This window comes from Nelumbo nucifera, chromosome 1 (assembly GCF_055504915.1).
Source record: "Nelumbo nucifera cultivar China Antique chromosome 1, China Antique-T2T, whole genome shotgun sequence".
NCBI classification, from domain to species: Eukaryota; Viridiplantae; Streptophyta; class Magnoliopsida; order Proteales; family Nelumbonaceae; genus Nelumbo; species Nelumbo nucifera.
Window position 1 is genome coordinate 90,709,980 of NC_142649.1, and position 72,089 is coordinate 90,782,068.

At 41.2% G+C, this 72,089-nt stretch overlaps 1 protein-coding gene and 1 long non-coding RNA gene across 3 annotated transcripts; both read right to left on the reverse strand.

The window, feature by feature from the left end:
* Positions 1-6,992: 6,992 nt before the first annotated feature.
* Positions 6,993-9,289, reverse strand: LOC148803548 (uncharacterized). Its single transcript, XR_016075402.1, has 5 exons — positions 8,224-9,289; positions 8,065-8,139; positions 7,925-7,989; positions 7,448-7,833; positions 6,993-7,349 (listed from the first exon to the last, which is right to left on the reverse strand). It is a non-coding gene; the product is annotated as an uncharacterized LOC148803548 (long non-coding RNA).
* Positions 9,290-16,411: 7,122 nt separating this feature from the next.
* LOC104586246 (Ribosomal protein L18e/L15 superfamily protein) lies at positions 16,412-37,248 on the reverse strand. 2 transcript variants are annotated; one of them, XM_010243416.3, is made up of 5 exons: positions 37,099-37,248; positions 36,377-36,800; positions 27,624-27,707; positions 27,451-27,540; positions 16,412-16,911 (listed from the first exon to the last, which is right to left on the reverse strand). In XM_010243416.3, the coding sequence occupies exons 2-5, from the start codon at positions 36,776-36,778 to the stop codon at positions 16,645-16,647; spliced, it is 843 nt and encodes a 280-aa protein (XP_010241718.1). In that variant the 5' UTR covers positions 36,779-36,800; positions 37,099-37,248; the 3' UTR covers positions 16,412-16,644. The 2 variants fall into 2 exon arrangements, with proteins under 2 accessions (XP_010241718.1, XP_088744631.1); XM_088888505.1 differs by having other exon boundaries at positions 36,377-36,794; positions 37,099-37,231.
* Positions 37,249-72,089: the final 34,841 nt, after the last annotated feature.

Genomic DNA, 72,089 nt, shown 5'->3' on the forward strand with positions numbered 1-72,089 from the left:
GCCTTTCCTTCTACGGTTTATAAGGCAGACATACAGATAGTGTAGTCGCAAATATATAGTCCATGAGTTCAAATCAGTGATGTGATTGCAGAGCTGCAGAACAATGGAAGTCGTCCGTCCTGATTTCCAATTCCATTTTGGGTCGTCTGGGGTTGTCATGTGTCGTGTTCTAGCGTTGTAGCTCAAGTTGGTTTGTGGTTTGGATGTTTTAATTTTACTGGGTTGATCTTTGCTTATTGATCTGTTTGAAGCTTTCTAACTTTGAAATTTCATGATTTATTTGGGCAATAAAATCCTTCAGTTGTTGGGGGAAGAGAAATATGTTGGAATGTAATTAATCAGTTTCTGTTATCAAGCAGCACAATAATGAATGAACCAACGTGTAATCACCATGACACTATCATAGATTACTTTCACTGGTTTACTAATATCTCATGTAAACTTTGGAAGAGAAATTAATGTCCAAAACTGTCAATAAGTTGTTCATCCTATGAGCTTAAGTTGGTGAGGTCTCAATAGCAAAATCCTATATGGGCTTTAAGGGATGGACAAGTACAGGCACACACGTACCTTGTGTTGAAATTTAATTAAATAAAGTGGGGGCAAACAGCATCCTAAAAGCTTAAACTGTAAGGTCAGGTGTAGATGGGATTGCATCCAAAGTCTCCACTATAACCAACAAGAGGCCTTACCAACAAGCCCGTATTGACACCTTGCAAGTTGCAACAAACTGTTTGTAAATGAAAATAGGAAACGTTTGTTAAGAGAGTACCGAATCCAAGTGTAGGAATTTCTATCAGTGGAAAATTTTTGAGTTGTGTTTGTGCCTTGAATTCTTTATCAGTCCAATCCATTTTCAACTTATGGGTCCACACTGAATGTGTTATGTTATGCTGTTTGGGGGTTCTCTCTCTCTCATCTTTTTTGCTTGAAGAATTCGACTTTAAGAGATTAGGTGTATTGGGGTTTAGGGTTTCCGTGAATGAGGTTTTACCAATTCTGTAATTTCTATTGCGTTTTCTATAGTGGATTTTAACTCCACCCATGAATATAGGAATCTGTGTATGCTCTGCTTTTTGCTTCTCTTTACTTCTGTTTTACTTTATTTTCATGTCCCATTTGAATCTATGCCCTCTGGTGTGTTTTCGTAACAATGTTTTCCAAATTGTAATTCACTTATGGTGTTCTCACTCCTACAAATCTAATGCTTTGAAGGAAAAGTGACTCCTGAGATCTCATATCAATCATATCTCAACCACCAGTGAGAAAACATCAATTTCAATAATGGGATCCATTTAATGGTGGATACTGAATCTTCTGAAGTTGTTAGTATTTTGGGTACCTTGCAACTTATTTCCAGACCGTTTCAGGAGCCCTCAATCCTCAATCAAACTTTTTTTCTGTTTCATAAATCATGACATCTTTGAGACCTTCACAAGTAATGGAACCAACCATTGAACGATCTTGGATCTCTACCCACAAACACTTCCCACATCCCTACCCATAGGACACTACAGGTATAAATAGATCTGGCAATTGGGTTGGGTGGGTCAAGTTCGGGTTGGATCAAGATACTTCAGGTTGATTTTGGGGCAGGTTAACTTTCAAGTTGGGCCAGCAAATGTTAGACCTTAATCCTAAATGTTCAGGTTATGATTCACTCACGGGTCAATTCAATTCGGGTTATCCCTAATTGGGGCAGGTTAACTATTGAACGATTTTGATTTTCGGGTTGGATTGGGTCAACTTTTTGCCAGCCTATTTTTAGGTAAATTTCTCAACTTCTTGTTTGAACAAATATTCGTCCAAATCTAGACAGTAAAACGGTCCATTTCATGTGTTTGGGGGCCAGGTTGTGAAACATGAGACAGGTGGCAAATTATGGGTGATCAAAACCCACCTGCAGCGGGGTTAATTTTTTCTTGGCTGGATACGTTCTGGGCAGTTCATTTATTCACGCCGACCATGTCTTGATTTTTCGTCAAAATAAATTAAGATGTAATTATTAATTTATCCATTCTCATGATAACGTGGCAATTACAGGAATTCTCTCAAACAGCATATACAGTTTTTCCCTGTGGCGTGTCCTTATCTCGGACCCAGGATTTCCCGTTGGACTTGTAACACTGACTGATTCTCTTGGTCTCTTGAATCTTGATCAGGTATTTGTTATTTCCTTCTTTGTTCTATCATATAATCAATAATGAAGAAGAAGAACTGGTGTTTATATGCCGGTCAAGAATCCAACCTTTATTTACTTATTAGAGACTCAGCGTCTAAGTCTGTTTTTCCCATTTATTACTGTGGGCTCTCTTTTAATATCCTTTATAATTTGAACCAGCTTACACGCGGACGTTAATTCATCAAGACGTCATACATTAAGCAATTGAGATAATTAAATCTTCCAATTAATCCAACGATTCTGTCAGCTCCCCAGGGAAAGACCAGAGAAAAGTTCTAAATACAGGATTCACATTACAGCACCCAGTATAGAAATTAGGAACCAAAGCTGCTGCTGGAAGTGGTAATTGGTGAAGAGTGTGGATATGGAACCTGGGTTTATGTTATTCTTTTGAATGATTCATATCCAACTTACTATATATAAATACTGGAAGGTAGAGCCTTTGCATTCATAGCAACAACCAGCCAGTCTGAGAAGTAGATCAAGCTTAATTTGAGATTTAATGGCTTCTTTGCAGACTTACAACCCTCCAGAAAACCCCTCAAAGAGCTTGTTCAAGTACTTTAGATTTCACCTCGACAGAGATTCGCCGAGCGACACTCGGGATGCGCTCCTGATCGTGGCAGCACTGATCGCTGCCGTGACCTTTCAAGCCGGAATCACCCCTCCCGGAGGCGTTTGGCAGGATGTCGACGAAAATGGCAAAGATCCACACCACGTTGCAGGGAGGTCCATCTACGCTGCTCAGCCCACACCCTTCTTTATATTCTTGATGGCAAACACTCTGGGCCTTTCTGCATCCATCAGTATCATTACTTATCTCACCATCGGATTCCCTCTGTACATGGAGGTTGTCATCGCTTCATATTCGCTGCTCCTCACCTACGCTTCTGCTATAATCGCCATCACACCCGAGGATGTGAGCTTCCGCTACATTCTGATTGCAGCAGCTGTTCCTTATCTAGTAAGGTTTATAATGCAAACGTTCAGAAAGTGGTACCCGAAGCTGGAAGACGCCATCACCAATTCTGTTAAGGGCTGATTGCTGCTGGAGGCTGGAGCTTCAATTCTTCTGTGTTATGTCATATCAGCATGTGTTTTATGTACTCTGTTGCAATAAACTAAGAGTCGATCGTTTATTAGCTTGGCAATGGATTTGATTTATTGAACATTTGAGTTTTTCGAGTTTCTTTCTGTTGTTGTAAGAAATGAGTGTATCTTTCAGAAATTGCCCTGTAATGACCAAAACACTTGCATGCATGGATGAGTCTACTGGTGTTTCATATCTTTCAGAAATTAATGGTCATTGAAATATTTAGAGAATTCTCATCACCTATATTAAAGAAAGCTCATGGTAGTTTAGAAGTTACCAATGGATGGATGCTCTCAATCAAGTTTAACAGTTATTAACGGAGACTCTCAATTTAGTTTAGTTTAGTAGTCACTCAAGATTAGCAGTTACCAATGAAATTTAGAAATAGATGAATTACAAAGAGAAGCAATTAGAAATATTGCCTATTCCCTCCTTCTTTTCCCCAAAAAATGGCAGTTTCACGTTTCTTGTTTAGTCCATGACGTAATTTTGCTTTTTCCATCATTAACCCTACAACTTTTTTTGTTTCTCTTTTCCATGCACACCTATAACCCAGTCCCTTGTTTCATGCTCTCTTTTCTCAAAAATATAATTTTGGTTTTCCAATTTTATCCTTATTTTTCCAAAATGCTATCACATAAGACAAAAGGTAATCATTACAGTTTTAATTATTTACGGCCATGCCACCATTTAAATGAAAAACAATGGATTTTATCTGTCTTTCCACTCCCCTTATTCTTTTCTATTTATTTAATTATTTGGAAATAATTTACTACCAATTATTATTAGCCCAATATTTGGGGCTATCCATGGGTCGGGTCTGGTTTGGGTTTGTCCTTTTACCTCTTTCTCTCTTTCGCCCAATATTTAGGATTATTAATGGGTTGGGTCTGGTTTGGGATAGCTTGTACCATTTTTGTCCTTTTACCTCTTTCTCTCTCTTGCCCAATATTTAGGATTGTTAATGGGTCGGGTTTGGTTTAGAATAATTTGTCCAGTCCCATCCCAACAATCTTTATTTATTTTATTAAATTAAATAAAAATTTATTTATTTAACTTACTAATTATTTATTTATTTAAAGATAATTTACTAACAAATTATTATTAGTCCAATATTTGGAGCTATCATTGGTAGGGCTGTCAACAAATTGGGTTTGGGCAGTTCCAAGTAGAACCAAAATCAACCTGACAAGAATTATCAAGGACTTGAAGCTGAATCAAATTTGATAAGGTCTACAATTTTAGACCCATAACCGAATTGATCAGTTATGGGGACAATCGGGTCTGAGATGATGGACCTGATTACCTGATTATAATAAACCTATTGAAAATATTATATACATAATATTAATTTATTTAATATATATATATATATATATATATATATGAATTGGTTCAGGACTAGGTGGGAACTAGAACCGACCCAATTGGTTTGGGTCCGCCATGTCTGTTGGGTCCAACCCAACCTATTGACAACCCTAATTATTGGGTCGGGGTTGGTTTGGAATAGCTTGTACCAGTTCTACCCCAATAAACTTTTATTTATTTTATTCAATTACATAAATTATTATTTATAAAATTTCTTATTTAGTTTATTAAATTATTTACTTATTTATAAATAATTACTATTTAAGGTCATGCCACCATATAAAACAAAACAATGAAAGTCATCTCTTTCTTTTCTCTCCCCTTATTTTTTTTCCTCAAGAGTTCTCTCTCTTTATCCCCCCCTCGAGCTCAATATTTAGGATTGTCAATGGGTCAGGCCTGGTTTGGGATACTCTATACCAGTCTTGTCCCAATAAACTTAATCTATTCATTTATATATTTTATTAAATTGAATAAATTATTTATAAAATTTTATTTACTTAATTACTAAATTATTTGTTTATTTAGAAATAATTTATTAACAAATTATTATTAGCCCAATATTTAGGGCTATCAATGGGTTGGGTCTGGTTCAAGATAGCATGTGCCAGTCTTGTCCCATCCATGTCCCCACAAGGATCCCTATTCCTTGTGCTTTTTCTATGATGTCAATCATTTTGTTTTTTATTTTTTGTTTTATAAAAATTAAAAGAAAATAGTTAAAATTTACAACCTCCTATTAAAAAAGATGCAAATATATTCAAACATATTCAACCATATTTTAAAAATATTAATATACATACATATGTAGATACATGCATACATATATATACATATATAAGCAAGGATCGGGGGTCAAGGATCTAACAAAGTTATCAGACAAGCTTTCCATGCTTCATCTCCATTTTTGAAAGCTTAAAGATTTATGAGTTTTGGGGCTTTGGAAGATATTTTTTAAGAAAGTCCAACCAAATGCATGTCACCTTATCCCTTTGAAAGTCCACCCTAGGAATGGCAACGGGGCAGGGCAGGGACGGGGAGCCTCTCTCCATCCCCATTCCCGTGAAAATCCCCATCCCCGTCCTTGTCCCTGTCCCCGCTAACGGGGACAAGGTTATCCCCATCCCCTTCCCCACAGGGATTATGTATGCATAAGTTATATATGTATATATGTACACATACATCTATATATTAATATTTTTAAAAATATGATTTAATATGTTTGAATGTTTTCTAATAGGATTGTAAATTTTAATTATTTTATTTTTATTTTTTTAAATAAAATAAAAAACAAAAACAAAATGGTTAACATTATAAAAAATCACGGGGAATGGGGAAAATTGCCATCCCTAGTCCGCCCTAATCATAACTTATTGAACATATCTAGATGCATCTCATTCATGTCACAACCCTTTTTTTGAAATTGAACCGGTACCACAAGTTTTTGAAAAATCATGAACTAAAACCAATCAAAATCAATTAATTTGACTTTGACCAATTTGATTCGTCGGTTTTTTATTTTTTGTATTTACATTGTATATTATAAATAAATATATAATATATTATAAATAATTCATATATATATATATATGGTATGTTAACCGAAATCGAACCAATACCACCAACTTTTCAGTTTAATTTCCTCTGTTTGGTTTTTATGCTTTTTAGTTTTTATTGAGCATCCCTACTCACAATGCATTAACATTTCCTAATTCATCCACATCCATCATACAAGGACTCCTAATACATCCTGTCAGAGTCTGAATCCGATCCTTACGAAGCACTCCTCACACCAATCTCACAACGCCTCTCAGCCGTACATTGAAAATATATCCCATATTTTGTGTTGTTATTCACAGGGAGTTATTATCAACAAGGTTTTTAAAATCGAATCGGACAACGAACCAGTCAAGGGTCTGGTTCTCGAGTCAAACGGTCCGATCATTTGAATTGAACAGATGGCCCGTTTTGACAAAAAATAAAAAACAATAAAAAAACGATCAAAACCGTTGAATAGTTCAACCGCCCGGATCAGTAGTTTGCTGACCAAATCAATGTTTTTTGGCAAAACTCCGGTTTTGGAGAAAAACGGAACCGGTCACCTGACCTGTTCCCGGTTTTTCTGATATAACCATCCAGTCCAGGTCTTAAAAACCATGGTTACCAATACACGGTGGGATAGGGCTGTGAGGTGCAGTCTGTGAGAAGCAAATCCCGATTACCAATGCAAGTTTAAGCAAAATTTTCTCAATCAAATGATCGATTTCTGTTGGAGTCTAATTTCTACAAGTAGAGGGCTATAAAACATCAATATGTAGGGATGCCGTATATGTTGATTGATGTGAATTATTTTGGTAAATATGCATAAAATGATTTGTGGTTAGGATGAAATTTATTTGTACAGTATTCCTTCTTCAGGATCAACAAGTTGTAACTAGTTATCAGACACAACTATGAAATTTTCTTATACAAGTCGAGGCTTTTTCACATATCACTTGATCCTTTATAGGAAAAACAATGTTGACTCTCACCATAAGAAATCTATTCGAGCAATGGCACTACATCCTAAAGAGTGTGCATCTAAGCTCTTGCATGTTCCTTCTTGTAGAAGCAGCTTCTTCTTGATGATAATTTTTTTGAGTGTTCCTTCAGTAGTACTCCTGCCACAGCTAGCATTGGAACCCATTCATATACCAATACATGGCTCTGTAAACAAAATGTTAGGCTTGATACTAAAAAAATAGTAAATGTTCAATTATAAATCAAGTTTGAAATTTGAATTTTGAAATAATAATCACGTTTACCTTGAGATAGAAAGAATGTCCTGTTAGAAAACAACCTAGGAATGTCCCCGTTTCTGAAACCTGAAATTAAGATCATCTCTATAGTTCATCATAGGTGTCTGTAATATACATTTTGAGGTAAGAATAAAGAACAACTTTAATACTACTGAATGAATATATTTCTTTTGAAATAAATTGAATATTCTAGCTTTGGGAAATTGTTGAAGAGTGTCTACAAAATCCTATTAAGAAACAAACCAGTCAGTACTTAATCATTCTAATTTATTTGTGAAATGTTCATAGAAACCATGAACTTGAATTTCAGCCGCTTCATCAGAAACATCAGCATCATTTCCACGCAGTCTTAGCAGTGCAACTTCAAACTCTTTCTTGAGGCCAACCTTTACCTACAAACACAGGCAAGGATATGAAGTCTGTGTCATTATTTACCCCATTTTCCATACAACCTGATCAACATTTTCAAGTATATCTGCTTACCAGCCATCTGGGAGACTCAGGAACAAAGAAGAGACCCAGGAGCAGGAAAAAGCATGGCATAAGTCCTTCAAACAAGACACCCCCCAATCAATTAGTCCCTTGTCAGTGTACCAATTTAATCTTTAGGTGTAAGAACTTACCAGTTAGAGCCAGTGTTCTCCATGGTACAACTGCCCTATTAAGAAGGTAATTAATGATCCAGTGATAATCATGAGCTGCAGAACAGTCAGAGAGCAATGGGTTATTATCATCATTGCCTCAAAATATATGTGCTCCACTTGTTTTCCCTTTTTGTTTACCTGATTCACTGTTGTGAGTTCTCCACGTAGATGCTTGGGAGCTATTTCAGCAATATAGACTGACACCTATCCATCCATATGATCATTAAAACTTTTGAGTGAAGAGAACCAAGAGATGAAGAGATCCACAAAAATTGCTTACCACAAAAGAGAAAACTCCAATTCCATATCCCATGAAAATCCTTCCTACATCTAGCAACAGAGCTCCCTTTGTTTTTGCATAAGACAGATAAACAGCCCAAGTGAGTTCGTGTTAGATGCTAGCAGTTACATGTAGAGAGGTTCAAGATCTTGAAAACAGATTCGAACCTTAGAGCCAGTACACAGGCTTAGTAAGTGGAAGTAACATCTTTTTATTGAATCCTCAGTTGAATTGCTTAGTGGAAGGAGCCTGGATTTGTACGTCTACAAAATGAGGATGAGGTGGTGTAATGAAGTTACTCTAAATATAGGATTTTCTTCATATATTTGTGTGTATGCATGTGCAGCACCTATGATACCCGAATACCTGTACAAGAGTGCTATATCATGTGGGATACTTCAATTTTAAGTGTAAATTTCATTGGAGTGGTTCAGGATTACTGTGGAAAACCCTCAGATTATGATTGGCATCTTACTTTTGGACTGATGGGGGCCATTGTTTGGTGTGATGGTAAAACCTTGTGCTTACAAGCGTGAGAACACAGGTTTGAGTCTGTTACTAGCCACTTTGTGCAAAAAAAGAAATAAAAAAAAAATAGATGCCAAATGTTAGGTCCATATCCAGTCCATCCGTCTCAAGACCCTAGATAGTTGGGACTAACATTGGATGATGGCCATTTTTTATCTTATTGTTGGCATGGTAAAGGCAACAAAAGATGCAGTGACATTTGAAAATTGGAAAAATTAATCAATATTAGAGACCAAACCTATTGTTTTACAATGCCTATTCAGTTTATCCTTCTTTAATTTTCTCATACAGTGACAATGACCTAAATTATTAGTACTATGCTTAGGCATAAACAATTCATCACACTGCATGAAGCAGAGTTAAAGGCAAAACATCACAGTAAATTGGAAATTTTAATTTCTGACTATATTTCAGATTAGTCAGGGATATATGTTAAATTTGAGAAGAACCAAAACTTTATGAATCTATAGATTCATGTGTTGATGTTGTGTCTAATTGAACCCTTTGTCAAGTTCTCACTGCTCACTGCTCACTACCTTTAATACTGTGATACCATTTTCTGCAACGCATAGTGGAATTCATGCTCTTATTTTCTGTGGAAACAAAATATACAGTATTATTGTTTTTCATGCCCTTTCCTCTTTCAATAAAGAATTTCAGGATGAATTAAACAATTCAGACATGATGGATATGAAGCATAAACAATTAAACAAGGCATTGCAGAACCAATTAAATAATTCATTCTCGTAGGCTGTAAAAAACTCAGATTGGATAGGTTAGCCACCCATTTAGGGATAGAACCATTCAATTTATTTCCAGAAATTTGGAGATCATGTAAACCTTTCAGATTCTAAACAGTAAGATTAATTAAACACAACGAATAAACAAAAGCAAAATGATTTTCTTTTTTAACTTCTTTTTTTCATTCCATTGCCTCCATTATTGACCAGTGGAGGTGTGTATAGAGGACGGTTTTGGTATCGGTTTTGAAAGTTCTGTTTTTTTTTTTTTTGATCGTCCACCTCTTTAACATAGAAAATTTCTGGGTTTTGGTTTTTAGTCATAGAACCTATGGGGTAATATTGGTATTATAAAAACATTTGGAATAAGGTATTAACACCTCTAAACGGTCCATTAACAGTGGTCCTGTATATGTTATGTGGGGCTGTTCAACAAGGTATGTATAACTAAGTTTTGAAAGTTCAGGGTACACTTAAATAATTTCCTAAATGTAACAGGGTATATGTAAGTAATTAACCTTAAAGAAAATTGAAATGCATAATATTAAGTGGCTGTGTTATAGAAACATACACTATTAGGAGTGGATTAAAATGAAAGCTTTAACCCTGTCTTCACCAGAATCCTTAAGGCATTAAAAGGTCAATCAAATAATATTGGCATCACAATTAACCATCAAAATTTAATTTTCAAAAATAATACAAAGGCCATGTCCACGTCTATCCTCTACAATGTGAAAGGATGAATTCCAGACAAGACAAAATCTAGTACATCTAGATGACCCTTTGGCTGTCATATGGTCATTACAACCTACTTCCACCAGATAACAAGTCTGGTCTATGGTGTATGGGCTCAAAAGTTCCATAGGGTGAGGCTTTTCCTTTCTTTCTAAATTCTCAAGAGGTAGCCACCACCATAGAACCTTGGACCTCAAAGTGCCAAGGTCAGATACCAAGGATTACTATATCGGTTGTCAACTCAAGCATCATAATCCCATACCAAAAAGATCTGAACAGGTCAATTCCCACCAATAGAACAGTCTCAAAACAGATTGCAAACATCTTAATAGGTATTCATATATGAGAAGAGAGGATTATTTTCATGTGAAGAGGAACCAAGCAAAGAAACAACCATTCTCAACTCAAGTTGGGAGAACAGGTTGTAGACCTTCTCCTCACCAGAGGAAGAGAGGGGATCCTGAATCCCAAGCTAACCCTCAAGTAGGTTTACCAGCCCCAATATTTCTAATAGTATCAACTCTAACAATACTCACACGACACAAACCATTGTTTGATTTCTCATTCCAAAATTCATGATGGGTCATATTACCATTGTTTGATTTCTCATTCCAAAATTCATGATGGGTCATATTAAGACTTGAGAGAGAGTATGAATATATATAATTTAATTTTCACAAGCTCATTACTCCACAAGAAAGCAAATGGCCAGTGTCAAGCAGAAATGAAGACTGTGAATGGAGATGATATTTGTTGGGCTCTGGGAACACTAGGCTTTGATGATTATGCTGATCCCTTGAAAAGGTATTTGCATAGATTTAGGGAATTGGAAGGAGAGAAAGCCAACCAAAACAAGGGCAGAAACATAGAAAATAAGGAAGCACCATCCTTCTTTGTATGTGATCAAACAAGGAGACCTTTATCTCCTACTCCTTTGGATTTCAATGTGCTTGAGAAGAGTAATAGCTCTATGTCAACGCCATTTTGACATCTTGGGAAGAAATGAAGAAGCATGGCAACATTGAGTCCTATTTATGATGATGTTGATGAAGGTTATTCAATATTATGAGTGCTTTACATTTGTAGGTTAGGAATATTGGGTTCGATTATTGATTTACTAGTTGTTAGCTTGATAAATATGGATAATTCCATTCTAACCATTTTGTTGAGGAAAGGAACTTTGTACAAGGTAATAACCCATCTATTTTATCTTGGCCTGCCTTTGTGAGTTGAACCATGAAGATTTAAGACTTTGATTTATTTAGTTGATCTTGCTAATAAGCTGTAAATATTGCAGAAATTGCTATTATTTTTACTTTGATTTGAATGTCCATCCAAGTTTTGGCAATGGAGGGGATCACTCATTAAATGAAGTCTGTAGGTATGACAAATAGAGATGTCTTAGGGTTACAACCTGCACTCCAGGGCAAAAAAAAATTACTAGCAATGTTTCTAACTTTATGGCAATCCCATGAGTCAATGAACCAATGAAGTAGTACCTAGCTGTTTATTGATTATTGTAATATCTGGAATTCGCTTGTCACTGTCATCATATCCTTCACCATAGAACTCTTTAGAGCTTACATCAATGGTGGGTACCTCCAAAGGAGGCTGTCCACTTACTTTGGAGTAAACCTGGAGAGAACAAGTAGATTATTTTTTATTTAGCAGGAGAGTTGTACAAAACTAATGCACATGAAAATTAGAGAGAGAGAGAGAGAGGAGAAACAGAAATGTAAAATAGCTTCTTTAAGTACCTCTGTCATCAACTCTACAAGTTGCTTCACTGTAATTTCATTGTTAGGGTTAGCCACATTGAAAATTTGACCGTTGGCTAATCAAACTTTCAGATGCCAATTTACGATAGAAATAGCTCTCTCTCAAAAAAAAAAAAGAACAAAAACCAAATGCACACGAGTATAGAGAGATGCTTCTGCATACAGTTAATATGAATTTTGTTGGTGTGCATGTATATAGCCATCTACATATTCATATACCATCATCATCATCTAAGCCTTGTACCAGCTATATATATATATATATATATGTCGTATATGTTTACATGTCTATAATTAATGATAATATGCAAGCTCAGATAAGCTTATAAAGTTATAAACCTTCATTTACCCACTTGTGGAAATGCTGTCAATGGAAACTTTCACATATATGTTTATATGTATACATAACTATAGGCACACTTATATCTTCTTTTCTTCATTTTCCACCATTGTTTTCAATTTGAAATTTCTATGCAAATTTTTTTTCCATTTCCTTATATTTTTTCCATTGACAGTTGACAGAGCCAAAGTTGACAAGGAAGAAGGTATGAATCCTGTTGCTAAATTAATATAATTATTTTTTTAAATCTGCCTTTAGTCTGATACATATTCTTTTTAACAGAGGAAGCAATTCAGAGATCTAAAGCTTTGGAGCAAAATGATATTGAAGCTCTAAGGCTTTGTCATTTTTATCCTTTTGTCTATTTATTCTTGGATATTTATTTAATTGGTCTGTCAGTGTTCTTTATTGAAAATGTTATTAAGATCTTATTGAAAATGTTGTTTACAACATTGCCTTACTCCCTAACATTTATGCTCAATCTCAGGGATGATATTGAGGATGAGCAGTATCTTTTTTATGGTGTTAAGCTGACTGAAGCAGAATATCGTGAACTAAGGTAATTAGGTATGCATCATCTTCTCTGCATGCATTACTTCACAGGGTTAAGAAAACAACTAAGGCATTTGTCTAAGAATGATTGCAATGCCCATGATATGGCTTTGGTAATCCTGCAGATGCACCTCTCTCTTCCTAAAACACACATGCACACACACAAAGATTCAAGCAAAATGTGTTTGATATTGATCCATCGGGTTTGAAGTGAAACTTCTCATATGCAAAAGACAGTTACCTAATCATTTTGGGTGCTGCATTGATAAATTGATTTAAGAAGTGGAAAGAATCATATGGCTGTCATGGTCTTCTCTCATAGTGTAAAATTTTCAGTTGCTATATTATGGAGGAATATCAAGCTGGATTGAGTTATTTAATTTTTAGGGTCTGCAGATACAAGAAACAAATTTATGAGCTTGCAAAGAAGCATTCTGAAGATGTGGATGATATCAGTGAGGTAGTCAATTATTGTTTATATTATATTTGATATAAATAAAAATGTATTTTATTTTCTTTTGACACATTGGCTGGCTGATTTACACCATTAATTAAGAGCTTGCCGATTTTCCTAGTTTATAAAATAGTGAGTGATAACTGGTTAATGCAATCAATGTTGGAATAAGAGTTTTTTTTTTTTTAGTTTGCAAGTGTGAAATTTACTGTTGATTGCCTTTTTTGAAAACCCTGGGTTCCCAGAATTGCTCCAGTACCAAGCTAATGGTTTGTGTGTATGATTTCTTTGAAAACCTTGTTTTCTTTATGTCATTCTGTAATGTGATTCTGATGAAATAATTTATAGGAAAGTCTGTTCTAAGAGACTGAGGCTGAAATCAATCAACAAATAGAACCCCTCTAGAGGTAACTCTTCATACTTTGTCTAAGAGACTGATGTTATTCCACTCTAGATTGGAATTCAGGCCCAAACCAGTTATTGGAACTAAACTAACACGGGAAACATGCCATATGGATCCTTTTCATGGATTAATAGGCCACCTGAAAGCTCATTATGCAGAATGATTTTCTGTTGCTGATATGAGTTCAACAATCATCTACACAACTCAAACTCTTGTATTGTAATTTCAGTGTAGGAACCACTGATATCATTCTCATTCTTTATTTTTTCTTTTTTTTTTTAGTTTGGCAAACTGCACATGGCCATGGACCTTCTTACCTTTAAACAACGAGAAAATAAGGTGTGGCATCTGAATTCAAGGGAATCAACTTCTCTATGAGTTAAGATAACTGCTACCCTATTGTGTTAAAAGTTAAGCTAACAGCCAAGAGTGCTTCCCGTAGACTAATAACCTATACACATGGCTAAATTCTTACTAGGGAATAGGATTCCAATCCTTGAACCTGAACTCTAGTCAAAACCCAATATCAGTAATTCAATACAGACTAGGATGACTTCCTGAAATCTCAAAGAGGTGAAATGGGCCAGTGTGAAGTGGAAGTCTCCCTTATGTGGATTAATCCTGGACTGAGAAGATAAGAACCAAAGTTGAGATCTTAAGAATCAATTAGACAAGTCAGATGGTGTCCTGTAGGCCATGACCTAATAGACTCAATCCAAAGCCTAGCACTACATTAAAAACTTGTTGCTTACCCTTTGACAGGTCTGGCCTCTGTGTCATATCATAACCCAGGTCTAAGGTAAATACCTGAACACAAAATTGTTACACTTGACCATGAACTGAAGCGTTAACTTTGGATCAACCCAGGGTTTTAAAAGACATGAGGCAGAGCCAATCAACATGCAACTGTGAGTCCAAATACAAATGATGGTTTAGATTGAATTAAGGGAAATATAAACATACCCTGTTCTTCTGACTTAAATCAGCAACTAATTAAAAGGAAAAACACAGATCAAAAGCACAAGATGTCCAACTAATTAAATTGGCAACTAATATCTCTTCTATTCATGGAAAGAGGAAGCAACAAGATGCCCAACTGACAACCAATAGTCATAAGTGAGTTAGGCAAGCACCAGCTGCTGCTGATGGCTTTCAACCACAGCCAGTAGGACAACTTCCATTAGAAATGATATTTTTTGTAGTTACAGGATGATTTAGAACCCTTTTCATGCCCTAATAGGTAGTATGTTCTTGTCTTTGAATTTAAGACCATGTGCAAGCTTACTTTGCGTCAGGATTATTTGTGAATAAATCACATGGTCTTATCTTTGAATGATCTTAAATTCTCAGGATTACTCCCAAATTCTCAACCTAGAAGATTATAGATTCTCAAGGATCTTAAAGATATCCTTCACAGAAATCAGGAACTAGGATTTTCAGGATACAAATTGAATGCAGGATCAAATGTTTATACCTGACCTACATATAATAAAGATGCAACTGTAAGATTGGGTGATCAAATTATGCATAAAAGAATGAATGAAGAACTTTTTAATTATGCTACCATTAAATTCTGATACGTCATTTATGAGCCAAGTATGGTTTATTTGTTTGTTGGCTTGAAATTGAAGAGAACGCAATCAAAGTGGTTTTATAAGTTGAGTATTTGTATCCAATCCATTTTTTTTTCAATCTGTTAATCATTGGATTTTTTTTTTTTTTGTTCTTAGAAAGATGATGAAAGGCAATTGGACAGACAGGCCCAATGCAGATTTCTGAATTCCACTGCAGAGCTATAAACGTTCAAAATGTTGAAAACCCCCCACTCTATACTCCAATGCCCGCCCATGAATTGGCATCAATTCCGAGCTGGCACCCACCCAAACTGTATTTTGGGCCTAGAAATTCTGACCCTGGGCTGAACCGTCATTCTCCCTTTTTTTATTGTTTAATTCAATCATAATAGAATATTGAGATTATTTTTCTTTCTTAGACTACTTTTAGAGGGCATATAAAGTTGTCTCAAAAACAATTGAAGGCATTCAAATGCACCTCTAAATTAGACTTTTAGAGACACTTGTAACTACCTCTATACAGGACTTGTAGCGTTGGTGCAATAAAGGCAGTCATATGTGCCTCTAAAAGTCCAATTTAGAGGTAGTCGTATGTGGAATGCCAAGACATGTAATTTTCATTAGTTTTTGGTGTAGGGCAACTGATGGTTAAGTAGTTCATCGGCTTAACCCCGTAAATAATCTGCTTTCTCAAGTGAACAACACCAAGTAAAATGGTTCGCTAATTAGCCAAGTTGCCTGCACAAACAATCAAATCAATGAGGATGCGCCCTACAACTTGCAGGGCATTTTCTGATATGCAATGCATCATAAGTGAATGGAATGGACCATCTTCTTTGAATAGCAACTTGCAACCATCCAAATATGCATGGGCCTAAACATTGTTATAACAACCCGTTTCAAAACCCATTCAAGATAAACAGGGAAGGGGGGCAAATGAAATAACTAAATAACGGTCAGACTTATGTCTGAGTCAGATTACTCATCAATTTGGAACCAGAAAACATTCGCCTTTAACCATAGTGTACTTCGTATCCAAATAACCAACTCAATGAAACTGGCATCAACTTAATTATTATAAACAAAATTGTTACAAGTAATCATTGTTCCAGAGAAACCCCGAAAGAGCAATACTCCTGAAAACCTGAATAAGACCAGCCAAAGCTCACTTAGGCTTATGGAGCAGTTTGAGTGGCAGAAGTAATTTTTTCTTCTGGCAAAAATGGAATTGGCTTGGTTGGGGCAGGCAGGCGCCCTATGCTATCAACCTTGTCCCGCTGCTTTGGTGGAGGCCTGGCTGGTCTTGGCAGTAGACGCCCCTTCTTCTCAAACCACTCAGGCTTCAGTAATGCACGGAAACCCAATTTGTTATAATGAACTCTCCTTACAGATCCACCAGCTTCTTCAACTGCTGCCTTCGCCCTAGCTGTCACCCTTGACACCTGCACCACCCATAGCACCATATGCACATCAGCATGGTTGTACTTAGCATGCAGAAAGTAGTGTGCCTTTATTTTTCCAATCAATTAGTAATAATGGAATAATAATTGTATATTTTCATTTGTCTGTCAAAGAGGGTGAACCTAAATTTGTTATTTTTTTTCCGAAAAATGCTTGGATTAATGGTGCCTTGTGGCCTAACAAGCTTTGCTCAATTGGATGTTCAATGTTGCTAAGGCCATTTTTGGGAGTGCTTATGTTAAAAATAAGTGCTTATTAGATAAGTACTTAAAAACAAGTGCTTATTCAAATAAGCACTTATTTGTTTTCAAGTGCTTATTTTAAAAAATAAGTACTTATTTCATATTGGGCGTTTGGTAGTCTTTTTCTCCAATAATCACTTATATAAGCATTTCTGAGTATTTTGTCCTTCATTTTCTTTCAAATTTTACGAAAGCACTTTTATAAAAGTACTTTTATGAAAGCACTTTTACAAAAGTACTTTTATAAAATTCAATTAGGGATGGTTTTATAAGTGACTTTTTAAAATTCAACTAGGGATAATTTTGGAAGAAAAAATTGAATAAGTGCTTATTGTATAAGCACTTAAAAAAAAAACTGGAAATTTGGGCTTAAAAAATAAGCCCTTATTTTTAAAAAAAGCACTTACTTCGGACTTATTTCACAAACACCAATAAGTGCTTAATGGTGTGGTTCCGGCCCAAATAAACACTTATTTTTGAGCACTCCCAAACATGGCCTAAGTGTTCTTTGCAATCAACTGTATTGACCAATCAGTGTAGAGAAAACATACTACAGGACTAGTTCAGGTTTAATTAAATTTTGAGAATCAAACAATTGATCAAATACTGATAAGAAAAGCAGTTAGAATACGTAGGTCTTTACTAGGATATGCATCAACCTTATTTAACATTAACAATCAAGAAGATTTGTAATGAAAAAATGATAAGATAGGGGAAAAAAGATGTACAAGATGGACACTGACCAAAAAGATCATCAAAACTGTTCAAAAGTTGTTCGAGTGGCATTGGCACAGCTATACAAGTGTTATGGGCCCGGGCGTAGGATCTCATCACAGGTCGGTCCACGGGGAGAACCTCTAGTTTCCCCTTGCCTCTCCCTTTGCGTGCCGACCCTATCGTGGCGACCTAAGGGGTGATTTGTCCAAGAGATCACCCTAATAATAGTGGCTCCTTAAATAGGAGATTACAAGAGTCCTACTCTTAGGGAGACTCCTTGCTGAATAGGGAGACCTCGAACTCTATATTGATAAGATAAGACTGATAAGATAAGTCTTTCTTAATCCTAATCTAATAAGATAAGATAATCTCTCTTAATCCTAATCTAATAAGATAAGATAATCTCTCTTAATCCTAATCTAATAAGATAAGTCTCTCTTAATCCTAATCTAATAAGATAAGATAATCTAATCTACTAACTTAATAAGATAAGAATAACAAGATAATCTAATCTAATCTGTTGAATGGATAAGATTGTTGTTGCCGAATTGGATAGGATGAGAACACTGGATCATTGCTGCTGTTGTTCCCAATACACGTCCACATCATTACTCCCCTCTTGGACTACGAGCTTGTCCTCAAGCTCGAATTCAGGATGGGTGTCGGGAAACACCATCAAAGGAATCCCGGATAGGTGGAATGACTTTGCCCTCCTGGACCGGGTTCCAATGAAGAGGGTTCATCCTCATCTTCCTCTTGTTTCACCAGGAGGCAGAAAAGTTTCTTGCACTTGTGCCCTGCTGAGTAGAGTTCATCGCAATTAAAACATTGTCCCCTTGCCCTACGCTCCCCATACTGGATGCTGATCTGGAATTGTTGCTCGTCTGTGGCTTCCGTTCTTGGCTGGCTGCTGAATATGGAGCCATTCCGAGTGGTTCCAGGGATGCCCATGCTGATGGAGGCCGCCCCATACTGAAGGTTTCGCGGCTGAGTTGTAGTTTGCATTCGAAGGCGCGAGCTATATTCATGGCTGTAACCAGGTTGGGGGGATTCTGCATTTCCACGTCCACCCGCAGGGGTTCTGCTAACCCAGCGGTGAACATGTCTACCTGTTGGTCCGGTCGCACTGAAGATGCCCTCGCGAGGAGGGTCTGAAACTGGCACTGGTATTCTGCCACCGTGCCGGTTTGTTTAAGGTTAATCAGCTCGCCTAAGGGGTTGCTTGTCAGTGGGGGCCCAAATCTAAGAAGGTAGTAGGACTTGAACTGGGTCCAACTGAGCCCAGGTTCTTCCTGTTCTAATCGATAGAACCAGAGTTCTGCTTCCTCTGTTAAGTGAAAGGTGGCTAGGCTTACCTTATCCCGGTCGTCTGTCCGTTGATTTCGAAAAAACTGCTTGCACCGGTACAGCTAGCCCAAGGGATCTCCGTTGTCGTTGTACGACAGGAATTCTAACCTGCTGTACTTGGGGATGACTTTGGCCCCCTGGTTGCCGAATTGCTGTTCGCCGAAAGACTCCGACAGATCTGGTCGGCGGCCGCTAGTGGCTGTCACCCCTTCTGTGTTCCTCTCTTTGCTAGAAAGGAATAACTCCATCAGACGCTGTAGCTCCCTAACTTCGTCCTTGATTTCCCGTACTTCCAAGCTGGTCTCCATGACCCGGTGCTCGAGTTCGTGGACCCTGGACGACAGCTGCTCCAGATCACCCATGACGCCTTGCTCTGATACCAAAATGTTATGGGCCCGGGCGTAGGATCTCGTCACGGGTCGGTCCACGGGGAGAACCTCTAGTTTCCCCTTGCCTCTCCCTTTGCGTGCTGACCCTATCGTGGCGACCTAAGGGGTGATTTGTACAAGAGATCACCCTAACTCTCCTTTACTCTTCTCTTTGACTGAAATTTTGGATGCCTTTATTCAATAATAGTGGCTCCTTAAATAGGAGATTACAAGAGTCCTACTCTTAGGGAGACTCCTTGCTGAATAGGGAGACCTCCAACTCTATCTTGATAAGATAAGACTGATAAGATAAGATAAGTCTCTCTTAATCCTAATCTAATAAGATAAGATAATCTCTCTTAATCCTAATCTAATAAGATAAGTCTCTCTTAATCCTAATCTAATAAGATAATCTAATCTACTAACTTAATAAGACAAGAATAACAAGATAGTCTAATCTAATCTACTGAATGGATAAGACTGTTGCTGCCGAATTGGATAGGATGAGAACACCGGATCATTGCTGCTGCTGTTCCCAATACGCGTCCACATCAACAAGCTTAAGTATTGCAATGACAATGAGGACTTCTTAGAAATTCCATGCCTTGTAATTTGTTGGCCAAACAAGGGGTGACTAGGGGGCACTGGGACAGTTGTATTGGGCTATATTGTAATTAGTTGTACTGTAGAAAGGCAATTGCTTCTACCTCTCCTGGGACCCTATTGTGTACACCTTTTCTGTTTATATTAATGAATTGTTACCTGTTACCTATTAAAAAAATTCCAAGCCTTGTGACCCCTGATTTCACCATGGCAGCAGTGAAGGCATTCAGCTTCCTTCAAGTCTTAGCAAGTACTACAACCTTCAAGGATCTCTCCTAATTCCCTGCCCCATCTAATATGATTAGTGGGAGTATCTTTCAAATTTTCATCATCAGACATGAGGTCCTTTATGAGATATGACCACCTAAGGTTAAAGGATCATATTTATAACCTCTGCATCAATATTCTGAAAATCATGATTGTATTTTAAATCATAGAGAAAGTTGAATTGAATCTAATTGTGAACCATGTCATAGGGCTATTTCAGTTTTTTAGAAATCTATCAGAAAGGTTTAAAAACACGTATACTAAAAACCTAAATAAAGGCCATTTATCCGATGTTGGTCCCAGCTATCTAGGGTCTTGGGAGGGGTAGACTGGATACGGTCCTAACCTTCAGCATTTTTTGCACAAAGTGGTCACTCTCATATTCAAACATGCATTCTCACGCTTGCCAACCCAAGGTTTTACCATTACACCAAGTATTGGCCCCTATAGTCAGGCTGGTCACTTCTTATGTACCTCTTTCTTTTTTATAAAAAACAACCTTTTATTAACCTTTCAAATTAGAAGGAAGTACAAAGGGAGGGGTAAATTCTCTTAACCCTCCCCAAAGAAAATAATTCAATTACAGAATGGCCCAAAACAGTTGTTCCCTTCCCACCCCTTGTTTAGCAAGGGTATCCGCAAAAGAATTAGCACACCTCTTTACCCATTGAATCTGAATCTCCATACCTTGTGCTAGCCGGTTGAACATTCTTTTTTCATTAGCAAACTTCCAAAGGCCTTTCTTTCTTCTTGCAGCCATCCTATAACCAACTTTGAATCCCCTTCAATAATGAGTTTGCTGCAGCCCAGGTCCCTTGCCTTCTTCATTCCTTCCATCACTGCCAGAATCTCAGCTCGTCGAGAATTGCCCACACCAATAGGACCAGAAAATAGAGCAAGGACTTTCCAATCTTCATCCCTAAAAGTTCCTCCAATTCCCAAAGGCCCCAGATTACCTTCACTACTCCCATCAAAGTTCAGCTTAGTAAAGCCAGAGGCCGGGGGAGACCAAATTTGGCTAACCTTGGTTTTAGCAGGTGCTGAGTTGGTCACTTCCAATTCCTTCTTATCATATTTGTGGAGATATTGTCAAACATATCTAGAGATTTCGCCCAATGCACTAATCTAGTAGTAATTGTTTCAACAATGACCTCCTTATTCCTCTCCTTTTCATTAAAGATCCTTGAATTTCTTTCCTCCCACATTGTCCAACACATGGCAACTCAACACATCTCCAAAGAAGTCTACCCCTCTTCTTTGGCCACCTAAAGAAGGAAGAGACAAACAAGCTTTGTACATCTAGCAGGAGTGTCCATCTACAACCAAATAAAGAGAAAAACCATTCCCAAATATATGAGACAAGTGAGAAAGATATTAGTAAGTGATAGCAACTCTCACCATTTGCCTTACAAAGGATACACCAATTAGGAGATAGGCACCAATTAAGTCTTTTTCTATGGAGCAAGTCACAAGTGTTACATCTTCCCAGAAAGGCTTCCCAACAAAAAGCACCAATCCTTGGGGGAATTGGTTTGCCCCAAACTTCCAGAACTGGAAAGTCTACGCTGGAGCTACCTAAGGGTTGTGTTAAGACCTTAAAAAAGGAGGCACAAGAAAACTCTCCATCAGGGGTCAGAGTCCAAAGTCTACTATCCCTTCTCCCTGGGTCCAAGACCACGCCACCCAAGGTCTGAATTAAGGCTGATCCATGGTTGACTTCAGCATCCCTAAGGCCCCTTCTTAGACCCAAATCCCAATCAAAGCTGAGGAAAGAATCTGAGGGTACCATAAAGGTGGGGACAAGCTCACTTTTAAACATAGAGATAGAATACAAGGAGGGGAATTGTTCTTTCAAGGTCACATCTCTGACCCAAGAATGTTCCCACAACTTTACCCGGTTTCCAGAACACATAGGTCATACCTAATGAATGGCAAGAAAGAAGGAAGAATGGCGTGTATAGATTTCCAAGGAGAAGCTTGTGTAGCCCTTGCCAAAACTCCAACATCCCAGCCATCTGCCATTTGCCCATGAATGCTCACAATCACCTTAGCCCATAGTTTATCCCCCTCCCTTGGCAGCCTCCAAGTAGTGCCTCATGAATGCTCACAACTATTTTCCAAGTAGTGCCTCATGAATGCTCACAACTATTTTCCAAGTAGTGCCTCATGAATGCTCACAACTATTTTCCAAGTAGTGCCTCATGAATGCTCACAACTATTTTCCAAGTAGTGCCTCATTGCTCCTTTGAGTATTTCCTACCCCCAAACCACCTGTCTCCTTCTAGTGCTCACCTCCCACCCAACTCTATGATCCCTTTTTTCTTCCCCTGGTTCCCACAAAAAGTCTCTCATCAATTTTTCTAACACCCTACTCACTCCTTCCGGGATCCTAAAAATAGATAAGAAGTAAACTAGCAAGTTGGTCAATGTAGACTTAATCATGGTCCCCAAAAGGAAAGATAATTCCTTTTCCACGAAGCTAGTCTCTTAGTGAACCTATCCACCACCGGGTTCCAAAAAATATTATTTCTGGGATTATCTCCTAAAGGCAAACACAGATAATTTATAGGCCACTCAGAGGTTACACAACCCAGAATCTCCGCCCTCTCAGCTACCACTCAGAGGCTTCATTAGCACACCTCTTTACCCATAGCATGAAAGAACCTTGTATTCCTGTTACCTTCCTTCACCCATTTGTGTCTGAACTTCTATCTCCAACTTACTCCTTCCTTATATAACAGATCTTCTAATTGCTTCCTTAAGGTTCACCTTTCCTCCTTATCCCTTTCCTCAAAAGTCCCTTCATTCTTTTTGCTGCCCAGCTCCTCAATTCTATCTATCACTTCCTGTTTTTTTCTCTTCGATCCTACCAAACTGTTGAATGTTCCACTCCTTGATCTCAGATTTCAGCTCCTTTAACTTCTAGTGAAATTTCATCCCTTCCCATTTGACACTTGGGTCACTCTCAGCCCACCACTCCTTTATCTTTTCAACAAAACCTGGGTGACACAACCACATGTTTTCAAATCTGAACATTGTTGGACCCCAACCACCCACTCCTTTGGCAATGGAAATAGGCCAATGGTCGGAAGTTACCCTAGGCAAGGCTTTGGATACAAGGTTTCCCCAAATCACAGTAAACAAAAATCTATCTAGTTTGGAGCAAATAGGGTTTGTTTGAAGGTTAGACCAGGTGAAATTGGTATGCAACAGAGGCAATTCTTTTAGTTCGAAAGTATTAATGAACTCGTTAAATTTCCTCATACTCACTGTAGCTCTTTGCCTCAGGTTGTTTGTCTCCTCTACAAATCTGATTACATTGAAATCTCCACCTATGCACCAAGTTCCTTCCCATAACCCTCTAATATCTCCCAATTCCTCCCACAACTCCTCTCTTTCTCTGTAGTCTGTACCCATTGGGACCATAAATGTTTGTCAGAACACATTCGAACCCATCTACCAACTGTCGAAATTTTACGAACACTGTAAATCTACCAACAAGTTCTTTCACCCCTTCTAGGACCTCATTCTTCCATAATGTCACTATACCTCCTAAAGAGCCCCAAGATGGAGACATTGCCCAGCTTATTCCCCTAGCCTTCCAAACACTTCTAAACCACCTTGCATCAAAATTTGGTAACTTAGACTCCTGAAGGATTACTATGTCTGGATCTTCTCAACACTTCTCATATCAAAGATCTCTTTCTCGCATTTCCAATCCTCCCACATCCAACTAATCAGCTTCATTTCTAAGTGGCTTTCTTTCTCCCCCTAAGTGTTACCCCTAATTGCTTCCTCCCCTCCTCCCCTTTCGTTCACTAAATTCCTTATCACCCTCCACATCTAATCTCAGTCTTTCAACCTCACTCAACTTCCTCTTTCTTACCTTTCCCTCTTCTTACTTTCTCGCATTTCCCTCTGAATTCTACACCCAAGTTTTCCCACAAGATCCGCCATTGAATCTTCCCTAACGCTTTCTTTCCCACTTTCCTTCAGCTCTCTTTCTCTCTCTCTCTCCCCTCAATGTTTTCCTCCCCCGTCTTTAACTTTATTGAAGGAGATTCACCATGTAAATTTTCATTGTCTCTTCCTTCCTTATGTAATTCTTCTCTTTAATTCTTCAAGAAACTCTTGTATCAATTCCCAAATTTTTAAACCTCTTTCCTCTTCCCCTTCTCTGTCCCTCAACCCCACCTCTTCTTTTTTTTTTTTTTTTGATCAATAAACCCCACCTCTTCTTCATCACCAACAACTTGGGCTTGTGGCTTGATGGCAACCTAGGATCCGAAAAACAGGCAATAGACATAGAACAACTATTTGTACCCAAAACAGAACTTACACATAGACCCGGTTTAGAAGGGGAGGAAGGCATATGAGAGGCGCTAGGAGCTTGGTTTGTGAAGCCACAATCTGCAATTTGGGGCTCACTAATCATCCCAGAATTAGGATACTGATGTAAACTCATGGTTCCTCTTGTAGTTCTATCGCTTATCCCCATTAGGATTCTCCTTGACAAGGTTCCGGTGATTATTCACTATTTCCTTACAACCATCCGGCTGACCTTCCGATATTTGGCCTGGTTTCCCTTTGTAATGGTCTAGAGTTTCTTCCCCAACTTCCAGGCTGCATTCAGTCTCGTTGCACCTTTCCCAATCCCAGGATGATTCAGGTTTTGGGTAAAAGTCTCCTTGTTTATCTCATCCCCAAAGAGCAAGGCAATGTGGCCCAATATTTCACCCTCGTTCTCCTGTTCATGTTCGTCCTCCGAACTCCAATCCACAGTTTCTGTTTTAGTATCACTGTCCTCTTCGTCTGACAGCTCCAAGTCCACCCAACCACCATCCTCCACTTCATTATCATCTGTGCACTTGCTTGCATAGTGAGGATTCCGTCTGTCTTTGGACCTGTCTACAATGTTCATCTTTCTAGCTTTTTTTATTGGGATCCATTGCATACCTTGTCTGGTAGAAGACCTGAATGAAGAAGTCTTCAAAAAACTCTGTTTTGGGGATGAAGATAGACCTGATTTGTTGTTGCGCCCCCCTTTTTTTCCCACCCACATGACTAATAACAAGGTCATAAGGCTTGGTTTGCTCCTTCGCTCCCCTGCGGTTGATTTACAGAGGGGGTTGGCTTGACTCGATCTCCAGCTGGTTCAGACCGATTTTTTACTGGCTTTTTAATTTTTTGTGGACACCACGGTGGCTCACTTTTTGCCCCCTTTTAATTACCTCGACAAAGGATGGCCCTTTCCCTCTTTCTTTTTTATTTTCAAAAGATTTTGAAATACTTTCTTCTTCTTTGCAGGTGTCGGTTCAACTTCCAACTGCTTCTACCTCTTACTCCTTTAGTCAGAATCCCTAGTTTAAGGGATTGGACCTTTGGATCCTTCAAATTATATCCAATCTTTATGAAAGTTATTGTTTCCTATAAAAAATAAAAATAAAGAAATTAAAAAAAAAAAGTTTCAGTTGTACACTAGAACATAAAATGATATACTTAAGTTTGACTTCAAGGTCACTTGACCTACATAAAATGGCTCTTTAATCTACATATGATGAAAAGTAAACTCAATAAGGTTTTTCTAAATAGGTCTTAAATAACCTAAATAAATCTTTTTTCTAGAAAGGCTTTTTAAAATAAGTGTCACTTGAACAAAAATAAAAAAAAGGAATAACGAAGTAGAGAATTAGGTCTCATTTTTTTAGTAAGGAATTGGGTGTCAATTGTATTCATCCAAACTAAGGTTCAAAGTATTGATACACCCCAATACAGCGCAAGGGGTGTATGGTACTCTGAACCTTGCACCCATCTTTTTTTTTTTTGTTTTTTTTTTATTTTCAAAAATAGGTCAGGGTAGGTCTTAGGCCTGTCTACCCCCTTAAATACAGTGTTAATGGACTCTTAGATGATTTGTGAATGTCAGACATGCATCAGAGTCTAAAACTACACAGATTCTTGAAGACACTTATGCATACCTCTTCCTTTCTATCTCCCATCTTATTTGACATAGATGGATGGCTAATGTGCAAGATGAACGAAATTTTCTGTATCAAGCATTATGTAGTAACAAGGCAACATTTTTTGCAGATATATAATGTTATAATGAAAAAAAAAAACAAACTATTTTAAAATTATATTCTTCCATAAATGTGTCCATGAGACCAACCCATGTCAGGTTCCCAATTCTGATTCCCATGTCTGTGTCCATGCAACATTTTTTGGATAATTGAAAGAAGTGTTCATGCAACATTAATCACAACATTTTGACAACCATGCTCTACATGTTGTATGGACACTTAAAATTGGACCAACATATGAGCATACTATGGTACCATTTGACAAGTCTTTTTTAAAAGATCTTCTGGAAGATTTGACAACCAAAAGACATACTGGGCTTTTACATAAAGATCTTGGCAATCCACAAACCGTTTGGTTGGAGGCACATCTTTCCACGCAAAGATGAGACGAACAAAGGCGAGAAGCTCCATTTCTAGCTTCTCGCGTCTTTTCAGGGAGGAATCTTTTGGCAACTAGATCTTCCCCCAACCAAACGGGAAAAGACGAAATCACAAGTTGCCGGGCTTTTAAACAGCCAACAGCCCGCACGGAAAGACACGCCAAATGGGGCTACGTTTTCTTCTATTTGGAACATATAACTCAATCATAGAGGGTCCTCAGCCTCCCTATTTTCTCTCTCTATTTTCTAACCAGTCCTAATCTAGACCAATATATTCCCAACTATAAATCCCAGGCTACTATTATTTTATCAACATCTTTTTTATCATTCCAAGAAAATAAAAATAGTTTGAACATCTAATAAAAACAATTCAATCAACTATTTTTTTGCCCAATGGGCCATCAAGACTTTAGCAAAAAAAACAAACAATTGAAACCCAAAAAGTAAGGCAAGACGAGGAATTAAGCAGTATAGACAAGATGCCTGCTGAAACTGCATGTTGTTAGTGACTATTACCTCCAGATGAATTGGCCATTCAATCTGCTCAGCACCACGTCCAAATAATTTGACTCCGTCTCTTATCTGCTTTCCAATTGCCCCAGCATCCTATAGAGACATAACAATCAGTACCAACCAAAGCCCATAAATTGTAAGGTAAGTCATAGAACTAGAAAAGGATGATTCAGTACCTTGAGAGTTTTCATTGTAATCAGTTCTGATGAGTCAATCTTGCCTGCATTTATAAGGTTTGCAATCTTTCCCAACCCAACTGGCTGCCAAAAGAAAATAAGAATTAATCATTCAAATGCAATGACCACATTATAAGTTAATAGAACAAAATCCACCAAGTTGGAGCAAGCACCCAGGCAGAGGGGCATACCACAGTCAACTATTGTGTGTATAAGAGAGAGAGAGAGAGAGAGAGAGAGAGAAAGAGGAATGTTCCAAAAGCACAAGACACAAGAAGAGGTCAAGCACCTAGCACCTGAGGCACAAGGTGTGGTGTGTGCCTTTTTGAAGCAAGGTGCAAATTCTTTAAAAATATTTAAAAAAGTAAAGAGCAATAAGAAATTATTTAAGTGCCCATAATATGTTGATGATACGACGCTGAACAGAACAGAATGTAAAACAGGATTCATGTAGCCAACCCCATATAGATGGGACAAGGTGTAGATGTTGATGATTGGAACACAAAAAAATAGTAATAACATAAAAAATGCAAACTTGATAATATTTAAAAGAAGCTAAATGTTTTAAAAAGCATATTGGCTCAAATTAAAATACATAAGCATGACATATAAAGGATATTCAAAGTGAAAATATGGAAGTGAAACCAAACATATGTGGATCATAATGAAGTGCTCCAAGGACTCAACAATTCAAGCATGTGAAACTTTCAATTTGTTTTATTGATTAACAATTTAATCTGTTCATTTCCTGATTGCATTATTCTAAGTGGTTAGTGTGATATCAAACATGTTCCATTCTTGATCCTAAGAGATTGTCTCTCTACCAACACAAAGGCCACTTGATGCAAGCCCAAACAAGTTCATGCAGGAGTTTGGAGCAACACCAACCTAAATTTTTGGCCCAAAAGAGTTGGTTTTGTGATTTTAGTCACAATTCATTCTATTTTAGGATTATCCGATATTAGTTCTATTGGTGTTACTTATTTAGACTAATAAAAAAATCATTGTTACTTCTTTGGTGGAAATTTTGCCATTTGACATCTTATTTTCAAAGAACTAAAGCTCCATGTATTTGAAAGATCTTTCTTTTTGTTTATTTAAAAATCAATAGACCATTGCTAGTGCACAAACAACAATAAAAGGTAATCCAGAAATTGATAAACCATTACAAAGGTGTAAAACACATGAAATTCTGCAAAAGAGGCATGTATAAAAAGCATGCACCTGGACTGTTGAACACGTCTTTTGTGAGGGGCTACACCTGCACTCAAGCGAGGCACATGCCTTAAACTTAAAATAGGACTTGTCTTTGTGCCCAGTAATGGCTTTTAAAACACTGAGAAAGATAAATGAGGGTGCATCTCACCACAAGCACAAGTACAGGCAAATACAAAATTCCCATTGAGAATGAAGAAAAATCTTTGGATAGGGAGTTAGGAGTAATATACAATAGGATGCAAAGATAAGCTAATATCATGGCTGACACTCTGGCAAGACAAGGGTAAAGAACTTTGTTGTATTGAGGGTTGTCTCCCATGGAACAGGATTGTAATAATAGAATATATGAATCACTCAAGTGGGATAGGTAACAGGCACTAGTGGATAGAGACCGCATACAGTGAGTGGACACAGATGGAAAAAGGCTGCTGAACATTTTCTGGCGCCCTACTTTATTATGTGTTTTAATTGACCTATTAGGGAAATCCAAACTCCAATAAATGTGGGAAATACTGAAACAATCTTAAACAACATTCTGTCCAATCCAAAGAGCTTGATGGTTCCTAGGTTATTAAGGTAAGAAAAGGTCAAGATTTTAATTATCCGATCAATGTTGTGCTTACCACTCATTTATTAAAAAAATGTTGTGCTTACCACCCCCACACTCATCTTTCTCTACTTTTTGTTTCATGGGTCTATGTATCATGGTAAACCTCTTTATTATTGTTCTTATTATCAATAACTAGATTTTGTTCTCTGCCACCTATTTTTAAATATACTCAGAAAAGTTTGTTAGCTAAAAAAAGAATTAGGTAATATTCAATTCAGTTAACACATAAGTTGGCCACATTCACGCAAAAGACTCAGACAAAGAACATCAAACAAATAAGAGCTTTCCTCAAGGGAGACTAAATCAGATTTGCTGATGAACAACCTACTTACCAAACCGAGCCCTTAATCCTTGGCAGAGGGAATTCTATGTTTTCAGGGCTCATACATTGGGTAATTTTATCACTATAATGTTTGTAGGACAAACAAGATCAACATAAAAAGGGCTACTACCCAATATTGGTCTTGGAATCAGGGGTCTTGTGAGGAGTGGATTGCATAAGAACCTAGCCTTACCATTTCTGTGCACCAAGACAACTATAAGACTCAAACCCATGCTTTCAAAGTTGTCAACCTGAGATTCAGCATTTTTTTATCAATGCCTGAGATATCCCATTGCACCAAGCAATGGCCCCTAAGACCCTAACTACCTCAGGATCTTAAATTGTTGTTGGATTAGTTAAAAGTCTTAAAAAATCCCAACTTAAGCAAGTTATCTATGTCTGTAGGCCACTTTCATATCTAAAGATCTAGATGATCCTCTCACCCTCCAAGACTGTTAAAGTATGCCAGTTCCCACGATATTTAGTATATTCCCTATCTGAATATGTCCCATGTAGAACTAGAACATAAACTATACACGAAAGAAGATATATAATTATTTTGACTAATATTACAATACGTTTTTACCCAATTAACTTGCTGCATAAAAAAGGAAAGGTAAAAGAGTTCATACAGAATAAGGGTTATATAGTGTTAAACTCTGTATTAAGTCTCATATGCATCCATCATGCCTACCTTGACAAATTATCTTCTAATGAGCAGTAGGGCTGTTCATGAAATCTTATAAACTGACAAAACCAATTAAATCGGACCGACTCGATCGGAGATAATCGGTTTTAAAATAAAATTGGTCGGTTTCGGTTTAAAAAATGTCAAAACCCGACGCTTCGGTTTGGTTGCAGGTTACGTATTTGAAACTCAAATTGAAACCGACCCAACCGATATACATATGAAACCTTAGGCTATTAGGCTATTATAAAGGAATATTACCAAAAGAGACTGTCAGCAACTATTTTTCGTACTTATCTGACATCTCTCAGTCGGTCATTTCTTTCTTGTCTAACATCTCTAAGTTGGTCATTTCTTTTTTACAAATCCAGAAATAAATCGTCATGTTTTTGTATTACATTCACCCGAAGGAGAAAACAAATTGTCATATTTGACAAATTTGAGTCCATCAAATAGAACCAGTCATAAAAATTGACAATATGCCAAGTAAAAGGCTTATATAAAGGGCCTACAATTACAAAGTTTGTACATTCTGCATACTAACATTTGTATGATTTTTTTTTTTTTTGAGAAAAGGCAAGGTAAAATTTTATTGATATTGAAATAAGATACAAAGGGATCCCCAAAGGAAAAAACCTTGACAGGGTCCCAACATTACAACCCCTGGATTACAACTCCCAAAAATTACTAGAATTCAGTCTAGCCCCCAAATGTGAGGTCTGAATCCCTTTAGTTGCCGACATCCAAGGGATTAATTTTCCAACTGAATACAAAATTAGATCCTCCTGAGTTCTAGCAATATTATGGAATATCCTTTTGTTCATTTCAGTCCAAACGGTACTGATTACAGCAGCTGGAATGGTTTTCCAAATAACAGCAGCTGATTACAGAGCCAGGCATTACCCAAGCAAGGCCTAGTGCAGAGAAATAGTGGTTCCAAACTTTAACCAAAACAGGACAGTGAATAAACAGGTGGTAGCAATCCTCAACACCATGTGTCCACCCAGTACACACCTCTAATCCAGGAGTTGAATGCCTCCTCTGAGAAGGTGAGCTTTGGTCAAACATCTGTCTAAAGTTGAAGGCCACACCAGGGCATTAACTTTTGAGGGGGGGATGGATTCCAGATTTTAGATGCAGGTATGCCCTCCAACTTGCTTGCCATCAAATGGAGGGCAAATGATTTAACTGTGTAAAGACCATCTGAGCTCCAAATTCAATGCCAACTATCTTCCTTGGACAGTTCAGAAGACTGCATGGATAACGGCTCAAATAATTCTGCTAAAGCTGTAATTTCCCAATCCTGAAAGTTCCTTCGAAAAGTACACCAAACAACAGAATTACCAACAACTTCAAAATAGTCTGCCACCACCACGTCTCGGCTCTCAGCAAGATGAAATAACTGAGGGAAAGTTTCTGATAATGAAGTTTCTCCACACCAAATATCTTTCCAGAAAGCCAACCAGTCTCCTTTTCCCATCTTTAGAGCTAAGCCTCTGCTAAAACTTGGTAAAAAATCCATAATTTTCCTCCACAAAGAGCAGCCTAAAGAGGGGAGAGGAGAAGAAGCTATCCAGTCTCCACTGTTTGTATTGGATTTCGCTGCAATTATGGTCCTCCACCAGTTATTCCTTTCCATTCCGAATCAACAGATCCACTTGCTTAGCATCGCCTTGTTGAAAACTTTGAGCCGTTTGATTCCCAGCCCTCCTTTTTCTTTTGGTGAGCAGTGAGCATTTCACCAAATGAATTCTCTTCTTGTCTTCCTCCCATCCTCTCCACATAAAATCCCTCTGCAGTCTTTCAATTCTTTGGGCCACTTTCCCTGGGATTGGAAATAAGGAGAGGTAGAAAGCAGGAAGGTTAGTCAGAGAGCTCTTTAAGAGAGTGATTCTACCCCCCAAAGACAGATACTTTGCTTTCCAAGATGCCAACTTCTTTTCTAACTGATCCAAAACTGGTTCCCAAATCAGCCTCTGAGGTGCATTTAGCTCGTAAAGGGAGTCCTAGATATTTTGTAGGTAAAAAACCTACCTGACAAGATAGTCTCTACCAAGCTCTCTAAATTATCCACCTTCCCCACCAGGACCAAGCTACTTTTGTTCCAATTTACTCTCAGCCCTGTCACCACCTCAAACCAGCTGAGGATCCCTACCAAGGTTCCTAACTGATCTTCCTTTGCCTCCACAAAACATAGTATGTCATCCGCAAACTGCAACACCTGAACCGTTTCCCCTCCTGGCACTATCTCAAACCCTTTCCACAACCCTTCCTCCCTAGCTAGCTGAACAAAGTAAGAATCTCCATTACACAAATAAATAACAAAGGGGAGAGAGGGTCTCCCTGTCTGAGCCCCTTTGAGATTTTAAAAATGCCCACAAATTGACCATTTAAGAGGATTGAGAACTTGGGAAAACCGGAAAGGTGATGAAGACTTTCATCCAATTCCTCCACTTCTGCCCAAAGTTCATCCTATCCGGTACAAAGTCCAAACATCTCCAGCTAACATTATCATAAGCCTTATCTAGATCCAATTTGCAAATCAGGCCTGGTGTTCCTTCCCTTCCCTTTGAATCTATTAATTCATTTGCTACCAAAACACTATCTAACATTTGGCGACCAGGAACAAAAACGAACTGATTTTGAGAAATCACATTAGGAATTAACTTTTTAAACCTCTCTGCTAAAACCTTAGCCAGGATTTTATAAAAGCTGTTTAGGAGGCTAATTGGTGTGAAATCCTTCAAATTGGTCACCCCTTCAACTTTTGGAATTAGATAATATGAACATGGCATTAAGGCCCCTTTCCAGGGCAGCATTCCCATGAATACTCCTGGAACACCTGCATCACATCTGATTTCACCACATCCCAACACCTTTTGTAAAAACAAGTTTGTCAATCCATCCGGATCCAGGGATTTCTCGGATTCCAAGTTTGTTATAACTTGCCACACTTCCTCTTCAAAAAAGGGAGCTTTCAAAGAACTTTTCTGTTCCTTGGAAATCCTCTTTAAATTAATTCCCATTGGCAAAGGTCTTCTTCTTCAATTTTCCGTGAAGAGAACCGAGAAGTAATTTGTAGCAAGTCTTTTCATAACTGGCCAAGAGTCTCCCACTATGCCTTCATATACCAGTTTTTCTATGTTATTAATTCTGTTTCTGGCCTTTACCATTCTATGGAAGAAGCTGGAATTCCAATCCCCCACCTTGAGCCACTTCACCTCCACCCTCTGTCTCCACTTTAGTTCATCATTATATGCTAGCTTGTCCAAGAGCAATTTTGCTGCCAACCTTTTTTTCTTTTCTTCCTCTGAAATGGGCCCTCTTTCTTCTGCTAAATCAACCTCTTTAACTTCCTCAAGACACCTCTCTTCTCCCTCTGATTTGTTCCAAATCTCCGCCTTCCAACTTTTAATGCTTCCTTAATTGCCCCTAATTTCCTTGCTAACACAAAGGAACTTGAACCCTCCACCTAAGTTTCAGTCCAAACAGTTTTTAACAGCGGAATAAATTCCTCTTCCTCAAACCAGGCATGTTCCATTTTGATAGTAGACTTTCTCCGGTGTCGCACAACACATATTAACTGATGCGGGGAATGATCTGAAACCGGTCTTGGCAAAGCCACTTGTTTCAGGTTTGGGAATAGGTCCTCCCAATCCAGGGACACCAGAAATCTATCTAGCTTGACTAGAACAGGATTTTCTTGGTTGTTTGTCCATGTGTATTGAGCCCCTGCCAGCGGAAGATCAATAAGTTCAAATTGATTGACAAAATTTGCAAAACACCTCCCCTATCTCTCGCTCCACTTTATCCACCATTTCTATCCTCCAGAAATCTGGTGACAATAAAATCATAAAATCACCTCCTATTACCCAAGGAACCGTAGAGGATCCTCTCGCTTCTTCTAGGTCTTCCCACAACCCTCCTCTTTCTGCTGAAATCTAAGGGCCATAAACATTTGTAAATAATCCCCTCACACAGTCACACCCCCCCTCCAATTCTAAAACCACTGAAACAGAGAAATTCCCAATGTGAGAAGCTAGCTATTTACCCTTCGAACAGTCCCAGAGAGTGATTAAACCACCTGTTCTCCCCCTAGCCGGTTTGCTTACCCACCTAACATCCCCAGATCCCCAGCTACTTCTTGTTATCTCTGCTTCCACCACTTCCAGCTTTGATTCTTGAATGAACACCACCTCCAACCTCCATGTCTTCAACAAGTCACAACCACCATCCTTCTCCCCAACCCTAAGCCCCTCACTTTCCAAGAAAAAACCTTTAATTCCATGAAACACTACAAATCCCCCCTTTTCCTGCCCTTCCAACACCCCTACCCCTTTTTTCCTCCTCCCCTCACTGCCCCCTCCCCTTTCCCCGCCTTCTCATTTAAACCCCAAGAAAGCTTCAACATCTCCCTATTTTTCTTGAGTGAACTTCCTCCTTTTTTGGAAATCGACCAATCATTTACAGCTTGCGTCCTCTTCTCTATAGAATTACTTTTATAAAAAAAGCTATCAAATGTCAAATATAAAAAAAAAAAAAAACATGTCAAGAGAGATATGCCTGAGTTTGCTTCAAACAAGAAAACAAAATTAATAATCAGTACGTCAGCTTTAAATGACAGAACAATTAATGCATGAAATTGCTTTCAGTTTGGTTTAAATCAAACCGATATCAATCTAATAAGATGCTAATTATCAGTTTTTGTCTTTGATTGGCCAGTGTCAGTTTATGTTAAAAAACCCAAAATTTTTGGTTCAGTTGGTAATATTAAGTTAAACCAAACTGAACTGACCCATGAACAGCCCTACTGAGCAACGGTGTCTGGCAACAGTTTGTGGGACTGTCCCTCTTCTCCATTAGCTCTGTTCTGGTCTTATTTTGTGACTTTCACTTCAGATGTGATACAACTATGCATTTTTAACAGAAAATTTTTCAACTCAGCTCAATCTTAACCCAACCATTTGGACAGCTACACAAATTCTACCTTGCCATTGTATGCTCTATCAAGAGCCATCTAACCTGCCATTGTTCTCTATCAAGATCCATGCTTTTCTCGAATTGTACATCTTTAGTTAATTTTTTACCACTTAAATCCACATTTAGTTTTCCCCTTGCTTTCTTAGATCCTTCTACTTGCACCAAGTCACTCCTCGATGGTACACTCATTTGTCATCTATGCATATGCCAACCATCTCACTTAACTTCCCTTCATCTTGTCACAAATTGGAACTAATTCTAGGTCCCCTATATCATTTCTGATTCTTTCCTTTCTAGTCTTGCCACTCATCCTCAATGTCTTCATCAGTCACATTCATTTTTTAAACATCTTGATTAGCCAGAACTCTGCCCAATATATCAATGTTGGGTCTTATAACTATCTTATAGAATTTCCTTTTAATCTAATTAAAATATGTTGGCCAGACACCACATCAGATACACTTATCCACTTCAACCCTGCTACAGTTCAATGGGCAATGCCCTCTTGAATTTCTCCCTATGATTGACAAAGATACCAGAGGTGGTTAATTTAGGCATTTCCTAATCATCAACCATAACTGAACCAGCATTGTTACTAATATTTTCTCTAAAATTGCAATACATGTACTCTGACCTAGTCCAACTTATCTTGAAACATTTTCATAAAGATAAACTTGAATGCATCTAGGAACATAACCATCCTAATGTGACCATATTTATTTTTCATGACACGAGATTGGAATGACCATTTCATCTGAGTTTACAGGCCTCGGTTTCAATTCAAGTTTTCCCCTTCTACTTCTTCCGAACCGGGGAAGAAGATAAAAATACCACATTTTCAGCATTATGGATGAACCAAAGAAAGGAACAAACCAATAGAACAGACCTAGAACCTGAAAAGACAAGAACAAGGAATGAACAACGATGTAGAATACCTGAAAAGTGAGGGTGAAAGGATTCTTAAATCCTCTCTTCGGCAATCGCCGACGGAGAGGAGTCTGGCCTCCTTCGAACCCAAATTTCATGGTTCCTCTGGCCTTCTGTCCCTTATGACCTCGTCCAGCAGTCTTCCCCAGACCAGAACCAATACCACGACCTTTTCTTTTCTTCTGCTTCCTGGGTTGGCTATCTCTAAGATCGTTCAGGCTGAGCAAACTGTAAGCCCTAATTCCTTGAGTAAAGAAACCCTCACCAGGGTTAGATCTGGGCTGACAGCATTGCATCGATTGCAACAGAGACCGTGACGAGATTGTTTCAGAGTTGAAGTTTGCCCTGCAGTATATCGAACTATGGCGAATCGATGCTGCCAATAAGGAAGACAATCTCCTCCTCAACATCGTAGCCTTTGTTTTACTTCTCCTAAAAAACCCAATAGAAAGCTATGAGTAATTAATTAATTTCAAGTTCAATAATTAAAAAAAAAATAAGTATTAAAAATTTAAAATAAAATAAGCTGCAAAATGTAATGTAAATGCTGCATAATGTAGAAATCAGAATTAAAGAATTTAGTCAATTCACATTTTTCAGGCTTTAGGCGGAGGAGGAGAAGGAAAGAGAGAAGAAGACTAGGAAGGGCGAGAAGCTGTCGCGCGGTGAACAGAGCACCGCCGCCGCTGGGAAAGAGTTGAAGAAGAAAGAGGAGGAGGGGAGAGACTACCTGGCGTCCGCAGAACCGGCGGTCGGCGGCGAATCGGCGGAGAGGGAGTCTTCGGTGGTGAGCTGGTGAACGAAAAGAGGAAGAAGAATAGAAGATCGATCGAAAAGGGATTTCGGTTTTGGGCTGGTATTGGGATTTCCGGTTTGGACCTTAGGGCCTGTTTGGTCCAATTTTAAGTCAGAATGTAAACAACCGGCCGATTAAGCAAAATCGGGACCGGTTGTCCGGTTGAATCGGCCGGTCGAACCGTTTTTCACAGTTTTTTAACGTAGAGGTTTTGAGGGTATATCCAGACCGGTCCGGTCAGGTTTTCGAAACATTGGTGTCAACTGTCGAGTTAGGTTTGCTTCGGCTCCGTTTGATTTGTGGGATGGGATTAGGAAAAGAGCAATATTCCTTTTTCTTTTATTTGTTTTGGGGAAATAGGGGGATGGGATAGAAAAAGGGTAAAATACAGGATCCAAAAATAAGAACTCGGGGTCGCACCAAATCAGTGTGACGGTAAGGCATTCCAACGGTCAAGCTCCGTTTTGCCCTGATTTACCCTCTCTCTGTTTCCCGCTTCAACCAGGGCAAAGCATGGCAAAGATATGGCCGTTTTGCCCTGGTTACCTTTCCTCTGCTTCAAGTTCCGTTCTGCCCTGGTCTTTGAACAACCAGTGCAAAGCAGAGGATGAGAGCTTGAACGACGGCTGCCTGGATTGCGGTTGATATTTTATATGTTGCTTAGCTGCTTTATAATTTTTATCTAATGATCTAGTTATTACATTGATTATTTGATCTTGCACATTAGATTCATGATGTTTTCTGTTTGCTTGAGTAATCTTATTTAGTAATCCTTGGGACTTGTGCAAGATATGAACAATACACTACTTGATTTTCCTGGCAATATTCACTGCAAAACAATACACGTTTAAAGCATAGATTCACAACAAGTAGTTAACAACTTGAGTTTCATTGTCAAAATGGTTAAATATTATTTTCTTTTCTTTGGATGTGTTTGTTTAGAGGGCTGGATTGGTGTATTTTTTATTTTTTGCACTCGGAGAGAAGTACATGGATTGGACTTGAAAAGTTTACAAAATATTAATTTCCCAGTTCAGATTACCCACCAAATAAAATTAAGCTCCAAGTATTAAAAAAAATAAAAAGATAAAACCCGAATCAGGTTTTGGGAGGATGATTGGAGTGGGATTGGCAAGTTCAAAGAGTTGTGCCCAAGACTGTATAAGCTGGCTGAAACCGAAGCTAAGAAGACAGAAAATAGGATGGTACGGTTGCATACTAGACAAATTAGAATTATCTTTTGTTGCTTGTGAAGCTATGAAGATGGCGGATACTGGTCTTAACAGGTGAAGGATAATGGTTCTGATGGTCAGAACACTGAGCAATGTTTAGTGTTGTTGAAAGCTTGCTTTATAGGATGTGATCAAGGGTGATTTGGCATGACCTAACAAGAAGGGGACATGTAGGCGCGATCTAATCAAAGGATGACAACTCAGCCAGGCAAGCCTAGTTCGCAACATTCGGAGTTCGGGTATTCAGCCACCTCGGCCTAAAATCCATCTCGGTGTAGAGGCACCTCTGCACCCAATCCAGTTCGAGACTAAAGAGTCGAAGTTCCAGCTCAGAGCTAATGAGCCGTAACACCACGTAACCGACTCCAAAGGCCTCCCCAACAGATCCCGAATCTCTTGAGAGCACGATGAGCCAACAGATCTCGAATTTCCTGAAACCACGATAAGAACTCATCCCGGTTCCGCCTGAATCGGAGACAGGCGATAAACCTTATCAACATACTGCTCTCCTTCAAAAATGGAACTAACCTTATCCCCACAGCCCGGAGAACCCGGAGCTCTTTCCTAAGGCCCACGACTACTCCAGCATATAAAGACTCGAAATCTCAAGGAATAGGTACACGTGATTATTCTACTCACTAGCACTCAAGCTTTCAAGCATTCAGCTCGCATTCACAGCAGAATTAGTGACTTAAGCATCAGAGCGACCTCACCGGGTTAGCTACCCCGGGTTCTCTGATACACTGTTTTGCAGATCGGTCAAGCTCGCTATCCAATCAGAGTTCAGATCATCCTCCAGCTAGGAGTAGCCAAATCATGCACCATCAATTGGTGCCACCTGTGGGAAACAATCGAAAGGTCATCCCTATCCCTTTGCAATTTCAAGCTTAATCTCAACCTCAATGGCATCCTCTAGTCACACCGGGAAAAGTGTCGAGATGAACATCACTGGGGGGGCAAACCCAGTAACCAACCTTCCCCTAAGCTCTTACGGTGTGCATCGGCCAGTTCACCATTCCGCTCACAATGTTGGGAGTTCTATCACTATTCGCACCACAGAGCACTACAAAAGTGAGCGCCCAACTTCCCCTAGTGGTATACGCAACTTTCTCTGAGCCCTCCATGGTTCCTCCCAGAACCGGGCATTCCCAATTTCACGACCTCGTTTAGTGCATCCGGGCTATTCAGATCCAGATGTAGCAGGTCCAACAGTTTCAACAGTACCAACAATATCAACACCAGTTCCCTCCACTACAACCAAACCAGCAACCGGTTCCACCTCGGCACCCAGGGCCCATCATAGTCAGAACCCAAATCGGCTTAGGACTAACCAGAACATCAGCCGATCTCCCCATCGGGGCAAAGTGACCTCACAAGTACCGATTCTTCTCAAGAATCAGGTCTCACCCCGTGGGAGGAGAGACGATCAGCACACTCCGCCGATCTTGCAAGGTAATCTTGGAAATAGGTCCAGGGATAGTCAGCCCAATCCGCCTCGGTACTCACAACAAGAGAATGACGGATCACGAGCAGATAACTAGCTCGGGGTTCTAGGTGTGAACTCGAGACAGGGCCTCTCCATCCCTTGTGATAGCCAGCCCCAGAATCCCACAAGAAACCAGGATTTACCTCACGATGGGGCTGAAATACCATATCAAACTGAAGTCAGCAGCACCAACACCGAGCCAATGAAGAAACAACAACAGAGACGTCGCAAAACGTGTCGTACCTCGGTCAGGAACAGCCCGCCAGCGAAACCAGGCCAGCGAGAAGAGCAAACCAAAGGGAAGGAAGAAACGAGCTCGGTGGCTACAAAGACCGCACCTCCACTACTTTGCCGGTCATCCCCTCTGTCACCCGAGCTCTTGGCAACTCCAATGCCAAAAGACTTCAAGATGCCCCCATTAGACAAGTATGACAGGTCGTTCGACCCCAATGACCATGTGGACTCTTTCCAGTCTCAGATGCACCTAGTTGGGGCTGATAAGTCTTGCATGTGTGTGGCCTTCTCTACTACGTTCAAGGGGGTAGTTCGAACTTGGTACCGAAATCTCACGCCGGGCTCCATCAAAAGCTGGTCCCAGTTTTCCAACTTGTTCACCGCACACTTCATTACTAGCAAGAAGTGTTCGAAGTCGCAGGAAAGCCTTCTCAACGTGGTTTAGAGGAAAGGAGAATCGATCAGAAGCTATATCAAGCGCTTCAATTACACTTGCCTGCAGATACCAGACCTTGACCCGGCAATATGACTTACTACAGCCAAGAAAGGAATCACCCATAAGGAGTTTAAGTGGCACATGGTAACTAACAAACCAAAGGACATCACTGAATTCCTTAAATTAGTAGACTAGTTCATCGGTACCGAGGAGGAGATTAATCAGAAGGTCGACAACCCACCACCGGAAAAGAGGAAGAAAGAGAATGAAGGAATGAGCAATGGTGGACAGAAGAGGAAGAAAAGCAAGTCCTCGAGTAGGGGAAGAAACAACTCCAGAAGCCGGTCCCCCTCGCGAACTCACAAATCACCTCGGCGCTCCAGGACCCCACCTGTGGAGAGAACGAGCTACACGCCTTTGAACGCTAAGAAAGGAGAGATCCCAATGGCCATTAAGGACTCCTCCTTCATCAAAGGACCTCCCAGGTTGAGGGGAGACCCAGCAACAAGAAACCCAAATGTATATTGCCATTTCCACCGAGATCACAGGCACAAAACAGAGAATTGTAGGAATCTCCGCAACGGGATCGAAGAACTCATCCGACGCAGATACTTGAAGAACTTCATCTTAAGGGAAGAGAGGGGGCAAACAGATCGACAGACGGATCGACAAGGGGACCAGAGGAGGAATGCCCTCGAGACCAGCAGGCAAAATGAGCAACCACCGCGGCAGTTGCCAGAGGAAAGACCGATCCTTGGGGTAATTAACATGATTACCGACGGGTCCATCATTGCCAGGTGTACATCAGCAACTGGGAGGACTTCGATCCACGAGCTAGAGAACGAAGAGGAAAACCCACCAAAGCGACCTCGGCTTGAAGGACCAATATACTTCACTGAGGATGATGCACGCGGAATCCAGTATCCTCATGACGATGCCCTAGTAGTGAAGCTGCGAATTAATGACTTTGAGGTAAAGCGAATATTGGTAAACTCAGGTAGCTCGGCAAATATACTCTTCAAGGAGACTTTTGATAAATTACAGTTACAGCAAAGCGACCTGAGACCGATAGATACTCCTTTGGTAGGGTTCAACGGCGAGGAGGTCAGACCTCTTGGTCGAGTCACAGTACTTGTGGAAGTCGGCACGTGGCCAAACATCGTGCGATTTAAGCACACCTTCCTGGTGGTTGCGACTCCCTCCCCCTACAACGCCATAGTAGGTCGGTCCATCACGCATGTTCTATGCGCGGTAGTGCCCACTTACTATTTGGTGATGAAATTCCCAACTGATTACGGGGTGGGAGTCGTGCGAGGTGACCAGCTCGAATCGCGCAAGTGCTACGTAACTGCTCTTAAAGGAAAAGTAAAGCTAGCAGAGGATGTCGAGCTCAAGTGACCTACGAAGTATACCGACGAGCGAGCTGCCCCGACAGAGGAGATGGTCCACATACCAGTCTTCGTTGACAAACCGGCCAAGACTCTCCAGATCGGTGCCTCGACCAACGAACCACTCTGCTCCCAGCTAGTAAGTTTCTTACTTGAAAACTTAGATGTTTTTGCTTGGTCCGCGACAGAAATGCCCGGAATTGATTCAAAAATTATAACTCACAAATTGAACACCGACCCCTTAGTCAGGCCAATAAGGCAGAAGAAGCGTAACCTCGCCCCGGAACGTTGAAAGGTAGTCGATGAAGAGGTTGGAAAGCTCCTCGTGACAGACTTCATCAGGGAAGTCCATTACCCGAGATGGGTGGCTAACCCAGTTTTGGTGAAAAAAGCCAATGGCAAGTGGCGCATCTGTGTCGATTACACTAACCTGAATAGAGCCTGCCCAAAAGATTGCTTCCTGCTACCCAAGATCGATCGCCTAGTGGACGCGACCTCAGGGCATAAGTTGCTGAGCTTCCTGGACGCCTATTCCGGTTACAACCAGATTAGGATGGATCCTGTTGATGAAGAAAAGACCGCCTTCATAACTGAGCTCGGGTTATACTGTTACAAGGTCATGCCCTTTGGACTAAAAAATGTTGGGGCAACCTTTCAACGCCTTGTAAATAAGATTTTTGAGCCGTTAATCGGCAATAAGATAGAGTGTTATGTTGATGACATGATCGTGAAGACCCAGTTTTTAGATTTTTTATTGAATAATTTAAAGAGTGTTTTTCAAATTTTACGAAGATATAACATGAAGCTAAATCCAAATAAGTGCGTCTTTGAGGTCACTTCGGGTAAATTTCTAGGCTATATAATCAATCGATGTGGCATCGAGGCCAACCCAGATAAAATAAAAGCCATTCTAGATATGAGACCACCCCAGAAAATAAAAGAGGTTCAGAGGCTGACTGGTCGAATAGCCACCCTAGGCCACTTCATGTCCAAGTCGGCAGATCAGTGCCTACCCTTTTATAAAGTGATAAAAAAGAGTAAGGACTTCGAATGGATTGAAGAATGCCAGCTTGCCTTTGACGAGCTAAAAAGATACTTAGGTACCGCCCCAGTTTTAACCCAACACAAAGAAGGGGACGTGTTAAAGTTATACCTCTCTACAAGCGACGAGGTGGTTAGCTTGATACTAATCAAAGAAATAGATCGGGTCCAACGACCCATTTACTATGTTAGCAAAATTTTGCAAGATGAAGAAACCAGGTATCCAGATATTGAGAAATTATCATACACACTAATCATAGCAGCCCAAAAACTTCGCCCATACTTCCAGGCCCACACTATCGTCGTTCTCACCAACAAACCCCTGAGGCATATCTTACTCAAACCCGAGGTATCTGGGAGATTGACGAAGTGGTCCATTGAACTGAGCGAATACGATATCTGGTATGAGCCTCGACCAATGATCAAAGCTCAAGTCTTGGCTGATTTTGTAGCAGAATGCATGTTTAGCACAGCAACCCCCGAGCTGACCAAGCTCGACCACACGACGGGAGCCTCAACCAGTGCGGCGTCAGTCTCGGTCGGAGCAGAACCGACCTGGGACGAGGAGCCCTGGATCCTCCATGTCGACGGCTCGTCTAACCAACAGGGAAGCGGTGCAAGACTAATACTGTACGGCCCAAGTGAGGTGAAGCTGGAATATGCTCTCTGGTTCAGATTTGAGGCATCAAACAATGAGGCGAAATACGAAGCATTGGTCATCGGGTTAACCTTAGCAAGGGAAATGAAGGCCAAGCACCTCATTGTATGCAGTGACTCACAGCTGGTGGTTAACCAAGTCACTGGTGAGTTCGAAGCCCGTGACCCCACTATGGCAGTTTATTTGGCCAAACTCAGAGAGATCCTGCGCAGCTTCGTTTCCTACTTCATCAGACAGATTTTGATGTCCAAGAACGCTGAGGCCGATGCCTTGTCACAACTAGCCAGCACGAGCAACAACACCATGCAAACTGTGTACATAGAGGACCTACCTTGGCCCAACAATCTCAGGGGGGCAAAAGAGGTCGCTCCCGTATTACAAGCAGAATCGAGCTGGATTGATCCACTCGTGGGTTATCTGCTCCATGGGACCCTACCTGCATAACATAACACAGCCCGAAGAGTGGAGCGCTAGTCAGCTAAATACGTCCTCATAGATGAACAACTGTACATGAGGTCTTTCACACTCCCTTACCTGCGCTGCTTGTGACCTTCACATGCTAAGCATGTACATCACGGCACTCATGAAGGCTTGTGTGGCAGACACTTGGGGAGCAGAGCTCTCACACAGAAAGCGTTAAGGCAAGGCTATTATTGGCCCACGATGAAGGCAGATGCAGTCGAGCTCGTCAAATATATATTTAGATGGTCATCTTTAGAGTAAAATATATATTTAGATCAGTGGAAGTTAGAAGACTGAATGCCTAATTGCTAGGGGTGTTCACGGGTCGGGTTGAGCCGGTTTATTGGGGTTTTCCCAACCGACCCGACCTGGTCGGGTTACCTGAGGTGGAAACCGAAACCGACCCACTGATAGGCCAAACCAACCTGGTCGGTTTGAGTCGGGTTGGGTCGGTTTGGGTCGGTTTTGGTTTTGCTCCTGTACAAAAGGACACCTAATTGAATTCTAATTGTAATTGCCTAATGGGTTGCCTATTTGGTGTAAAAGATTATAGAAAGTTAGAAACTAGGATAGATTGCCTATTCTAATTGTAATTGCCTAATGGGCCTTCCAGTTCTAGTAGAAGAATAGTTATAGTTAAGTAGGAAACTACTCAAACTAGGAACTACAGAACTAGTAGAAGACTAGTTCGGTTCGGGTCGGGTTGGTTTCGATTTTCACACAAGAAAACCGAATCCAACCCGATATATCGGTTTATATATTTGCCTAACCCGAAATCGACCAGTACTGATGAAAACCCAGCCGACTCAGGTTGGATTGGTCCGGATTGGTCGGTTTGGTCGGGTTGGGCATTCTTATGAACAGCCCTACTAATTGCTTCTCTTCACCTAGTTTACAAGCTCAGAAAGCTCAGAATCTCGGCCCATGCTAGTAAGGCTTGGTCAGGGCCTACATGAAAAATTCAAAATTCTAGCTTCCTTCTTATCTATTAAATTTGTGTATATTCGTAGACTTTTTCTAGGCCTGCTCACCTTGTGGCCCAAAAGGCCAAATATTTGAATGATTTCTGCGTCAACCCATTTGTATTATAAAACTTAATTCAGTTTACCACTTTCTTTTATTTTTTTTAGCAAATATACACTATGGCTCATTTGGATCCAGTTAGTTTCTTAATCAAATCGGATCTTTGTATGGAGTAAATTAATTGTTGAAGAGAGAGTAACAAAGTCAAATCCATCAAAGAAAGAAAAAAAATTGAAATATTTTATTGGACCTAAATCTAACATGTTAATTAGGCACATTGGCATATCCATCCTACTAACATTCTAATTTATGGGAGAAGAAACAAAAGAAGAAAATTATAATTTCATTATCCGTGAGAGAGAGAGATTGCAGCACTCTCTTCTTACAAGAAACAATCAAGATAACCACTTCCACAATAGAATTGGTTGAGGCCCATAACTAACAACCTCAGAAAGAGTTGGGAATAAAAATAAAAATTTCAGAAGAAACAAGATTCAACCAAGCTTTGGGTAGAAGGAAGTTGGTTGCTTTCTCCTTGGCTTCTTGGAGGGAGCTTTGGGTAGACTGTGGAGCATCAGATGCCCCTTCCTGGGCGGTTTGGCCAGCATTGGAGACCTGTTCATCCCTCTTAATCTGTTCAAAAAAACAATGAAAAGAAAATTAGCAAAAATTGATTTTGGGCCCATTTGAGAGGGCTGGGTTGAAGATTCAACCAAGCTGGGCGTGCACTACTCACTAATGACTGATTTGGGCTTTTAGGATTTTTCACCAAACATAGCTTATAGGCTGTCCATGTGGGGCCCACCTCGGAAATCCTAAGTCTATATTGCTTCAGCCTGCCTTCAAACAAGCACTTTATCACAAGTTATTGAACTGCAATCTATGGATATGACTGCTCAATTCCTGCTTAAGTTCGTTGAGGTTGTGATGACTGTAGATACATCTCTGTTGAGTTTTTGCTTTTGTTCCAAGGCAAGGATATACATCTCTGTTCAGTTTTTGCATCTGTTGAAGATTCATCTCTGATGACTATAGAAGAACCACCTTGAAAATGCGGAAAATTATTGAAAAATACTCATATGCAAAAATTACTGAATAATAATGAAAAACACCAAAAATTAATTAAAAATTCAAAAATCCTGAAAAAACCTAAAGTTTAATTAAAATACTAAAAATAATTAAAAAAAATAAATTAATTGTATTCTATTGCAAAAAATACTGAATAATAATGAAAAAATAATGTATTTTAATTATTAATAGTAATATAATTAACAATAATTATTTTTAAACTGTAATTAACAATAATTATAATTTAAGCTATAAATAGTAGAAAATTACATTTAATTACCAAAAAATTATATTTAATTACCAGAAAAATTACATTTAATTAGTTTTAGCCAAGAAACTAGCAATATTTCTGAAAATATGATAATTTCCAGAAATTACGGTATTTTAAATAAATACAGTAATTTAATAATTAAAATATTTTAATAATTAATAATAAAAAGTAACAAATCGTTTATAACTTAACCTAACCCGATTAAATCTATAAATTTGTAGGCTCAAGCAACTATTTTCTTTTGAGTTAGGTCTAGTTGAGATATGCACCACGCCCTCACATTATTAGGGATAATCATATCCGAAGTCTAATTGGGTATCAAACTTTTGGAGTCCAATGTTGGCTTTAGCGGATAGGGCCCAAGCTAAACAACCTGTAATAAGCTCAACTTGGAAGTTATATTGCATATATGGTAAATATTATTATATAATATTAAAATAACAATATTTATATTAATATATATATATATAAATGTTATATATATTTTTATACTATACTAGAATTAAATAAAAACTTTAATTTGTAAAAATCATAGTTTTATAATTAACATGGGCATCTTTATCAACAGAAAATGTGCATGCTTGAGTTCGAGCCCGAGCCCGATCTGCACACAAAATGTCTTATTTTCAGTATACTTTTATAAACTAATATTATATTAATTTAGTAATAATTTAATAAATTAATTTATATTTCCTAATAGTAAATTGATATACATATAACACAAGTACTTTTTTATATATGTAATAGTATCAGGCCGGGCTTATTTGAGAAAGCCTAAGCTCGAGCCCATGAGCCTAAAATTTTGTCCAAGCTTGAAAAATAACGGGTTAGGCCGAGTTAGGCTATCTGGCCCATGAATAGGTCTAATTGTATATATAAACAATTGTATACATCAAAAATCATATGAAATAAAAATTTAAACGCCTTTTTCAAATTTTTTTTAAATGGACCTCTCATAGCTTAGCCTGGTCCGCGGCTTGGCCTGGCCCAAGGCTCGGCTCAGCATGACCCGGTTTACACCTCTACTTGAACCCACCCAATACTGGGGACGAGGCAAGGAAATTCAAGGGTTCCCCATCCTTGATGACATTGAGGAGTGGTTGCCTTGAACCCGCCTGACACTGGGGACAGGGAGGGGATGGGGTAGAGTGTCTTCACTATGGGGCAGGGACAGGGATGGGGTAGAGTGTCTTCACTATGGGGCAGGGACAGGGATGGGGTGCCCCACCCTAAACCCACCTCATTGTCATTCCTATATAATTGTTAATTATTAGTGAAATTAATAAAAAAGTTAGCTTCTGTAATTATTTTTATTTATTTAAAGTTAATCAAAATTTCATTTAAAAATAATAACAATTATTAAAATTACTATAAATTATTAATAAAACTAAATTTATTAAAAAAATATTTGTTCATATTAAATTAACAATAATTATTTTCTGTAAATTAACATTAAATGAAAATATAATTATTAAAATTTTAGATATCAACACTTATTAAATCTTTCAGATTTTCCCGTGCATCGCACAGCTCCCCACTAGGCCACTAGTATAAAATATGGACATCATCACAACCTCCATATTCAACATCTTCAACCGCTTAATTGAGGCTACTCTAAGAGTCTCCTGTATAACTCTTGAATAACAAGGAAACATCTCCTTTGTCCCCATGAAATAACAAAGGAGATGTTTCTGGTATGCGACTGTAGTAATTTGTTGGAAGTAGATCCAAATTCAACAGAAAGAACAATATTGTCTTTTCTAATATTAGAAGGACCATGAGATGCACAAGACCGGATTAACTAATTAATTTGTTGGTTATTGGGATTTGGAGAGGACTCTAGATCTCCTACCCACAACAACTCTACCCATGCTTACACACGAAACACTACTATGCATTGGAAAGTCTCCTCATGCATAATAACATGTAAGAGGATGAGATGTCTCCCATCTGTGACTGTGATGTTATGTGGGTAGATGTCTCCCAATAAATTTGATGGTTATTGGGATTTGGAGAGGACTCTAGATCTCCTACCCACAACAACTCTACCCATGCTTAGAAAAAGAACAACACATTAAACATGTTTTTATATCCATAATGCAATTTAACCCCATAAGGTTTTGCACACTAGCCTAGGGCCCGTTTGGTGCATCTTTTTGCGCGGTCTTTCAGCTGTTTACAAGTCGAGAAGACCGATTTTCGGTCTATTTCCGTTTGACACGCAGAAGATCTAGCCGCCAAAAGACAAAACGCCAAAAAGACGCAAAAAGCCCATTTTGGACTGATTTCGGGAAGCTCCAAATGAAGCTTCTCGCATCTTTCACATTTTAATCTTGCGCAGAAAGACGTGCATCTGCCAAACATGCTTCGGGCTGCTCAAATCTTTATGCAAAAGCTTGTGTCTTTTGACTATCAGAGCTACTAGAAGATCTTCCCAAAAAAGACACGCCAAACGTGCCCTAGTTAGTGAGTTAGATCTTGACTTACTATATATATATATATATATATTTGTAAGGCAAAATGTTGAACCAATATTTGTTTTCAAGGTAAAAGAGTCAGACCTCTCTCTCTCTCTCTCTCTCTCTCTCTCTCTTTATATATATATATATATGCTAGGCTTGTGTTTGGTTTAAAAGAAAATAAGAGAATGTATACAGACCTGAACCTATAGTAGATTTCACCCATTTTGATTGATAGTTGATGTAGGGTGATTTGGCCCGACCTCGTAGCACGGGGACACGTGGACATGACTTGGCACAAGTGGCAACTCAGCATGACAGCTTAGCCACAACTCGGCGTAGCAAGCTCGCCGAAGCCCGGCCGAACGACTCGACGGGTGTGACAACTCGCCAGGAAGCAAGGCCCAACTCACCCCAAAGGGACCCGAGCTACCCTTGAGACTCGAGCTCCTCCTAAGAGGTTCCGAGATCTTCCTTCCTAAGAAGAAAGCACCCCGACTTTTGGGTAAGTGTCTCGAGGGAGAAACACCTCAGGACAGCACCGTCAGCACTCCTGTTCCTACTTGCTTAAGGTTCGCCTCCAGTGTGAGCACCTTGAGGTACCTTGGCACCTCGGTGCAAGTTAACTCAGCCCCAGGCGGCTCGGTGCAAAGCAGCTCGGCAACCTGCAGGGAAGATCCACCTAACATCCGTACCTGTCGGATCTGGGGGCAGCGCCCACGTCTCTCGCCAGGCGGCGTCGTGCCTGCCATCTCTGAAAAGCATGGCACGCTTGATGGGTCCGTACCCTACAGTAGCAGCCTGCACCCTTCATCTCAGCCCTGACAGTAACGGCTAGGGCAGTGGCGGTTACGCCTGATGTGATTGAGCTCCGGTATAAGAGGACCCTGACCCCCGCAAAGCAAAGGTATTGAAGCTAGCACTTTCAGCACTCTTAACTCTCTCTGCGCTTTCCTTAAGTTTTCCTCAGAATTCAAACTTAGCCATCGGAGTGTTCCCGCCGGGAGAGCTCCCCGGTAATCCTTCATGTTCCTCTCCGTCTTAGGTGCTGTCTGCCACAGCTTGGAGCTAGGTTACAGCCAGCTAGGAGTGCCCAGATTGTGCAACATCATTTGGCGTCGTCTGTGGGAAACACTTCAAATGGCCTTCCTCTAAATTCTGTCCAACTTTCTCCAAAGAACTCATCAGCATCACCAAAACCATTGCCTTCCTCCAGCAACGCTGGACGCCAAAACACCCTTGAGGAACAACCCCAGTTACCCACCTTCTGTATTGGATAGTTCACCATCCCCCTCTCTGCGGACGGGGTTCCTAATTTGAGTGTGCCTTAAACCATGGCACCCGTGACTGTTCCACTTCCCTCTACAATCGGAACAACTGATGTGTGGCTCATCGTGACACTAGAAAGTGCACTAGTCGTTCAAGTAGTAAAGTAGTGAATAGAGTATCGTTCCTACGAGGATTTAGGAAACAAGTATCAATACTAAATTGAGTACTTCTTATCCGATTAACAAATAAATCAAAACATTAATGAAAGCTAAAAATCTTAAATTAAAATCTATCTAAATCATTGGTCCAATTGCCTTCAAATCAGGTTAGAAGAGTAAGCAGTAAATTTCAATCTCAGAATTCAGCAAACTATCAATTTGGATCATTCAAATAAATCATGATTGAGCCTTGGTTTGGTGAAACCTCAAGGTCATGAACAGCCTCTCTCAAGCGCATGTTCATCCTATGCATGAGTGACGATTCTTCTATCTCTAGCAAGAATCTAATCCCCATGCATGCATTTCTTCAAACACTTCTAAGGCATCAATTCAAATCTGAATTGATCACCAACTGAATTGTGCAAATTATCTCTAACTTTGCACTCAATTCAGTTCTTGAATAGTAGATCTGAATTCCTAGAGTTTCTTTCAAGCACTCTAGGAATTCCAAGCTTTGGATCCATTCGGCCAATCTGAAATTTGCAGATCTGAATTCTCTTTTAAGCAATTCAGATCTTGCAATCTCAGATCTGAGAATTTAGATCTGAGTCTGAGTTTTGAAGGTTAATTGGCCAAATTAATCTACAATCTAACCCCTACTCAAGAAACTTCAAGTACAATTCATAACCATTCGAATGAATCAAAAAGAATTTGATTGCTGAACTGAAATTTTACAAGCTGAAATACATCAAGAAAGAATGGAAGAAGGAGAAAGAAGAAAGAAGAAAGAAAATATAACAAAGAAACTGAATTCAAATTAAAGGAGAATGAAACTACAATTAAGTTATTACAAAAGATCTTTGATTCACAAACCCCCAATTTCGAACTCACCTTCTTCTTCTTGCTTGCTTGACTTGAACTTCCTTCAGCCCTTCTTCTTCTTCTTCCTTGCGCCAAGCCTTCTTCTCTTCTCTTCTCTCAAGGTGGCTGAACCTCTAAGAGTGGGAGAGCCTTCCTCTCAAGCAATTGAACACCTCCCCCCCCCCCCCCCCCCCCCCCCTCCTAAAGGCCTCCTTATATAGTTTTTCAAGGGGGCTCTTGCCCCTTCTTGAAGCCTCTAGAATGGGGTGTATTACACCCCTTTCTTGAACTTTCTAGAGCTCTCTTGAAAGCCTCCTAAGGGCTGCTATTTGAGCTGCACTTAGGCTCTCTCTTAGCACATGATAACTATACTTTGAGCTGCTCTTTTGGGCTGAGAATGGGCCTTCTTTGCTGGGCCAAATTCTACTCTTAGCTAGGCTTTCTTTTCTTGGGTTTTCTCAAGGAATCCACTTGCTCTTCTTGGGCCGAAGTGCTCTCTCTTGCTTCCACAACCGGGCTGGGCTGAATTTGGTCTTTTTGAACCTTCTTTTCTTGCTTTTTTCCTTCATTTTCTTGGATTAATTACCCCTAAAACTTATTCTTAGCATTAAGCTAAATTAAGGCAAAATTAATAAAACCGGCATAAAAATCCATGCTAAAGTCCTAAAAAATTATAGATAAATTGTAGGTTCATCAACAACCTTCGTTGAACCCACCATCCTCCCTCCGGTGGCCAGCCAAGGTCAGATTGAGGATCTGATGCAGTGCATGCGAGCCATGCAGGCTCAGATGCAACAGTTCCAGCAACTCCAGTTTCACCAGCAGCAAGTGCTACACCAGGTTTCCCAATACCAGTATTAGCAACAGTTCCCTTCACTCCCTCCTCGGCATCCAGCTGCACAGCCAACCAAGCCTCACCGTCGAAGCGAACTTCCTTCCCGCCGAGGAGAGACCTTGGTATCGTCTCATGGAAGAAAGGAAAGACCCCCTACCCCCTCCTCGCGGCCTACAGTTAGGTCGGGGGCTTCCCAGCTAGTTAGGCCTGTATCACCTCAGCGTTTGCAGTTTGAACCTCCACTTGCCAAAAACCGGTTCGAAGTGCTGGCCGACAACCTGGAACAAGTTCCCTCTGTTCGTAGCTACCGACAGTCGTCTGAGCCTTTCCCTGGGCCAATCGAGCTCAGCAATACTGAGGCCAGCAGCACCAACGCCGAGTCGGCTAAGAAGCACCGAAGGCGTCGCCGAGCTCGCCGAACTACCACGCACGATCTGCCCGAACTCGAAGGCAAGGTAGAGGTAAGTTCGGGCGAAGTAAAAGCTACTCTGCTTCTTTCAGTTCCTTCCCCCCTGTCACCAGAGCTCCTTGTTGTCCCCATGCCAAGGGACTTCAAGCTGCCCCCATTGGACAAGTACGATGGATCCTTCAATCCCAACGACCACATGGGCGCCTTTCAGTCCCAGATGCACCTGGCAAGGGCGAGTGAATCTTGCATGTGCGTGGCCTTCTCCACCACTTTCAAAGGAGTAGCCCACACCTGGTACCGAAACCTCGCGCCAGGTTAAGGAGCTGGGCGCAGTTTGCACAGGTCTTCACCTCCCACTTCGTCACTAGTAAAAGGTGCCCGAGGACCCAAGAGAGCCTCCTTAGCATAGTTCAGAGGGAAGGGGAGTCCAACCGAAACTACATCAAGCAGTTCAATGACGCTTGCTTATAGATACCCGACCTAGACCCCGCAGTCCGGCTCACTGCGGCCAAGCGGGGCATCACCCACAAGGAATTCAAATGGCACGTAGTTGCCAATCAGGCCAAGACCATGACCGAGTTCCTCGAACTCGCGGATCAGTTCATAGGGACAGAGGATGAGATCAACCAGAAGGGCGAGCAGGCCCTTGAAAAAAGAAAGAGGGAACTAAAGCCCCCTGCTCCAAGCGACAGCAAGAAGAAGAAGGACCCAGCTCGGGGGGCAAAGCCAACTCAGCCTTTCCGAGCTCCGGCAGCAGAAAGGGACTACTCGCCCCTCAACGCAAAGCGGGCCGAAATCCTCATGGCGATCAAGGACACCCCATATGTGAAGTGGCCACCTCGGCTGATGGCCGATCCTAATGTTAGGAATAAAAATTTGTATTGTAGTTTTCATAGAGATCACGGTCATAGTACCGAAAATTGTAAAAACCTCCGCGACGAGATAGAGGAACCCATCCGTTGCGGATATCTGAGAAATTTTGTACAAAACAATAATAATAATAAAGCAAGTCGGTAGGGGGAGCAGAGTAAGGATGTTCCCGAGTCCAGCAGATAAGCAGAACAGCCGCAGAGGCAGCCTCCCGATGAGAGACCAGTCCGGGGGGCTATCCATGTAATTGTCGGAGGATCAATTGTCGCGGGCTGCACTTCGGCTGCAGCTCGGTCATCAGCCCACGAGGCCGCCAGGGAAGAACAAAATCCCCCGAAGCGGCCAAGGATAGAGGAACCGATCTTCTTCACGGAAGACGACGTGCGAGGGGTTCATTATCCCCATGATGGCGCGTTTGTCATAAAGATAGATCAACGACTTCGAGGTCAGGCACGTCCTCGTCAACTCGGGCAGCTCGGCGGATATTCTCTTCAAAGCGGCCTTCGATCAACTTCAGCTCCAGGAAAGCGACCTGAAGCCCGCAAACACTCCACTAGTGGGATTCAGCGGAGAAGAATTCAGGCCTTTAGGGAGAGTCACTGTACCTGTGGAGGTCGGCACCTGGCCTAGCGTGGTAAGACTCAACCATGAGTTCCTGGTGGTCGAGACTCCCTCCCCGTATAATGCAATAGTAGGTCGGCCCATCACCCACGACTTTCAAGTAGTAGTCTCCACCTACTACCTGGCAATGAAGTTCCCTACAAACTTCAGAGTCGGGGTGACGCGAGGCGATCAACTTGAGTCCCGCAAGTGCTACGTAGTCGCCCTCAAAAGAAAATCCAAGGTAGCAGATGACCTCGAGCTAGAACGACCCACGGAGCAGTTTGCAGAACGAGCCGCACCCACTGAAGAGACCATCCCCATCCCAGCTTCGACAGAGGACCCAACTCGGGTACTTCAGATTGGCGCCTTTATTGAGAAACCTCTGCGGTCTCAACTAGTAAATTTCTTACTCGAAAATTTAGATGTTTTTGCATGGTCTGCGGCAGAAATGCCCGGCATAGACCCTAGCATCATAACTCATAAGCTTAATACCGATCCTGTAGTTAGGCCTATTAGACAAAAGAAGCACAACCTAGCCCCAGAGCGAATGAGGACAGTCGACGAAGAGGTCGGGAAGCTCATTGCAGCCGATTTTATCAGGGAATCCATTACCTGAGCTGGGTGGCCAACCCCGTTCTGGTGAAAAAGGCTAATGGTAAATGGCGCATGTGCGTCGACTACACCGACCTGAAACGAGCTTGTCCAAAGGACTGCTTCCCACTTCCCAGGATCGAACGTCTAGTGGACGCGACCTCGAGGCATGAGTTGCTGAGCTTCCTGGATGCCTATTTAGGTTACAATCAGATCAGGATGGACCCAGTTGATGAAGAGAAAACTGCCTTCATAATCGAGTTCGGTCTATACTGTTACAAGGTCATGCCCTTCGGGTTGAAAAACGTTGGGGCCACTTTTCAAAGACTTGTAAATAGATTGTTTGAGCCATTAATTGGCAGAAAAATAGAGTGTTATGTAGACGACATGGTCGTCAAAACCCAATTTTCACATGATTTAATACAAGATTTTCATTATGTTTTTGAAATTCTGCGTAGATTTAATATGAAATTAAATATGAATTTAAATCCAAACAAGTGTGTCTTCAGTGTCACTTCGGGTAAATTCCTAGGGTACATCGTTAACCGGAGCGGCATTGAGGCTAACCCGGACAAAATTAAAACCATCATAGAAATGAGACCACCCTAGAAATTGAAGGAAGTTCAGAAGTTGAACGGCCGGTTAGCCGCTCAGAGTTGCTTTCTGTCCAAGTCAGCAGATCGCTACCTGCCCTTCTTTAAGGCCATAAAAAGCAAAGGCTTTGAATGGACCGAAGAGTGCCAGCTCGCGTTCGACGAGCTCAAAAAGAAACTCGCCAGCATCCCAGTCTTAACCCGACCCGAAGAGGGCAATGTTTTAGAGCTATACCTCTCGGCAAGTGACGAAGTGGTCAACTCGGTATTAATAAGAGAAGTAGATCGGGTCCAACGACCCGTTTATTATGTTAGTAAAGTGTTGCAGGGAGCAGAGACAAGGTACCTAGAGATAGAAAAGTTAGCCTATGCACTAGTCATAGCAGCTCGGAAGCTCTGCCCATACTTTCAAACTCACACCATCGTTGTCCTTACCAACAAACCTCTGAGGCAAGTCTTGCTCAAGCCCAAGGTCTCGGGAAGGTTGACAAAGTGGGACATCGAGCTCAGCAAGTACGAACTCTAGTACAAGCCACGAAATGCTATCAAGGCCCAAGCCTTAGCGGACTTCGTCACAAAATGCACCTTTAGCTCCGAAGTCCCCAGGTCGGTGGAACACGAGGCCCACAGCGCAGGCGAGCCCGGAGTTCTTAGGCTGGTTGAGCTCGAGTGCCGTGAAGTAGCAACCAGCGCGGCATCTCTCCTAGTTAGGCCAAGCGCGAACTGGGACGAGGAGCCCTGGATCCTTCACGTATATGGCTCGTCAAACCAGCAAGGCAACGGGGCTGGGATCGTTCTATACGGGCCCAGCGGTGTGAAACTAGAGTATGCACTGCGCTTTGAGTTCGCGAATCCAACAACGGAGCAGAGTACGAGGCGCTACTAGCCGGGCTGGATCTGGCAAAGGAAGTGAAAGCCAAGCACATTATCGTCTGTAGTGATTCCCAGCTTGTGGTCAACCAAGTTACGGGTGAGTACGAAGCTCGCGAACCGACCATGATAGCTTACTTAGCCAAAGTAAGAGAGGCTCTGCTCAACTTCCAGTCACACTTCATCCGGCAAATCCCAAAATCAGAGAACGCTGAGGCCGATGCCCTATCCTGGTTAGCCAGCACTAGCGATAATACCATGAGAACTGTGTATATAGAGAACTTGCCTCGGCCTAGCATTCTCAGGGGGGCAGAGGAGGTCGCTCCCATCGTTCAAGCAGAGCCAAGCTGGATTGATCCGCTCGCGATCTTCTTGCTACATGGGACCCTCCCCGCAAATCATAATGCCGCTAGGAGGGTAGAGCGTCAGACAGCCAAATATGTCATGATAGACGAACGACTGTACCGAAGATCCTACACACTCCCCTATCTGCGCTGCCTGGGACCCTCTGAAGCCGAGCTCATCCTCCGCGATACTCATGAGGGCCTGTGCGGTGGACACTTGGGGGGCAGGGCCCTCGCTCAGAAAGCACTACAACAGGGGTATTACTGGCCAACAATGAAGGCAGACGCGACCGAGCTCGTAAAAAAATGCGACAAGTGTCAGAAGTACGCCAACATCCACCACCGGCCTGCCGCCGACCTAAAATACCTCACTAGCTCGTGGCCATTTGCACAATGGGGGATCGATTTACTCGGGCCATTCCCACCAACAACAGGGCAAAGAAGGTTCCTAGTGGTGGCAGTTGGCTATTTCACGAAGTGGGTTGAGGCTGAACCCCTCGCAACAATCACAGCCCAGAATGTGCAAAACTTCTTTTGGAAAAATATAGTGTGTCATTTCGGACTACCTCGGGTACTGATCTCTGACAATGGTAAGCAGTTCGAAGACATCAAGTTCCAAAACTGGTGCCAAGACATGGGAATTCAGCAGAACTTCACCTCAGTGGTGCACTCTCAGGCAAACGGTCAGGCGAAAGTCACGAATAGAGTTATTCTCCACGGACAAAAGGCATGCCTGGACCGAGCTAAGGGACTATGGGCAGATGAGCTGCCTAGTGTATTATGGGCTTATCGTACCATGGAAAAGACCGCTACAGGAGAAACCCCCTTTAACCTTACCTACGGCACCGAAGCAGTTATTCCAGCCGAGATCAAAGTTCCCTCGCTGATACTAGAAGCGTATGATGCCATGGCAAATGAAGACGAGCTATGTACCAACCTCGACTTACTTGACGAAGTACGGGATCTCGCATACATCAGGATCGTGGCCTACCAGCAAAGGGTAGCCTGGTACTATAACACCAGGGTCAAAAAGCAAACTCTCCGCGTTGGCAACCTATTTCTCCATAAGGTTATGGTGCCTGAGCTCGGTGTTGGTAAGCTCGGTCTGAACTGGGAAGGACTTTACCGAGTAAAGCAAGTACTCGGGGAAGGAACATACGAGCTTGAAACCCTGGAAGGGAAACAAGTACCTCGGGAATGAAATATTGTCAACCTAAGGCAGTATTACCTATAAATAACTGAGTAGACCACGTGTCACTCTCAGAGCCTAAGGGCCAAAATGCCGAGCTAACAAAGATCTCGGTGCGATAAGACCCAGTCACTTCTATGCCATGGGCAAACTTTTAAGAGCAGACCACGAGTCACTCTCAAAGCCCAAGGGCCAAAATGCCGAGCTAACAAAGACCTCGGCACAATAAGACCTAGTCGCTTCTATGCCATGGGCGAACTCCAAAATGCCGAACTAACAAACTCCGGCATAATAACCCAGCCGCCTCTATGACACGAACAAACTCCGAGGGTGGCTGAAGTAACTTCCCCGTGGCCAAGGGGCTAAAATACCGAGCTGACCAAGGAGCTCAGCACCACAATACATAATGTGTCAAGGGTGCAAGCAGACCGGCCGCGACACTTAGCTCACCTCGGTGTACAACTAGAAGACAGTTCGGGCATATGCCTTACTATGTCAATCACCTCGATGTACGTCACAAGATCCTCCCCCGCGAGGTACTAGGAGAGCTCGGGGCGGCAACGGACGAGAAACCCTACTTCGTACAATTTACTACAATAGCCCGAACAAAATAGATGCTTTAGCAAGTAAAAACACTTGGCAAAGAAAAAGTTGATTTCATTAACAAATAAGTTCTATACAATGAGCTTGACAAAAAAAAGGGGTAAAAAGGAAAAAAAAGGAAAAAGAAACTAAAACTGAGCTCGCAGGCTCGGAGTACAAAAAACAATTACTTCGGGGGCTCGTCATTTCCGTGCGGGACCTCCTCAGAAGCTTCAAGCTGATCGGTGACATCTGCTTCTTCGTCACCGTCCTCCTCCTCGGAATCCGGATTTTCTGTGGCTTGACGGGCTATCTCATCCGTGATTCGTGAGGTGGTGATGGCACTCGTATCAAGCTTGGGGTATGTATGCCTTATCAGCCACCTGCTGATCTTGAACCCCTTACGGTAGGCCTCCCCCAGAACGGCATCAAACTTGTCCGATTGGATGTACTCCGCAACAACCTTCATCTTTGTCTCTTCTATGGCTTGAGTAAAGATCTCGGTCTTCTCCTTGATGTCAGCCTTGAGGAACTCCACCTCGTGCAGAAGGGCCTTCTTGTTCTCCTTAAGGCCTTCTGCCTCTGCCCTGAGGGCATCCAACTTGTCCCTCAGCACACCCCTCTCACGTGCCAGCTCTTCTTTGAGGGCGTCCACCTCGTCCCTCAACGCATCCTTCTCCACCATCAATGCCGTGATGGCGTTCTTCTGGGCTACGGCATCGCTCTCCAGCTGTTGGATTTGGCCGCGAGCTGCCCTCAGATCGGCATGGGCTGCGCGGGACGACTCCTTGGTGTTCAGAGCCCGCTTCAGGTTCCTCTCGCACTGAAGAGTCAGGGCGTGCACGGCGGAGTTCGCCTGACGAAGAAAGTTGGTTAGCACCAAAGAGATGTGTATATATATATATATATATACATATAAGAGAAGGGAGAAAACAAACTACCATGGTGTGGGTAGCAGCTTCGGCTCCGAGCTGAGAAGGGGTGAACTCGGCCCAGGCCAAGACTTCCTCGGCGTAAACAGCCCCCTTGCTCTTCCGAAGGCTGCACTGGGGGACCAAGATACTTCGGGCTCCATTGGGGCTTCCCAAGCTAGAAACCGCCGTCTCGGCTGTGTGGATGGGCTCGACAGAGGCCTCAGCTGCTACATCGGCAGACTCGGCGATGATCTTTGGCTCAGCTGCTGCCTTCGTAGCAGGCTCAGCCGAGGTCACGGGCTCCCAAGGTGGTACGGACTCCTCCAAGTCGATGATCGGAAGAGTGTCAGGGAGTTCGGGCTCAGAAGAGGGAGCCAGCGGAAGCTTGGACTCGGGAGTGGGGGCTGGCGGCAACTCAACGCGAGCTCTCTTTGCAGCCCGCTTCTTCCTCCCCTTCATAAGGTTGAAGAGATTATCCCCCCTGAGCTTATCCATTTCCATGGGACCTACAACAGAGCTCGGCATTAGTATTCAAGTAAAAGAAAATGGAGAAGGTGCAAGCCAAGTGACTAAGGTACTAAGACTACCTACCCAGGCTCAAACCGGCCTGAATGAGCTTGCTCTCGGAGATGTAATCCTTGTAACTAAACCCGACCTTAGCCCAGGACTGGAGCGTCTCCCTTGTCTTCTTGTCAAGGATGATGCAAGGGTCTTGGATAGCCGCCCTCCATTGAGTGGGGAAGGGCCACCCCGCGGGGTTCCGGACTACGAAGTAGTCCTGCTTCCAAGCTGGGATCTTGCTCGGAAGCTTGTGCAGCAACTTGAAGCCCGGGCGAGGAGACAAGTAATAGACCCTCCTGTGCTCGGGAAGAATGCATGAAGCGCTCTTCTTTATGGTGAGAATGGAACAAAATATGTCCAGGTTCAGGGGGAGGACGTACTCGTAGCAACGGGAGATGGTCCCGACCACGTTACGGACCGAGTTCGGGTGGAGCTGGTCTATTGTAACGTTGAAGTGATTCAAGATCTCCACAATAAGTGGATGGAAAGGAAGACGGATCCCAACTATGAGCTGCTCCCGGAAGATCACGACCTCGTCAGGGCCGTGTTCTCATGGGAAGTTACCCGCAGGTAGACTGTAGGTGTACTCCTTGGGTAGGTTGTACTGTCGGATGAGGTAGCGGAGCCTCTCCAGGGTCATGGTGGAGGGTTCGAACCTGTTCGGCATCCAACCTCAGTGAGAGGTGGACGCCAAGTTACCCGAGGCCTCCCGCGCCTCGGGAGACTGGACTCCAGCGGGGTCACCCTGAGCCGAGGTACCCACCTCGGGCTCATCTAATTGGCTATCAAAACTAGACATAATGAAATTGAAGGAAAAGAAAGTAGGGTGACTCACCAAAGGAAGATGACCGAACTGGGAAGAACTGACCCGAGCTGGAGGCTTTGGACGCGAGCTCAAGACTAAGGTTGAGTATTTGTGGCAAAGGAAAAATGGCCAGGATCCCTGCTATTTATAGCCATTGTACATGGGCCACAACGGTTGAGATCGAAATGATCTGACGGTCCTCATGAAAACCGGCTACGTGACCCCGAGGTGAAATCGGTTTAGCGCGTTTTTTGGCATCCACGGAGTTCATAAGTCACGTGACGTCCGTGCGTAGACCGTACGTGACCCGGGCTGCGTCTGGTTGAGCCGAGCAGAGAACCAGTCCAACCGATGAGCTGGCAGACAAGAAGGCTTAAGCCCCAAGCCAAATCCACCCGGCAGACCGCGGACTCCCCGCGCTGGGTCAGAACCCCCAGCACGGGGAGTGGGGGGCAATTGATGTAGGGTGATTTGGCCCGACCTCGTAGCACGGGGACACGTGGACATGACCTGGCACAAGTGGCAACTCAGCATGACAGCTTAGCCACAACTCGGCGTAGCAAGCTCGCCGAAGCCCGGCCGAACAACTCGGCGGGTGTGACAACTCACCGGGAAGCAAGGCCCAGCTCCCCCCAAGCCCTAAGGGTGGAGCGCCCCGAGCTCCTTCCGTGCAAAGGGACCCGAGCTCCTCCTAAGAGGTTCCGAGCTCTTCCTTCGTAAGAAGGAAGCACCCCGACTTTTGGCTAAGTGTCCCAAGGGAGAAACACCTCGGGACAGCATCGTCAGCACTCCTATTCCTACTTGCTTAAGGTTCGCCTCCAGTGTGAGCACCTCGGGGTACCTCAGCACCTCGGTGCAAGGTAACTCAGCAACAGGCGGCTCGGTGCAAATCAGCTCGGCAACTTGTAGGGAAGATCCGCCTGACATCCATACCTGCCGGATCTGGGGGCAGCGCCCACGTCTCTCGCCAGGCAGCGTCGTGCCTGTCATCTCTGAAAAGCATGGCATGCCTGACGGGTCCTTACCCTGCAGTAGCAGCCTGCACCCGCCATCTCAGCCCTGGAAGTAACGGCTAGGGTAGTGGTGGTTATGCCTGATGTAACTGAGCTCCGGTATAAGATGACCTTGACCCCCGCAAAGCAAAGGTATTGAAGCTGGCACTTTCAGCACTCTTAACTCTCTCTGGTCTTTCCTTGAGTTTTCCTCAGAATTCTAACTTAGCCATCGGAGTGTTCCCGCCGGGAGAGCTCGCCGGGAATCCTTCACGTTCCTCTCCGTCTCAGGTGCCGTCTGCCACAACTAGGAACCAGGTTACAGCCAACTAGGAGTGCACAGATCGTGCAGCATCAATAGCCATTCGAAGTGTCCATTTGACTGCCCATTTTACTTGATAAACAGACCAAAAAACTGAAATGAATTTGATTGTAGTGCTACTAATTCTTTTCTTCAATTTAATGAGCTTGAGTTCAGATTAATGAATTTGGGTTCAGATTCCAAGTGAAAGATTAACGAGTTTGGATACAAAACAGTGAAAACCTGGGTTTGGATGGGATTGAAGTGCTTGAATTCTTGATAAATAATTCTCAACTCAAGGTTATGTAGTAGGATCAATGTGATCTCCCACAAGAATGCAGTTGACACTGCATCACCTCATTAAAGAAGTGAGATAATTGGCTACTGAACTGAATAGCTGATTCAATTTATACAATATGTTTAGGCTAATAGTATAATCGTTTAGTATTTATACAATATATTCAGGTTTAAAGTTTATTTTGTTATGTTCTTGTTTTGGATTATTAGTTTAATACTATTTAGTTCTTCTCAATACTGTTTTGGATTATTCTTTGAATGTACAACTGAATAAATTCACATATAAAACAAGCTAAAAACACTAAAACCAAACAGACCTAAATAGAAAGGGCAGCATTAATATGTGCTTGGAACAATTTAAAATGTCTAATGGAATGGTGCAGCCATCACATTCCATTAGTTTTAAGGTTCAGAAATAGATACAATGCAACCTCCACTACTAAAGATATCAGTTGTAAGAGGTATATTTGTACTGTGACATCTTCCTATAATAATAAACAATTCAAATAAAATATCTTCCTCAAACAGATTGTTTATTTACCTATGAATTAGAAATATTTTTTTGGCATGTAAATAAAAATAGTCAAAATACAACTTTCAAGTTTCAAAATAGTCAGTGTCAAATAGTGTAAACTATTGCACCTATCCATTCACCAAGGTCCTTAGCATTTGCAAGAGAGAGTGAAAGTTCCACTATTCGAATCTTGTTCTCACCTTGGGTTGCAATATATCTCATCCCAGGGACGATGACTTCTAAGACAGTAACTCCTTGTCCACCAATCAAGTGGAGCTCATCAATAATGAAAAAGGCTGACTTGTTGAACATGTTTTCTTTGTATCCACCGGCGAAACAAAGCATCCCATTTCTCAAGAAACTTCAAATCTGACACACTTACAGGCTAACCCATATATAGGTTTCTGCACTAGGCAACTCCTCCCTACCTCTAGTTGTTATTCTCCACAGAAATCAAGTAAGTAGACTACTAATCTTTCTCTACCAAATTGAAGTTATTGGATAATTAAGGGTGGTTTGCCCTAACCTCATCTTAGCGGGACACATGGGCGTGACTCAGCATAAGTGATAGCTCAGCGCGACTAGTCCGCCAAGATTCAGCGTGGCAGCTCAGCACCAGGTAACACTCCGATTATCCCGAGCTCCTCCCAAGAAAAGGAGCACCCGAGCTCCTCCACAGTAAGGGAGCTCCCAAGCTCCTCCCAAGCAAAGGAGACCCCGAGCTCCTCCTCAAGAAGAGAACACCCCGAGCTAAGATTCTTCCACAGGCATCCCAAGCCAGGGTATTGCAAGACAGGGGTCTCCCGAGCTCAAGCCACTTTGGGGTGAGCTCGGGAGCCTCCTAACATTTGTTCTGACAGGCCTAAATAGGCCGCCTTGGGTAGAATAACCTCAGTATGGCACCTTCAGCTCGGCACGAGGTAGCTCGGTGCAAGGTAGCTTGCAGGAAGGTAGTTTGGCATACCACAGGAAGATCTCCCCTGACAACCGTACCTTTAAAACCTGGGGCTCTGCACCCACGTCTCTCGCCAGGCGGCGTCGTGTCTGCTGATGTAGCTCATTGTGACACTAGAAAGTGCACTGACCGTTCAAGTAGTAAAGTAGTGAATAGAGTATCGTTCCCACGAGGATTTAGGAAACAATTACTAATACTAATTTGGTCAATTCTTATCTGATTAACAACACAGTATAACTTTATTCAAAAACTAAAATCCTAAGCTAAAATCTATCTAAAACATTGGCTCAAATGCCTTCAATTCAAGTTAGAAGAGTAAGCAATAAAACCCAATTTCAAGATTCAGCAATCAATCAACTTGAGTCATTCGAATAGGGCATGATTAAGCCTTGGTTTGGTAAAACCCAAAGGTCATGAATAGTCTCTCTCAAGCGCACGTTCATCCTATGCATGAGTGACGATTCTTCTATCTCTAGCAAGAATCTAATCATTCATGAATGCATTTCTTCAAACACATCTAAGGCATCAATTTAAATCTGAATTGATCACCAACTGAATTGTGCAAGTTATCTCTAACCTTGCATCCAATTCATTTCTTGAATAGTAGATCTGAATTCCTAGAGTCTTTCTCAAGCACTCTAAGGATTCCAAGCATTAGATCAAATTGGCCAACCTGAAAATTTAAGATTTGAATTCTCTTTCAAGTAATTCAGATCTTACAAATCTCATATTTGAGATTTCATATCTGAGTTTTGAAAGATAAATTGGCTAATCTAATCTAGAATCACCCTCTATTCAAGAAACATCAAGAACAAATCAAATCCATTCGAATAAGAGAAAATTGATTACTTAATCTGAAATCTTACAGCCTTAAATTCAACAAGATAGAATGGAAGAGGGAGAGAAAAAAATTTACATCAAAAGAAGCTGAATTCGAACCAAAGAAGGATGAAAAATAAAAGGAATTATTACATAAGATCTCTAAATCAAAATTCTCCAAATTCAAACTCACCTTCTTCTCTTCTTGCTAGCTTGAACTCCTTCAGCCCTTCTCTTTCTCCTTCTTGCGCCTAGCTCTTCTTCTCTCTTCTTCTCTTCAAGGTGTTCGAACCCCAAGGGATGGGAGAGCCTTGAACTCAAGCAAATGAACACCTCTCCCCCCTCTAGAGGCCTCCCTATATAGATTTTTAAGGGAGCTCTTGCCCCTTCTTGAAGCCTCTAGAATGGGGTGTATTACACCCCCTTTGAACCATCTAGAGTGCTCTCTCAAAAACCTTCTAAGGGTTGCCGCCCCTAATTCCTTTGGGCTGCAATTAAGCTCCTTCTTAGCACATGTTAGCTACACTCTAAGCTGTTCTTTGGGCTGAGAATAGGCATCCTCTTGCTGGGCCTAAATTTTCTCCTTGCTAGGCTTCTTTCCTTAGGTTTTCCCAAGGGATTAACTTGCACTACTTGGGCCGAATTATGCTCTCTTGCTTCCATGGCTGAGCTGGGCTGAAATTGGTAATTTTTGGCATTCTTTTCTTACCTTTTGCCTTCTTTTTCTAGAATTGATTACCCCTGAAATCTTACTTGGCATTAAGCAAAATTAGGGCAAAATTGAATAAAACTGGCATAAGAATTCAAGTAAAGACCTCATAAATTATAGACAAATTGTATGTTCATCACCTGCCAAACCTGAGAGGTGTCCCCTGTATGACAGAGCCGTACCCTGCGATAGTGACCTGCGCAACCCTAGCAAGTAACGGCTGCGACAGAGAATCAGAGGTGGTTATGTCAAATTTGACAGAACACCATTATATAAGGACTCCAACCCCCTGAGAGGGAAGGTAATTGATTTCGCGCTATCTGCACTCTTAGCTCTCCTTGTATTCTCTGCAATTCTCTCTCACAGTTCTAACTTGATCATCGGAGTGTTCCCGCCGGGCAAACTCCCCGGGAATCCTTCACTGTCTTCTCCATCTCAGGTGCTGTCCTTCGCCAGCTAAGAGCCAAGCCACCGCCAGCTAGGAGTGACCGGATTGTGCCACATCAAAGGGTAAAAGACTTAAGCATACCTTGAGGTTTCATAAATTGACTTAAACATACCCTGAGTTTCTAAGGTGGACATAAATATACCCTATGGCCATTAAAGACTCTTTAAACCTTTATTATTTTTCAAAATTTCAAAATAGAACCATAAAACAAAAACCAAAAAGATAAAACAAAACTTGCTTATCATGTTTAACTTATGCAATACAGGAAGAATTAATTAAGAGGACCTCTAATCCACCTCCCCATCTTCATTGTTTTCTCATTCCTAAAGATCCTTGCTAACACCTCAATCTAACAGACAATTTTAGCTTAAAATCCTAGTTTTAGTTTCTCAAACTATCTCCCAATCTCCCTCTATATGATTAGTATTCTCTTACTTCTTTTAGGTATTCCTCCTGGCATCGTTTACTGACGTTTTCATCTACCAATGTCACAATTGATAATTCTAATTACCCCACCTTGATATTATTGGCATCAAGTGTTGCTAGATTATCTTGTATGAAAGAAGCCCAATTGAAACATGTAGACAATGAAATGCCCAAGTTGAACTTAGAAGCATTAATCAGAGGGCATAATAAGGTTTTTGAAACAATAAAGAGATCACTTAAGTCCACTTAAAAAGCTTAGGGTATGTTTAAGTTCATTGGGATCATCCCAAAAGGTATACTTAACTCCACTTAAAAAACTCAAGGTATTTTTAAGTTAATCTCTGAAATCTCAGGGTATATTTAAGTTTTTTACCCAATAATTAATTGGATGGAGACCTCCTATCTTTCTTTGGGAAAAGGATTCTTGGTCCTGCATGGGGAGTTTTTAAACCTTGATTCTTGTCATGTATTGTAGGTCATGATTTGTTTTTCCTTAAAGAACATGGGAGACCTTGTGGGGAAACCTTTTTAAGTTGTTTGTGTCTTATACAAATGAAACCTCATCATAAACACCAAGAAAGGATTTACTTTCTTTACTCTTTAGATAATTCCTATGTTTTGGTATTCAATAATTCAATAGGTCCTAAAATATAATTTTTTTTTATAACCTTTGAACTAAGTACTTATTCTAATTTTTTCATTGCATTTTTTTTGTAGGTTGATATTACATACTACGCAAAGAGCAATAGTGATCAACCGATGGATTAAGACTTCTCGATTAATATTTTGATATGTTTTTTGAAGTCAAGGTTTTAAATTTTGCAACGTATCGACCCGTATCAACTAATACGTATCGTTTCGGAAGATTTCCGATACACGAAACATGTATAATTAGATGCTTTTGTATTTTTTCATTCGTATTGGACCATTTCGAGCATGTATCGGTCAATACAACCCGAAACGGGCCAATACGCATTATGTATCAACCAAATTTAATCTCTCTCCTTTTAAAATTTAAATTTAATTTATCTCCTCTCTCTCATTAATATCAATTTTAATTAAGCCTTAAAGTTTGAGACGTCACTAAATTATAATATTATTTAAATAAATACTCATTTGAGTTACATTTAATTATGGCATTTAATATGTCATTAAATGTTATTTAAGTCAAATAAACAAATTGAAGGTAACAAGTTTCAACCCAAGTCATTTGACTACATCAATAATTAACTAGCCATTTTGCCAACCTTGATTACTTATTAGAACAATATGTTTTTTATTATTAAAGTAATCTTTCTTGCCTTGGTGGATGTTTCCCAACAAATGCTAAAATTTGATTATTAATATTTATATAATAATAAGATGAATACAAATTATATTTATTTATCAAAAATTAAGGTATATATTAAATTGTATACATAATAAATATTATCTAAATCTATGTACATTAAATATCAACTAATAAATGACTTCAAAAAAATATTAACTAATAAATATTAGTGTATACACATACATTTTAGTTATTCTATTATTTTTCAACGGTTACTAATTATATCCCGATACTTTATATAAATCATTAAAGAATGATTTTTTATGTTTAAATAAATTAGTTATAATCACATAAAACTCATTTTTATTGTTGTTCATATTTTTTAAGGATTTTTTTTTGGATTTTCTAGTGTATCCATGCGTATCTTGATTTTTCATCTGTATATATGCATTTTTCAAAGTGTATCTCGATACGTCTCTTAAAAGTACCTTTTTGATACACCTTGTGTTTCCGATACTTTGAACCTTGTTTAAAATTTCATATGTATTAGAACAATTCATTTAACATTTATAATAGGAATTCTATTTGAAATGAGTTTTTTTTTTTGTTGAATTTTGTTTTAAAATCATAGGTTTTTAATGATTCTAGTATTGGATATGATAGCTGATAGAACAAGTTTCAATTATCTATAGTGGCAGTAATAAACCCCATTACAAGTTCAATCAAACAAATCTATTGCAATGGTTATAAACGCTAGTACATGTTCAATCAAATAGATCTATAGCGACATTTACAAATGCCACTACATGTTCACTAAAATAGATATAGGTCCAATTAGTTATTACTATATCGTGGCATTTATAAAATGCCACAAAAGATGTTATATTTATAGTGGCATTTATATATGCCGCAAAAGACACCGCTATAGGCATTTATATATGCCACAAAAGATATAGGGTTGTTTGCAGCAATGTTTCTCTAAATGCCGCTATATCCTATACCGACGTAGCTTTTAGCGGTGTAATAAGTATATAGTGGTGTACAAATTGATATGTAGCGGCATAAAAAAACACCGCTATAGGCATTTTTTTGTTGTAGTGCCTGACTCATTGGAGAGGGGGGCTGAATAACCAATATAATGCCCCACATCAACCATAAAATATATATTTCCCACAACCATTCAATTTCTCACTTGTCATACATGGCTCATGACTGACATGTGGCATAATTATTGGTTAAACATTCCCTTACACTGTCATTAAGCTCAGCTAATCCATGCTTAAGTTGCACGTACCGGTGCTACAGAAGTCTTAGAATTGATATAGGACCAACTTTCTAAAACCATATGGACCCATATACGGCAAAAGATATTCATGATAACTAACAAACAAGAAGTCTCAAACTTTAAATTCATTGAGAATAAACCATCTATGAACTTAGAAATGCATCAACCCATGTAATACTTGAATAAATGGAGGTCCATGTAGAGAATCCTCTACATTTCCAATACAAAATAAATAGATAGCTAATGTCGTGCAATCCAAACGCTCCCTTGTGTGTTGTGACTCGGACTCTGACTGGATGTCTATCTAGTTGGGTCGAGCTGTAGGGGCCGAGCTGATGTATGAATGTCCGAGCGGATGTGTGCTGCAAGGAGTAAAAGGTGAGAGTACCCGGGTATCTTTTACCCAGGAGGGGCACTCCGATGCTTAAGTCAGCAGGTGTTTGAGAAGTTTTCTAAGAGAATGAGAGCTCTAGAAGGTTTAGTGTGCATACCTTTCTGAGTGGGTTTGGACGCCTTTTATAGGTCTCTGGACTCAGGGGATTCAAGGTAACGGTCTTGAGCTCTTTGTGGAGCCATTCTCCCATTTTCTTGGTGCATTAATATGTCAGTTACTAGATCCTCGCGAAGGTTACGATTTGTCTAAGTAAAGTCGAGGCGTGCGACATGGTGAGTTGTTCTAACGATCGCGCTATCGGCGCCTTTGGTAGAAAACTGTTGGGGGCGGTTAGCGAGCTCTTCTTCGTAGGTCGCCTTAGGTCCTCTCAGCTCGGCCAAATCCAAGAATAGGTCGTTGTAATATTACGGGTTCTGCTAGCTCAGCCTTGCCGAGGAAAAGGTTGGCCCGAGCGAGGTGCTCCAAGCTAACTTACCGAGCTGGTCTACTGACTCAGCGCCGAGGTGTCACCCGAAAGCCATGTGTCGCTAAATTATTGGGAGGACCAAATTACCCCGCATCAATTGCCCCCCACTCTCAAGCCAACGTTAGCTCAACGAAGAGAGTAGTTCTTAGTAAGGGTAATTGGTCTGGCTGCTTCATAGGTCGTTCGGCTTGCTTTGTAACTCGGTCCCAAGCTGAGTGAACCGCGGCCTCCTTTTCAAATTTTGAATCTAGGAGGAGAAGAGGGTGTGCACGGAAAGGATTTTTAAGAGGCATGCAATTCATGTGCATGCCAATTTGGAAAAGGGGCACGCTTGATGGTCGCATAAATTTGGATTTTAAAGCTTCATGTGTACGCTGCTAGCTATAATCCAGCTATCGGCACGTTCTGCTCTGTCGATTTGCACTTGGTGGGCTATAAGTATGGGGTCCCCCATTGAGGTCCTCACTCACACTGTTATTCTTTCGGAGTTTTTTGAGTAGTGCTTAATCAGAGGAGGTTGCAAGCTGAGCTGGTTTGTTAGTCCGAGCTCCGCTTTCTATTGGTCCAAGTCCTGTCGTCACCATCTTCAGTCTTCCTTCACTTTTTCCCAATGAGTACCCTGGTTCTCACAATGTCTGGTAGTGCATCTAGGGGTGGGTTGTTTGATGATAGGTTGGATAGTGAGGCAAGCTCCTCGGGGGAGGGCTTGATCGGAGTATACTGCGATGGTTCTTTGGTAGGAAAATGCACAGGGTTGAGGAAGTAATAAACATGTTTGAACCGATCGAGCTGACTGGGCAGGAAATAGTCGAGCTTTGTCATAGGTATCAAATCCCCAATGAGTACCGCTGGATCGAGTTGGCTGCTAACCACTATCCATGGGACCATGACCGCGATGCGTTATGTGTCTATGAGGAGACATTGGCAGCTGGTCTCCGCTTCCTTCTTCATCCTTTTGTAGTTGTTGTCTTAAGGTGTTACCGTGTATCATTAGGTTAGCTCACCCCCAATGTAGTCCGAACTTTGGTCGGGCTGATTAACTTGTGTCACCATCAAAACTTTCCACTGAGTCTTAAGGTCTTCTCCACTTTGGTTCATATGAAGAGGATCTCGGGCCCATTCTGTTTTTGTCTTCCCTTTCGCAGTGGGAGGAAGGTATTAGTTGATTTTCCCAACAAGGTCAAGGGGTGAAAGAAGAGGTTTTTCTTTCATGCCAAGGATGGTGGTTGGGGCATGGACACTACTTGGAATAGCACTTGCTAGAGTGTTGTTGAGAGTCAGGATGTCGAGCTTCAGGCCACCCTTCAGGAGCTCGTCCAGGAGAGGGTTCAGGTAGAGGGGCTTCTGATCGAGTCCATGCTTGTTCAAGTCGGCCAGAGTCGTGTAGGTAGGTGGGCCGTTAGGGCGTAGCATGCATTATTGCCCCCCACTCTCAAGTCAGCGTTAGCTCAACGAAGAGAGTAGCTCTTAGTAATAAGGGTAATTGGTCTGGTTGGTTCATAGGTCGTTCGGCTCGCTTTGTAACTCGGTCCCAAGTTGAGTGAACCCGGCCTCATTTTCGAATTTCGAATCTGGGAGGAGAAGAGGGTGTGCGCGGGAAGGATTTCTAAGAGGTGCACGCCAATTTTTCAAATTTCGAAAAGGGGCGTGCTTGGTGGATTTTGAAGAGGGGAGTGCTCGGTGGGCACACAAATTTGGATTTTAAAGCTTTCCACATGTGCTACTAGCCGTAATCTAGCTGCCGGTGTGCTCTGCTCCCTCTATCTGCGCTTGGTGGGCTATAACCATTAAGGTCCTCACTCACACTGTTCTTCTTTTGGAGTTTTCTGAGTAGTGCTTGATTAGAGGAGGTTGCAAGCTGAGCTGGTCTATTAGTCTGAGCTCTGCTTTCTGTTGGTTTGAGTTCTACCGTCACCATCTTCAGTCTTCCTTCACTTTTTCCCGGTGTGTACCTTGGTTCTCGCAATGTCTAGTAGTGTGTTTGGGGCTAGGCTATCAAATGATAGGTCGGATAGTGAGGTGAGCTCCTCGGGGGAGGGCTCGATCAGAGTATACTGTGATGATTCTTTGGTAGGAAAAAAGACATGAGGTTAAGGAAGTAGCAAACATGTTTGAAATGACCGAGCTGACTAGGGAGAAAATAGTCGAGCTCTGTCACTCATAGGTATCAAATCCCCAATGAGTACCGTTGGATTGAGTTGGCTGCTGACCACTATCCATGGGACCATGACCATAATGCATTATGTGTCTATGAGGAGACATTGGCAGCTAGTCTCCGCTTCCCTCTTGTAGCTCTATGGATAGCCAAGGGTATGCTCCTCCCTAAGGACATGTGCCATTACAGCGAGTTGGATCCTATCAATGCTGGATCTCAGATGACTCAGTGCATCATCTAGGTTTGTCTTCTTTTACAGTTTCTTGGTCCTTGTCTGTAGGATATCTTCTTTTGATTGTGGTTTTTGTAGGCGAACACTTTCGGGCAAGTATTGTTGGACCACATACATTCCAGGCAGAAGGAGAGAGCTAGCATGCAAGCGAGCATAACTCTCTTCAGGCCGAGATGCAGAGACTCTGGGCCGATTCTGAGGAGAATCGCCAATGCTTCTTTGAGGTGAACTAAAAGTTGCAGTGCGAGTTGTCAGGGACCTAGGCTCAATTGGAGGAGAGGCAGTCCAAGTATGCTCAAGACAAGCTCCGAGCTGGGGAGGAGGCTGTTGCTCACTTCCTGAGGTCCTCGGAGTATGAGAAGAAAAGGACGGAAGGCGACATCCCTTCAATGAAGAAGGGTTTCAAGCTATGTCATCGCTACTTGAGGTCATTGTATCCTTCCCTCGACT

Coding starts and splice junctions, on each gene's coding strand:
- LOC104586246 (XM_010243416.3), bottom strand. CDS start 36,778: ATGTTGAGGAGGAGATTGTCTTCCTTATTGGCAGCATCGATTCGCCAT. Junction 27,708..36,376: donor CTTTCACCCTCACTTTTCAG/GTATTCTACATC, acceptor TTCTTTTGGCAG/CCAGTTGGGTTGGGAAAGAT. Junction 27,541..27,623: donor TTACAATGAAAACTCTCAAG/GTACTGAATCAT, acceptor ATGTCTCTATAG/GATGCTGGGGCAATTGGAAA.